Consider the following 72,089-nt stretch of genomic DNA (forward strand, 5'->3'; position numbering starts at 1 on the left):
TGCCTCTTTAAAAATCTTTGAAATCTTGCTTTAGTTCGTTGTGGTAAAGAGGTTTAAATGTTTACCTTGATTTTTGGCTATGATAGCTATGATGACTGAAAAAGGCAATATTCAAAATGACTAGCTCCAAATGAAAGAAATTTTATATTGGTTAGGTGCTCTAAATCATGACACTCATTTTTCAATCCTGTCCACCAATTTTATCAAGGTTTTCATTGAAATTGGTTAAACAATATCCATTTCCTTATGTCAACCAAAATTTTGTGCTCTCCTGTTTCTTTGCAAACAGAAAGTTTTGCACTTTACTGTTTGGGCATTAAATTGGACCGTTTAGAAAATTTTCTTTCCAAATGTTTTATGATTAGAGATATGAGGGCTTTTATATTATTTTAGCAACAAAATAAGATACTGATTGAAACAATTGCAAACATCTATTTTCAAATATTTTTAGTAGTAAGAGGCTTTTCTGAAAACAAGTTTCTTCCTCATTAATTGTTTCTTTAAAGTCACCTTTCCTTTGAAAGTAATATAATAAATAACTGATATTACTTATTTTTGAGCCTTGCTTATCCAAGAGATTGCTTCCCTTCGCCCTACAAAAAACAAACAAACAAACAAACAAACAAAAAACCGTGCTAACTAGCTTTCTATTGACACGGACTTATTATCACAGAAAAAGATAAAATTCCTAAAACATTTTGCCTTTATCAATATGAAAAAAAACCCACTTATTTTTATATTAGACAACTCTCCTAAGAACTTTAACATAAGATTACAGTAAATCTCAAGGTGGTGCAAAGATTTTTCACATGAACTCAAAATCTCATTACCAAGTTTTATAAATATTTCTCATCTGAAGTTCTTGGTTTATGAAAATAGAAATTTGGCAGCATCCTAGGATGCAAACTGCCTGGCTGCAATAAGTTGCTAGGGAAGCAGGAGACAGGCAACCACTACCACCTGTGAGGGTCCTGCTGGGGCTGTGCACCCATAAGTGTCTTGATACCTCCTGACGCACAGACTAAATGAGGGTGACCAGTCAACCTCTGTATGAAAAATTAGGACAACTTAATTTTTTTTCTTATTCTTAATATGAGAATAAAAGTAAGTAGAAGTGCTGTTAGTTTCATCCCCCAACTCACCACCACCACCACCCCATGAGGCAAGAAGTACAAAGGGCCTACTTTGGAAACTACTGTCTTAGTGGCTTTCTCAATATCGTGTTCATGTGAGTCTATCCTCCTGTCTCCAGTTTAAAGTCTTGGAATAAGCAAAAGTATAACCACAATGTATGATGTCCAGTCAACCCATGCCAGTTATACGCGGAAAAATTGACCTTGGTAACTCTTTCCTCTCCACATAAAGGACTTGGGGGCCGGGAAGTGTTAGTGGTCTTTCATGGACTTTCATGGCTCGGCTTACCTAGGAGTAGAAGTTCCATGAACACCTGGTAGGAGTACTACGAGCTTCTTCAACCCTCCTCGGTACACCAGATTGGGGTTCAGAGAGTTCATGCCAGAGCCACATGACAAGAAATACAATGCTCTGAGCTGCCCTCACCACAACTCAAGTGCTCACTGCCAGCTCAGAAATATAGCTGGCATGCTGGTGGTTTGGAGCCAATTTTCTCAGATGACCATTTTTCTCAACTTCCAGTGATCTCTTCTTCCATATTCACACGCCCGCACATTGCTTTCTATTCCCAGTTTGTTTTCACTCATTCAATCTCCTAGGTGCTTTCTCCAAGGAGGCCTTCCAGTTTCCACCTTTTGAGCTTCCGGGAAGACGGAGGCTGTTACAGGAAGGTGAGCCAAAATAAAACACGTGGGTTATGCAGAGCCAGACACCATTCAGTCCTTGAGCACAGCGCCAGGTACTGGAATCAACTGTGACTCCGCTGGCAGACTCAGGCAGCCCCCGGAGGGTAGCAGTGCAGACAGCTTCAGTAAGGACAGCTCGTCCTTCCCCACAGAGTAACTTCCAGGGGTCCCAAGGCTGCAAAACCAACTCATCTCCCCACCCAGGTTTGTAACTGAAGCTCATGGTGACAAGAGGGTCCTCTAGGAGTCCATTCTGTTGTGAGTGGGATCAGCAGGGGCAACCAGTCAGCCCTTCACAGGGCACAGGGGCTACAGTTCTAGCGGCCATTCCCAGGGTCCAGTGCGGATAGTGTCCACGAGTCAACCTGTACTGTCTTTTACAAGACCAGCTCTATGCTTTCTGTTTGAATTAGCTAAAGTTGGTCTCTATTGCTTTATAGCCCACAACCCTAGCTCGTCCAATTAGTGATTTCAAAGCAAATGTGAAGAGCTGCGGTCAGCTTTCAGAGCTGGGTGCTGGTACAGGCTAGCACTGTTGGGAACATGTCTGGTTTGCTTATCTCAAAGGCTGCTCAACTATTACCACTAAACATTCACTTATTGACACTCATTAGGCACCAGTCACCATGTACAGAGCTTTATGTGTCATCTCACCTAATCCTCACAATCCTATGAGATCTGCAGTGATGTTGTTACCGTTTCACAAATGAAAACACAAGGTTTTGGAGAGATTGAATAAAGTCACATAACTAATGATTTGAAATCAAGCCCATCTCACCACAAAGTCCATGCTCTTACCAGCTGTAATCCTCCAACCCCACACATTTATTGCCATACATGTCAGCAACAAGTTCCTGACCCTGACTGGGTCTCACAATTTGATCCAGTATGAATTAATTTTAAAATGGGGAGCAGTTGGGATCTCTGCTGCCAAAATGCAAGTCTGAGAAACAGCTATCAAAATGGCCAATTCAGATCACTGTACATATGGTTGTAACCTTAGGGATAACTGAAAAAATTTGCCTAAACCATTGTTGACTCCATAGCCTTAAGTAACAGCAAAGAAATCTGATTTTTCACCATTCAGTGGTCTGTGGTATGCTCTCCTGGGAGCCCACTGTAGCGCACTGGAACACACTGCTTCAGCAGCCAAATACTCCAACACGGAATAAGGTGGTCTAGCGGTCTTATCTTATCCAACACTCACCAGGACACACTATCAGAATTGTTTTAAGCCTCTGATCAACTGCCTTCCTGTCTTGTCCCAGCTAGTCCTAACCACACTGGTGCTACATAATTAAGCATCTCTTTTGACATCTGTCTTGAGGCTGGGCACGGCCATCACTAGGAATTGGGACAATAGAAAATCAGTGCACTGAATGCTCATTCAATGCAGATACAAGCCTCAAGCTCGGCTCCCTGTGCACTGGTCTTGAGCAGATGGTTTAATTTAGTTTTACAACCCATGTTGTCTAATCTAGTGACACCATCTACAACTCATACACTTCATAAAAGGAGTTGGTTTTTTTTTTGGTACTATATGGTTTTAATATTTTCCCTCTTTGTATGAATGTTAGTGTTAAAATACTCAAAGGAGATTGTGAACTGGCTGACAGTATTAACTTTGTCTTGTTTTGTTTTTCTCAAGTTTGTTCATAACACCATGTGTACCCTATGAATGTGAAACATTGCATGCGCGTGCACACACACACACACACACACACACACACACAGCTTGATTGTTTAGCAGCTGCCCAAAGACAGCATCATTATGTAGTAAGATATAATGTTATTTAATGTTATTATTATTTTTGTGTTTGTAATTTCAGGCTGGGTTTTAGGTATTCTGTATATATACTGTATAGATTGTAAGTAAAACTGCACCCTACAAAGCAAATAAAGTAAAGCTGAACTATTCTATTTCTCCTTTGTTAACGACTTCTATCTCCACTTGAAATGAAATTAACTTAATAAGTTGAAGATGTGCATCTTCATATTACTAGAAGAAGTTGTTCTACTTTGAAAGAAGAAAATAAACAAAGGGGAAATTTTAAACAAACATGAACAGCCCACCTGTGAGTAGGACTGAAAGGAACTTTTTTTTTGTATTTCCTATCTCGTAAAGAGTCACAAGACTTACTGCAGTCCAGGGAAACGATTTTAGTTTTACTGTTTGTTTTCTGTCTTTTTATTTCTATTTATTTAAACTTTAAAGAGTTTTTGTATCCAAAATGAGTAGAAATTGAGAGAAAAATTACTCTAGATCTGTGGTAAAAACATATCTCTGCTTTCACCTGCGATAACAACAAACCTCTTTCCATAGTAAAAGAAGCAATCAGAAGATCTGTTAGAGTCAGTTCTGTTGATTTATTTAAGCCAGGCTCACTAACTCTGGTAATGAGCTATAAGTAAGTTTGTGTGAGCTGACATTTACATACCAAAGTTCCAGATGTGAAAATAGACCATTTATCTTTTTCTGTGGTAATACTGAAATATTTTTCCCCAACCCCGGGCCACATTACCACATTCAGGGTCTTTGACCCATCTGAGGATCTGCCTAGAGCCTGCAAACTCCATCATGACACAGAGTGCTACTTCCAGGTGTCTTCAGCATCTTCCTATTTCATAAAGTGTTCTTGGACAACACGAAGGACCATGAGCATATTCAATTATGGGATCATGGTCCAGCTCTTGAAATGCATCAATTTCCCGTCTGTTGTAGGAGACCTCATAGGTGAGGCCACTGGCTATAAGAGAACAGGGACAAGGAATCTCAAATCCCCAACTTGCCCATGACGAAGAAATCACCATCAGGAAATGGAAGAGATCGCTATCAGGGCAAAGCATGGAATGAAAAATAGGTAGAGCTCTTTGTTATTGCCCTGAAGGTCAAGTCTTCTCTCAGTAATACCTTATAGAAAATACAGTGACTGACAAAGAAGAGGGGGGTGGGGAGGGGCAGGGAAGGGAGCAGAGAGGACCACATGTGAGAAGTAAACAATCCTAAAAATCTAAATAAATATGTGTGGTGATTATCTGTAGTTAAGCCCCACTCTTCTTTTTTGCTTTCACATGGGAAAGGAAAGATTTTGCAATCTGATTAATGGTTCAGATAATATAGATTCTGAATTTATATTGCATAAGATGGAAAACAGAATAGAACTAGATAACATTTACAAGTTAGAACAGAACCAAAAGACAACAGTTACCAAATTCTCCACCACTAGCTAAAAATAATAAATAAAACAATCAGAGCCATAATGTAAATGGAAGAGAAATCTGGCTTCCCTTGAGTTGAAAATAAACACAGCAAGGCCAAGTCCCCACCACTCCCTTACTCACACCCCTCCTGGGAAGTGAACAGCCTCTTAAGTAGAAGCACAGAGGCTCCAGGTAATGCAAGCCTTAGCAAAGGTGAGATGCCCCAGGGTTGGGGTGGTTACTCTAGATAGTACCTTTTTACCAGTGCCCTGTGTACTTCCAACTAATCCCTGAAATTCCACCTACCCAGTTTCATTCTAGCTCAGGGTTTCATCTGCAGTTTAAATGCTAACACTTTGGACTTACTATTTATTCTTTAGTATGAATGAGTTGATGAGATCAATTGTTGTTTCGTTAAGGAAGAAGGGCACTCCTTGTTAAGGACTTGAGGGCACTCCAGTATCTTGGGAGAGGACTGGGCAAAGGAAGGAAGCCCCATCAGATGAGTGCTAGGCATGGCAAAGTGAAGCATGGCCCAGGCAGGACAGCACCAAGGAGAAAGAGACTGAAAATGTATCTTTTTGAGAGTCCTTTCTCTAATCCTGATGCTCTTCTGTGTTTTTCTTGTAAAAAATAGTGGTGTACTTATGTAGACAGTATCTGAAACACAGTGGATGCTAAATAAATGCGTACTGAATGAATAAATGACGTAACGTAGACACTAAGGTTCTCCCTTAGCCTGTTGGTTCTGTTCCAAGAAATAGTCATAATTGGAGGCCCATAATGTGGGAGAACATGCAGGTCACTGAAGCTGCAGCCCCTAAGGCCCACCCCTCCAGGGTCCTGGTGCCTTAACATCCAGGAAGCTACTGAGGACAGGCACTGAGCTAAGTGATTTACATAATTCACCTCCTTATCCCACCCACCAGCTTAGAAGAGGTAACTATTTCACTCCCATGACCATATCACAGAGGAGCAGCCTGAAGCTTGGGTTGCACAAGGACTAACAGATAGTAAGTGGTAGAATTAGAATTTTAATCCAGTTTTGACAGAACCCACGGCCTGCCCTGATAACCATAGGGCTATGGTGCCACTGTTGTAGTTGAAAAAGTGAAAATATGTTACCATGTATATCATTATGCTTCCTTCTACTCTTATCACAACTGTTTGGAAAGGTCCTAGATATAATTTTGTAGATAATCATGGGAAATGTTAGGAAACGAATGGTTTTCAAATCAGGAGTGTATCTGCCAGCAGTAATTTCCACACACATTTGACTATACTTGTAGCTGCAGAGATTTTAATTTTCAAAAATATTCTCAAAGCTACATATGAGTATATTTGCAAATGTGTAGGTGCATGCACATGTGGATTGCTATATGCATTTGAAAAGGGGGAGGCAGGAATAGAGAGAGGAAATGTGGTTGTGCCTTTGGGGACCCTGTATGTCTCATCTTTGACATCACCTCTCTTATGGTGAACTTTCATAGGCACATCAGAGGATCTCAGGGCACTAGGATGGGCTGATGGAAAGACAGTGTGCATGGATGTTCACCCGGGGCCATCTTTGGCTCCCCTCTGTCCTGTTCTGCAACAGCCACATGTTTCTATGGACGGCTTCTCCTGTGTGTGCTGCCGGTTCTCCTGCCCTGCAGACAGGCGTGTGTTTGTTCCATCTCCCAAGGAAGCACACATTCCTGTTCCAATGCCCCTAGCCCTCCAAGGTCCAGCTCCATGTCTAGTTAAAGCCCAGTACAGTGCTGTAGTTAGGAGCCCAGAATCTGGAATCAGAAATGCTTGGATCCAAATCTTAGTTCAGCCTCTTTTTAGCCTTGAAACCTTGGGCAATTAACACACCAGGTACTGAGATTCTTTGTGGGTCAGATGGGGTGATAATAGTTCATCACTCACCAGTTATGAGTTAATTCAGGTGCAGCCAGAGCTCAGCATTCAGAGGAACATGAAGGACAAGGGACAAATGGGTCTTCCAGATCTTAACCTGATGTATACTGAAATCTCACTGCCTCTCCTGTCAGCCAGGGACACTGGGAAATACAGCACTTCAGTAGGTCAAATTCCCACCCCAAATAAAAAGATGCTGATACTAAAACGAAAGGCTAGGATAGGTATTAGACAGATATCTAGAAACTGTCACATTTGGTCATATAGTTTATACATCTTACATGCCCTAGCTACATATATCTTTGTGAACTTAAAGAGGTTAAATAAAAAATGTCATTCTCTTGTGCCAAAAGTAACATCTTTAGAGAACATATTTCTTAAGATCAGGAGTTATACCTTCAGTGGCTTCTGAACACTACTCAGCAGAATGCTGAGAAATCAACAGATGATTTTAAAATCGCTCCTGGCTCCTCCATATTCTACTCCCAGCAAAGTCAAGTACACGTAAAATTCTTCTGTTTCTCCCTCGGGGCAGGACTCAGGGCAGGGAGAGGACTAAAGAAGCCCTCCTCTCCCAAATGGGGAAACTGAGATCATGAATTGTGAGGAGCAGAGTTGAAAATAAACCTCTTACCGACTCCCACCTTCTCACCGACTCCCAGCTTACCCTACGGTCTCATATTGCCCTGTCTTAGGTTATCAACTGAACGTATCCAGAAGTTTTTCAACACACTTCTCACACTGGCTGTGAGCTACTAAGGTCAGGGATTCAATTTTTATTTCTAGCACCTAGTCAGACGTCTAGAACATAGCACTTATTCTTTCAATTATTCAGCAAACATTTATTTCATGCATAATTGTGCCCTGCCCTGTCCTGGATATTGGCTTGAGGCCCTGCCTTCCCACAGTCATCCAGTAAAGTGAGTCGCCAGCACTCCATGTGGCCAGGACTGCCCTGGGGGCAATAGATGGGCCCAAGGCCTGAGACCCAGGAAGGCTTCCAGGAGGAAGTGACATCTAAACTAAGATCCGAGGGATGTGCAAGAGGAGAAAGTAGACTTGGTTCTCAATAAATATTTGTGGAACAAAGAAGAAAGATTTTAAATTGTTTTCTTTCTTTGTTGTTGGCTCTTTCTACATGTTAGCTTTATTCTAAGATTGCTCTGACATGTTATTTTTCCTTATTATTTTTTGTTCTTAGAATTTTCCTGTTCTTTGGCTTATTGGAGACAGTGTCTATTTGTTTTCAAATTATGTTGCTAAAATCTGATTTCAGTGATTGCTTGTGCAGAAGTCTCTGGTCATATACATGCTTATCCATCAACTTATCTCTTTGAGTTAACCTGGCCAACAATTGAGAGTCTACATCAACACCACTCATGATCCAAGGTGACAATATAAAAAGTGTTGGAGCTCAACTAATGTACCTGTGGACTTGTCCCCTTTGGTCAGTGTAATAACTACTTCTGTCTGTACAATGCGTTAGGGTTTTCTGCTCCAGGACCCACCTTTCACAGCCAGGCTCAGCCCTGCACAAATGCTTGGAGTCCATGGGAAGAACATTTCTCTATGGCAGCTTGGTGTGTGAGTACATGAGAGGGGAGAGGAGAAGGTCTTCTATGCAAAGTTTTGTGCGGGGGTCTAGATTTTAAACCTGAGTTACTCAATTCATTATGATATGCAGGGTCAGCCCTCTTCAAATGACCTTCTTCTAACAAGCAGTCCTACCTCTAAAAGTTTCGTGTCTCATGAGGTCTGTCTGCTACAGTGGCATCCATCAGTGGAGGTGGTGACAAGACAGCACCAGTTAAATTCAGCGTGGGCTGGGAACGCCTTAGTCTAACTTCCATGAAGAATGGAACCAACCGTTGTCCCTCTCCCTACCTGTTAAGTTCTTAGGGAGCTGCTAAGTTTTGCATCCTCAGCATTTCCAGCTATGCAATGGCAGGGAAAATGTCTCTGTATTTCATTCTGCACTAAAATACTGAAAAGATGGGTCAGATGATCTGGAGAAGTATGGCAGGATGTATATCAAAATGGAGCACCTAATTTTTGTCCTTTGTTTCTCCCCAGGCCTGCTCTGCAACAGGAATGGACTTTTCAGGAGTCCTTCTCCACATGTCTCACTGTCACAGAACCACAATGGCCAACCTGTACAAGATGGCACAAGGGAAACAGCTACTATGACAGAGTCTCCCACAAAAAAATCATGAGTACTACAGATAAATTTCAATCGTTGAGTTCACAATGCTAAAATCTTATATAATGATTATGAGCCAGGAGCTTGTTGTGACAAATGAGAAACAAAAACTGATAGACACAGACAATAATCTAGTGGTTACCAGAGGGTAAAGGAGGTGGGGGGAGGGAGATGAGGGTAAGGGGGATCAAATATATGGTGACGGAAGGAGAACTGACTCTGACTCTGAACTGAACTGACTCATTGTGAACACACAATGGGATTCATAGATGATGTATTCCAGAATTGTATACCTGAAATTATGTAATTTCATTAACAATTGTCACCCCAATAAATAAATTAAAAAATATATATGTTCAAAGAAAGAGGGAGTATTTTAAGGGGGCTTAATGGCAATGTGTCTTTTACTGTAATAAATTTTTTTATTTAAAAAAAAAAAAAAAGAAAATACTTGGGTGCCAGTACAGAAGACCCTAACATATCTCCAGAAGCAGCAAAGCAGAATTGATGCAATGAAGGAAAGAATTAGTGATGCAGATATACATTTAAAAGGAAATCCAAAATACAATTAATTTAGCAAACATAATACCTCATAAGGTCCTGCTTTCCAAGTTTTTAATAATTACAAGAGAGAAAACATGAATCTGTGGAAGTGGAAGATGTTCTAAAATGAGATGGTGAACATGATGTCTGGCCCCAGCTCCAGACCTTGTCCCCAGCTCATATGACTTTGGGAAAGTCTGACTTCAAGGGGCCTCGGTCTCCTCGTAGCTCTGAGCCCTCAGGCTGTGAGCCAAGGCTCTTTGCCACCCATCACAGATAGTCTCCACCTTCCCAAGTTTAGAACTATCTGCTTGGCATTCCTCCCATCTACTTTATGGTCAGTTGTTTCACTTCTGACTGCTTTGGAGTTGCTCAACACTTCTCAAATTCCAAGATGAAAGAAGTGAGGTCTGGCCTAAATGCCGAGAACCCAACTGTACAGCTTGACCATCTGTTCCATCTCTGGAGCATCTACAGACACCACATATGATGGTGATTGTGAGCCATCCTCACGGTGGTGCTATGCTGCCCCACAGCTGGATGGCCATCCCCACTGACACAGGGTCAGTCAGCTGGTCAGTATTAGGCTCTTATGCCCTTTCGTTGGCCCTTTCGTTCTGGGTGAGCTTATTGTCATGTTGACCTCTTGTTCTATGAACTTGGTTGGTGTACTTGACCCAGTTTCTTACGTCCTTTTTCTCAGCATAATTTGGACAACATATTTGCTGTTTTTCATTTGACTCAGTGGGCCCAATGCAGGTAAATATTTGGTTTCAGCTTGAGAGTCCAAGAATAGCTACTAATTTAGGCACTGGGCTAAAGCACACAGAAAATTTAGAGACAAAATGTGAGAAAATAAACTATATGCATGTAAAGTTTTCCTAGATTTATATAGCTAATTTATTTTCAACTGAACTCTGGTGCTTTCTGAGTGCTTCTGTCTATTTATAAAAGTTTCTATCCCTGCTGTCTGTCTAAGTATAGAGGCAGGAAATAAACCACATTTCTGTATAAGAAAATGAAACACATTCTAAGTTAGGGCCTGATATGAATGAAGTACATATTGCTAGTGCCTGGAGATGGAGAATTGTATAATGTTATGTGTCTTGAGCAGATCTTAGTGGAGACATTGTAAACCTCTCCAAACCTTGAGTTTGTATCTCTAAATCAGATGCAAATCACTCCTATACATATCTATCCTTATTTTTAGATGGCTGCACATATATATCTAAGACTCAGGAGTTGGTCAGTACACGATGGATTGATGAATGAAGAAACTAACAAATGAATGCTAAGCTCATAAACGTTTTATTGGTTTTCCCTGGCTGTCCTCTGGCCTTCACAAAATTGCATAAAGATCAAAAGACACCAGGTATTTGGAAGTCTTTTGAGAATTACAAAGTGTTAACAAAAATATGGAGATGAAACATCACTGTGGACTTCGTGGTCTCAAATCTGGTGGCCCAGAGCACTGTTTTGTTTACTCCCAGCTCTGCTTTAGAGACCTAACTTTCAGGTAGATGAAATGTGATTGCATATGGCCATATCTGCACAGCTCATCGCTCTGAATGTGCACAACCTAAAACACAATAACACAAATGTGTACATTCTGAGAGGGCTGGCCAAGTCCTATACTGAGGAGTTCAGAGACACAACCGCGGGCAGCATTTTAGTGACTATCTGGTCTGCCCGTATATTTTATGGATTGCAATAATCTGTTCTAAAACTTAAATTGTTTCACTATTTCACACACAAAACAGTGAAATGTTGCACCAAGCATTCAGATCCCAACTGCAATAAATGTCCAAATAAACTACGCAGCATTCCCGTTAGTTTGAATGTCTCAAAATACATCAAAACCAATTTTCTATCTCTGAGAGAAAAAAGGTGCTTTTTTTTTTTTTTTTTTTACAACCTTAAAGCACCTAATGGGGAGGAAGGAAACCTATGATTTTAGACAAACCACTCAATCTCTTTGGCCTTAATTTTCCCATCTGTAAAGAGAGACTAGTACTAGCTGATGTATCTAAACCAAAGATAAACAGTATTGAACGTGATGTTACGATGATGTGATCAGATGGCAGACTGCCACTCCAGATGGCCATTGAAGTAAAATACATTTGGCTTTGTATAACCAAAACATATCCCATTAATTGAAGAAATGAAGTTATTATAAATGTTTAACACATAATTAATTATACTAGAAATAATGTTACATTTTATTCCTCTAGCACAGTTTTTCAAATTTGTTATTATTTCCCCACAGGGAGCCTCCCCCCATTAAATTGTAGGCAATGTGGATATACATTATACCTGATTAAGCACTATACTGTGGCCCTTTGAAGGGCCACAAACTATTGTGGGAACTAATTTTTTTCACATCCTCCTCCCCACCAAGAATCAATGTTTGCCTCATTGGGGGCAATTTCACCATTGTCGAGAATGTATGGTCTAAAGTCATCATCAGTGAGTTACTTTTTAGGGTATACTTACATAGTACTTGACTAATTGTAGGTATATGCTGTACCCACACCTCCTCCCGCCCCCCTCCATTTTACAGCTTTGTAGATAACTTGCCCAAGATCTACCAGCTGAGAGATTTGAGCCTGGTGCATCTGGCTCCTTAACAAGTGTGGCAGACTGCCTGTCACTTGTCAACATGTTTGAATGTTGCTATGTGTGCTGTAACAACCCAGAGCGTGCTTGGATTGAATACCAGTGTTTTTGTGTCTTCCTGAGTCTGTACTTGTGTGCTGCGGTGGCTTCGGGTGGTGTTGGCCTCATAAAGACTCTTTCTTGATGGTCTGATCTTATCCTGCCTCATCTACCAGTCCAACAAATGCCCATTATGGAAGGACTTGTGAAGGGGCTGGAGAGGGGGGGGATTCAAACACAATACCCAATTTTCTTCCTGCCTTCAAAGAGCCAAGCAATCCAGTTTAGCAGATAAAACAGTTAGACATACAAGGAAACCAGCACTACAAGATTATGAGAGGCACATGAAAATACAGACAAAAATGTTTCTAAGATCTTTATTGCCTTCTGCAATAACGTGATAAGGGTCTTCAGTCTTCTCATCAGTCCCCCAAACAAATTTGTGACAAAGGCTGAATGATTGGTTAAGTTGTATCACTCATACATAACTACCCTTATTTTCTGATGGCTGCATGTATATATCTGATATTCAGGAGTTGGTCAATACACGCTGGATGGATGAATGAAGGAATGAATGAACTAACAAATGAATGCTAAGCACACAAACATTTTATCGATTTTCTCTGATAGCTGCTATGAATTTAAAATGGAATGTAATCTTTAATTTATTAAGCTCAGAAGACTATGCCACTCAGATACATCTAAACTACATTTTGTTTTCAAAACATGAGTCTGTTCTAATTAACGTGTTTTAAAAATATGACTCAGAAGTATGCTCCTTTCTAAAGACTTCTCAGGATAATTTTATTAGCCCCGCCTCTGAGGAAGCTCTATAAGATTTTTTAAGTTTAAAGTCTTTCTTTACCATTTATTGAAATCCTGCTATGGGCAAAACACTGAAAGCACTGCCTTAGTTGCTGAAAGGGGTATAGAGATGACTAAGCACCATTCCTGTCCTCCAGATGTTTACAATCTAGAGGAATTACCCCAGAGTCACAGACTTAGCACTGACATCTAGCAACTAGAAAAGCCTATTTATTCCCGGTGACATCTGCCATCCTCTGAGGATGCAGAAGAATAAAATGTTGCAATACATACACATGGTTGGAATTAATGTTTTAATTCCTCTGACCCTTCTTAAAATTGTCATTTCTTCAAGAACTGAAAGACCTGGAATCTCTGAAATTCCAAATGACTTGCATAATAGCACACCTTTAAATCAGTTTTCACAAGGACTGCATTAGGAAACCAAAATGTAGCACAGGTTTTAAAAGACATTGGTCTTTGAGCCTCCCGGGATAACATGCAATTGAACTCTCTACAACTCTGTGTTCACTGAAAATCAAGATACCCTTCCTAAGTAAATCAAGCCAAGGTGATCACTCAAGTTCTGTGCCCAGTGCAGCACATCCCAGAACATTTGCTCATGATTCAGTTACGGTGGAAGAGCAAAGGTTGGTTCTGACTCAAGACTGAGCCAATTATAGAGGCTCTCAGGACCAGCAGTACTCGTGGGAAAAGACCACTTGGTACACATGTGAGAGGCCTCGTGAGCTAGTGACTGAACAATCATGGGAGTTCCGAGTGTGCCTGTGATGTGCTGTGTAGCTGAGAACTTAGCCCTTTGAGTTTCTTCTTCCGCATCAACAGGACAAAAGTTATTTCTGAGTAGCTCTGAATATTCTAATATACTTATTGATGCTGAAACCAGAATTCTGTCCAGCTGCACTGGCCAGGGACTCTCCTGCTATAACCAGAGCCTGGCTACACACAGTCCTGCTCGAGGCTTGCTCCTTCTTTACGCTGGTTTCAGGGGGCCAGATTCCCAGTTGGAACTCATAACCACCTTCCTGGAAATACCCTCCTCCCAATTCTATTATTCTTAGCGTATAACCACATATAATCACTCTAAGACAAATGTACACTGTTTTTTTTTTTGTTTGTTTTCATTATTCTCCTCCAGAAGTGAGTACACTAAGAGCAAAAGTAAAACAATGCAGAAAGTGAACCCTATAGCTATAGTCTAGAACTTGTAGATAGGCAAAAGTCAATGAGGCCATTTCTAGGAGTAGCAACTCTGGCAGTATGTTATGTTGAGGGTTGAACATTTAAATCTGTGACACTACTTGTGGAAAATAAACTGGCAAAACAAATTCAAACTGATGACATCATTCGGCTCTATGTTTATACCACACCAGTAAAACAAGTTGGGAAAACAAAAGTTGAATCAACTTGACTGTCAAGATGACACAAATTATGGCTGGTCTGCTGGTTTTATTCTTTTTTAAAAAAAAAAAAAAATACCAGAATCAAATAATTATTTAAGTAAATGTATTACCCAGTTGTTCTGCTAACATGTGATGAATCACATTAACATGTTTAAATTACTATCAACCAAGTTGTTTATACATAAATACACCATCCCTAAAACTCTCTTATGTTGTTTGATTATTTCAAATATTCTGATAGACTAAAAGGCCTGGAAAATCTAGACACTGCCTAGTGTGTGTGCTTGATGACAAGACTAATGTTCCACTTTTAAGCAGCCAAATATGCTGTTTACATCATTTCCAACTGCCCAACATTTGTGAGAAAAACAAGTTCCTCCTTTAACCCCTATTGACCCTTGGGCAACATTCAAATCCCCAAAATCATAATCTGCTACCCAAACCTAGTAACAGGATAAGTAAGAGGGACAATCAAGCTGTCAGGAACAAAGCTGGCCCAGAGAGATACTTGCAGAACGAGCCCAACTCAGAATAATTCTGCTGCTCACAGGCATTATTATGACAATCTTCCTTTTTTTCACATGCAGGGAGTCTTTCATCTTCCAGATTTGCAAACACTGGCACTTTAATCCTCACAACATCCTTGTGAGCTAGGCAGGTGGTACCTGTTATGATCCCCCATATTAAAGATGGAAACATGATAATGATGGTAATAAAAATTAAAGCACATCAAACAGTATCAGCTCCATCACATCAAAAGACCCATGACTTTCTCAGGGAAAAAAAAAAAGGAAAAGTGGAAACTGTCAAATATATTCTCATCTATTTTACTAAGTTTCACACCAATGCTAAGGCATGACTAGTTTTAAAAGTCTATGACTAGTTTTAAAGGTATAAGGAGTTTAATTATTACATTGTTCAAAGCCGCAGAACACTCTCTTGGGAAGTCAGGCATTCTTTTTTATTTGTGAAAAACACCAGCAGAGTTGAGTCAAGAAATGTTCTCTTGATTCCATCTAGTCATCTAGCTGCTCCTTAGCCCAGTTTGAGGAGGTGACATTCAATCTAAGAGATTGGATAAACCTCCTCCTGGGAGCCAGAGTAAGAGGAAGAATCTTTGCAGAGGAGAGACTTCTAGACACAGAAAGCAGCTTGTACCTACCAGTGCCTTGGGGAATAGAGTGAAAATTGTTCCTGCCTTTGGGTCTTAAAAGCCAGTGTAAAATTGAATATACCCTCTATAGACCCAAAAATGTAAATAAAAATCAAGACCTGGCCTGAAAGACAGGAGGAATCACAGAAGGGGTCTGGGTGCATTTTCTTGGGGACTCACAGGGAGTGTTTCTCTGAGATTTCTCCTGTGTTTCAACAAGTCTTTTGCCTCCCGGATGGGGGAGGAAAAACAAAAAGGGTTCCTGCTGCCTACACCATTCCCTTCACAGGTTGGGGCCTGTGACAAGGCTCCCGTGCTCAGCAGGGGAGCCCAGGTATTGACCTATGGTGGAGAGTTTCAGGTAAGACAAGCACTCCTGAGGGAGTAGGTCACTGCAGCATCCCCACAACCTGAGCAATTTTCCGAAACTCCACTCTTCTCTCCTCTTTTCCTCTCCCTACTTCTCTCCTCCCCTCCTCTTTTCTCTGTCTCTCTCTCTGTCTCTGTCTCTCTCTCTCTCACACACACACACACACACACACGCACACCGATCTTTGCAAGCCAGCTTTTCTCAGACCCCACTTGAGAACCCAGCCTCGCAGCGCCCCCCGCCAGTCCTTTCGGAACACCTTTCACAAGGGTGCATCTATCCCTGTGGAGGGAGGAAAAAGGGTCCCGAGATGCCCGCGGTGTAGGCAGGGAGGTGAAGGGCACATTTTCTTCCCTTGCCGGCGGTGCCTAGGGCTCTAAGCCCCTTGCAGGAGGAAGCTCCCACAGAGTAGGCAGCTGAGGAGGAGGAGGGAAAGGGGTGCGCAGAGCCCGGGAGGAGGAGATGGGGCACTTGCGGGAGGAGAGGGGGTTGGGAATGATGAGGGTAAGGAAGGGAGGTAGAGGGGTACGTGAGGGGTGGGAGAAAGGAGTGGGAGGCGAGGGGAGAAGAGAGAGGAGGAAGTGGGGAGGAGGGGAGGAGGTTGCAGTGGGAGGCGGGAGGAGGGAGAGGCGTTGCCGGACGCGCCCTTTCAAGTCTCCGCGCCGCCATCCCCCAAGGCGGCCGGGGTGGGGTGAGGGGGGGCGGGGGCGCGGCGTCGTCTCCCCCGTCGCCTCCCGACCCCTCCCCCGGCCCCTCCTCCGCCCCGCGGCCCGGCCGCCCCGCCAGCGGCGCTCGGGAAATATGAAGAGACGCTGCAGCTGCGGCGGCGGTGGCGGCCACTACAGCTCGGAGCGGCGCGCTAGGCGGTGGCGGCCCGGGCGGGACGCGGCGGGGTCCGGCGCGGGAAGGACTGGAGCGCGGAGACGCCCGGGTCGGGCACGCGGCGCCCGCCGACTCCGAGGAAGCGCGCCCCGCAGCCCCCGCGCGGCGTTCCCCGGGCATGGGGCCCCGCGCTGCGGCCGCCTGATCGCGGGCTTGGCCCGGCCGCACGCGGGCTGGGGCCGAGAAGCGGAGTCGCCCCGGTGTCTCTGCGCGGGAGTGCTCGCCCCGCTCGGCGCTGCCGCCTCGGCGCGGTGTCCGGGGCCGGAGGAGGGAGGGGAGAGTGCGCGCGGCGCGGCGGCTGCTCCCCGGAGCGAGGGCCCAGGACGGCGGGCGGCTCGGGCGGTCCCGGAGGAGGACTGGAGATGTCCTGTCTGTACCGCCTCCAGCTCACATACCTGTTCCTGGCCCTCCTGCTTCACGGTGAGTTCCGAGGGGGAGGGCTGGAGGAGGGTGCTGGAAACCCCGAGGCCAGCAGAGCCTCCTCTCGGCGGAGCAGGCTCCTCCGGGGCAGCTCCCTGCCTCCGCGCCAGCCTCCTAGAGCCCGTGCTTCCTCTCGCTCAGCCCTGGAGAGGGACTCGGCGTTTCCTAGGCGCTGAGCCCCTCTCCCCGGACGGCCCCCGGAGCCCTTTGGCGGCTAGTGTTTTCTTTCTGGAAGGGTGCAGAGCTCTCGCACGGAGACACGTTTTATCTCCTGAATCAATTGCCTCAGGCTCTAGGGAAAAGTATTATCCAGTGTTGATTTTTAAACCGTAGACTGTCAGGAAATTGCAGGCTTTGCGATCCTGTTTCCAAAGTGTCAGAGCTCAGGAAGGGCTCTTGATGTGGTCCAAGCCTTTATGGGACTGTAAAGAAAAACTATGGTCATTTAAGCGGAAAAACAGCTTGCGGATGTTTCTGTGTTCCCTTGCTTGAACTAGTGTTGGTTGAAAGGGTGGTTCGTGATGGGGTTCTCTCCCAAGTAGATTGGATGCAATCTCAAGGAGCAGGGGACTTGTGACAGCCAAGGTGTAATAATTAAAACCAGTCTTCTAAGTTCTCTGGAACTTGACTTTATTTCCCTCATGCTCGCTCTTGATCATTTTGCTTCTGTGCTTCATGTGCCACATTTTTCTCAGGAGCTCTAGTAAACCCTTACCCAGAGAACATTAGTGCTAAGTTCCAGGAATTGCACTGAGAAAAATAAGACGGAATTGCCTGGGGGTCACTAAGGCGTACTTTATGGTAGACTGGTGTTGAGCATCAGGACAGACAGTTGGCAGCATGCATTGTGCAGATTCAGATGTCCTGAGCACACTTTCCCTAACAGTGGACACCTGAAGTTTCAGTAGTGTCTCCACCGGGAGCTTGGTTCTCCTTCCTCAGTACCCACCACAACCACCCCAAATCTCTGCAGATCTGATCAGCACCCTCAAGGACGCTCTAAATTCTGAACAGGACCTGCGGCTGCATGGAGTTTCAGAATGCATTGTAGCCAGCCCTGGAAATCAGGCTGTGACCTCCCCAGAAGATCTAGGAAGGTTAACCTTCAAGCTATACATGGCTGTTTTCTTTGTAGTCCTGTTTGGGGCAAGGGGCTCAGGCAGCATAGCCCCATAGGCCTTGCAAACATGTTGGGCTGGGCCAGACCTGCCTGATTGCCAAGGTGTGCTCTGAACTCCAGTGATCCCAGACTTTAAACGTCAGGATGGAAGGCTTGAAATTCAAGGGCCAAAGAGAGAAGGTATAATTATAGGGTTGCACTCCTAGGCCCATCTGCTTAGAATTACAGAGCAGTTTTAATCTTTGGCTGAAACATGAAACAAATCAGAGCCAATGAACAGATCAAACAGCAGCTGCCACACACACCAGAAAAAAAGAGGGCGAGAGAGATGAAACAGAGAAAATTGTCCCCCTTAAAAAAAAATCTGTTGTAATATCTCTGAAGAGAAAAGATAGTATGATCAAATCACTTCAAAATGACAAATTACTTGACATTTGGCAAACATAATTTTTTTTTTTTGGATAAAACCATTGACTTTTGGACTGAAAAAAATGATCCTCAGAGATGCAGCCTGGCCCAGTTTGTACTGAGAATTTTCTTCCTCCTCTGAGGGGTGGGTATTGTAATTATGCTTCATACCCCACTAGTACAAGCTGGGATTTTAATAGCTGGCAGGTAACAAGAGTCCAGATATATCCTTAGTGAGGTTCTTTATAACCCCAAATATCCAAATTTGAATCTGAGTTGACCTAAACTCCTTGGGATCAGGGATTAGTCAGATCCAGCAGTGCTGGGAGGAGAACAGTCTGGAGGGAGAGAGTAAGGAGGGGACCATCTGCACTGTAAATAGGAGGAAGGTGGGGCCAGAACCTGTGCTTGTGTGTGCATGGCAAAGGACAAAAGATAAAAAAAAGTTTGCAAAGTTGAATTGGATGGCACGGATAACCCTACAAAAAGTTATCCAATTTCATTTGTCTTGTTCGTTTGTTGCTTTCAGTTTTATATCCCACATATGAGTGAAATCATATGGTTCTGGACTTGTGCTGTCTGACTTATTTTGCTTAGCATGATAATCTCAAGATCCAAACAAACAAACAAAAATCTCATAGACACAGACAACAGTTTAGTGCTTACCAGAGCGGAAGGAGGGTGGGAGGGATGTAGAAGAGGGTAGAGGGGATCCAGTATATGGTGACAGATTTGACTTTGGGTGGTCAACACACAATGTCAATATACAGATTATGTATTATAGAAATGTACACTTGAAAACTATATAATTTTATTAACCAATGTCACCCCAATAAATTTAATTTTAAAAACGTTATCCAATTTCAAAGTGAATCTACAATGGCAAAGTCATTAACCTTGAAGTCCCCCAAAGATCTACTTAGATCCTGCAGGGAGTGTTGGACTCTAGTGAAGCAAATAAACAGGGAATAGTTGTTCAATACATAAATCCTTGGGATTTAAGAAAGCCTTGTCATAATTCATTAGGATAATGTAAAACACCAGGAAAGAATTGGGTATTCCCCAGTTCCCCCTTTACTGTCTAATATTTACTTGACTGACGTAGTTTTAATAGAACATAGGTATTAATCAACCTAATCCAATAGAACGGCTGTGTCGTACTAGGTATATAGTTCGGGGTTTTGAAAGCGTTTAAAAATTCTGTAGTAACAGATGTCACATGATCGTATATTTTAATAGACTTTATAAGTCTAAAGGAAATTACCTGAAATCTCCTTAGAATGGTGATAAATAAGCATTTTATTTCGCTAACCATACGACCCCATTTGCCTATTTGTGATGGCAATTCGTAGGTAAAAACATATTTTCTGTGATTATAAAAATATTTGTGACAAACATTAAAATATCTAGTTTCAGACATCATTTATAGATTATTTGTTACACTAATAAGTCACATGAATACGATTAAAAACTGCACAAGACCTTCATGAAGATTCTGTATGAGGATGCTATTATGTTTGGCATCCAATCTTTATTAGTTTTTTTGGTTACTTTTATTTCAACTCATTGCAAGTTATAAATCACCTTTAGATCCTCTTGGTAAGTAAATTAAGCGCTGGCAAGACTCAAGTCCGTTGTTTACCTTTGCTGTTTTTTAAAACTGTAAATGTAGTATAAGACTCAAGTTCAAAAGTCGTTGGCATAAAAGTATACATGTCAGTGTTACTTTCCTCTCCCTCAACTTCTGAAAACAATTGCATTTCTTAATCCAAATAAAACCTATTGAATGTCATGAAGGTATGCAGCTGGAAGCTGTCCATTATCACTGTTTTCTTTGCTTAGATGAAAAGCCACAAAAATCATTCAGCTCCAAAAACACAGATTAGCATGAGGTATTCCAGAATAAGTGGTGCTTTAATGCACAGCAAAGTGCTAATTCTCTTTGCTAATGGAAATGTTTGATTTTATGTTTTGAAGCTGATGTTGGGAGAGATGGTCTCATTCTCCAATGCTGTTAACTATTGTAGAATTCCTTTACTTTTCTGAAAGAGGAAGCCACTGTTGAGCTATTTCCTTTCATTCAAGCATATTCTTTCAAAACGTTTAAAAACTGTAGCTTACCAAATGATAGCTTAACCAACACAACTCGAGGAAACATTTAAATAGGGTAAAAAAAGAATCTTTAAATATCATTTTACTGAAGACAGTTTTTGTAACCAAGGAAACATTGTCTTTCCTGCACCTTTTCCCACTTAGTCAAAAAATGATATGTGAAAAAAGGAATATGACTCATCTGTACACAATAGGGCAAGGGTCTTAGACAGATGTTAAATACTATTTTGTGAAATAAATTGACTTGCTCGAACATATGGCTAAGCCGATCTATAATCGCCACGTTCATTCTTTTTCTCACAAAGTGAGAAAAGAACCAAACGTAAGTGGATGGTATGACTGTGTAATAATATACTGTTTAGGAACAGGCTTACAACAACTTCATGTAATCAAGTAAAGGAAAGCATAAAATGTTTAAGACTAGAAATATAAAAAGATAGGTTATTGATTGTATACATCTGCTGGAAGCTTACATAGCAGGACATGTCTTCCATGGACTGCATATACAGTTGATGTGATTCCAGAGAAAACTTCAATAAAAACCTGCCATCATCGTCCAAGTGTGACTTCTTAGTGTGTCAAGATTTTAGGTGTACAGTTCATTTAGTTCTCTCCAATTGGGTAATAAAATTATTCTGAAAGTCACATGATAAGTATTTAGGTTAGAAAAAGGATATGGTATCATCCCAAAATATTAATGGTATTCTGTTCTATAAGGGTTTTCCAGTCTCATTCATTCAGCTAACTATTCATTCAACAAGTACATTTATGGGAGCCTACTACATACCAAGTGCCACTGCTTGCTAGGGACAGGGGTTGTGAGGAGGATCAGTCAGTCCCCCTTTCCTGAAGAGTACTGAAGAATACCTAGGGGTGAAGAAGAAAAGCTTATTGCAGAGCCCCAGAGCTTCGAGGATGGCACCCTGTGGTCGACTGTAGCATTTTTCCTTCCTTAACTTGCAGCACACCACACACGCACACAATTATTTACACACACACCGCACATGCACACGACTATGCTGAAGAGCATGGGTGTGGCAGCAGTAGTGAGCTACAGACCCAACATGCAAATTTAGCAATCTGTGTTTTAACCCCAATGTCTAGCCTGGGGACCGAGGCAGCAGAAGAAAAAGACAGAAAATTACCTCATGTTCAACTAAAGTCAAATGGAGCCAAGAATTTGAAATCTTGAATTCATTATACTTCTCATAAAGGGAAAAATACTTACAGACATGAAGATTTAAAGATTGGGAAAAACAGCTCTCTTGGTTTTATCTCAAAAAACAAAAACTGGAAATAAAAACAACAGCTTGGTAAGCCCCGGTATGGTAGTAAAATCCAGTATGCTTTTATTCTAAAACATGAAAAACTGCTAGAGTTTTTCTAGCAGTTTCCACTTCAAAGCACACATTTACAGTAATGACTGCTTATTTAATTGGTCAGGGCAATTTCATGGCTAAGTAATTACCTGCATTTAATCTAATCAGTTCCGTTTTATCTGCTTCAAGTGTACGTATCACACCAGTTCTAACTTGAGAAGACTTTCTCACTCTGATTATCAAAGGAATACATGTCACGTTATATAAAGTACAGAAATATGCAAAATGAGCAAGAAAAGAATCATTCCAAACCCTCTACACAGAGACAACCATTGTTAATATTTTGACGTTATTTAGCCTTTTTAAAAATTGTTTTTTGGAGCATTAAAGTACATATATAGAGACTAACCTAATCAAAGATAATGTTCAGTCCCAAGTGTGCTTGAAAATTGTTTCCTTCTCTACTAATTTTACATTTTGTTACATGTAACCTGGTTTGGCACTTTTGACACTCAAATCTAGATAGGCAGGTGAAAAACTGCAGAATATATGTAGATAAGTCAGATTTTTAAACTGTTATTTAAAAAATCAGGGACTTGGACGTGGAATATACTGTCCTTTCACTTTTCATATATATAAACAATGGTCCATGCCTAAGAGGTAACCTCACACATGGTAGGCTCTCAACTATTTGAATGCAGGAATATTGACTTTCAAAAGGCAAAGCCGTCACTGCACCTCCTCCTTGTCCCACCCCCTTCACCCTTCTGTTTGGTCTCTTCAACAGAGTGGCTTGCTTTTTCAGGGCACCATGGATTTAGGGATGAGCTTTGCTGTGGATGACTGTAATAGAAGTACTGTATTTGTCCCCTTTGAAAACTGCTAAGGACTGCATTCTGAATGCATTAGCTGGTGAATTCAGTGATGTAAACAGTCACCTGGTCACACGTGTATTTAGGGTGTAAATCTCTGTGTAAATGACTAACCCTATGCTTCTTTTCATTTCGGGAAATCTGGTTTTATATTTGATATCATTGGGAGTTTTCACTCTCTGAACAGTAAATTATTGCAATTATGGTAGTAATTAAAATCATTCTACATCATTTAGGATTTCTGTTGTGGAGTAATTTATTCCTTGGGAGTAAATCACTCATGCATATACACGTACACAAATATACACACGTGCACATGTGTGTGCACGTGAATAAATCCTCCAGAGCTCCAGGATCTCATTTAGTTCTCTGGAAGTGGTAATCTATGAAATTGTACCCTATAGCCTTCAGGAATTTGTTTTTAACAGGTGAACAGTTTCCTTCCAGACTACTTTTTTTCTCCCACACTTGTCATATTATTATTTGTCATAATAACTTTATCTGGGCCCTGGCCATGGACCCCTGATGTTGGAGACATTTTATAGTGAAGTCATTTTGATAATGTCCTTATTCAGAATTCCACTGGACTTGGAACAGTGCTGTGGACAACGTACAGTTTATTTGGTCTCTTGGACTGGCTGTTTATATAATACTTCACATTAAAGTGTGGTTCTCTACTTACTCCTTTCTATACATGTATAGTAACTGCCATTTCTAAATGAGATAAAATGTGCATAAAGTGGATTGTCAAGTGTTATACAAACTAGTTATCACCATTATGATATTTACTTTATACAGGGGAAAAAAGGTACATATTAGATGACTTACCCAAAACCACCTTAAAGACTGAAAATTTACTACTTTCTTAATGTATAGTTGTTTAATCCTTTGAGATAATATTTCCCTTGGATTAATTTACAGCAAAATCTTAATGAATGGGAACCCAATTAAGTAGTTTTCTCAATTAACCAAAATATCTAGAATCTTCAATTAATGAAAATGTTGATGTTATTTGTGTGTGTTTGCGCGCGCGCGCGCGCGCACACACACACACACACACACTATCATTCTACAATAATAAAGGTGTGGGGGAAATTTTCATGGCTTACACAGGGCTGTTACCTGTTCACTCCACTACCTCTGTAAAGTACCATCCAATGGACACTAATGTTCTTAATAATGACCCTGAGCCACTTTAAGAATCTGACTTATTAGAGAAAGATCATAATGTCAACTGCATTCAACATACAATGGCAGAATTTTCAACAACCAAATATTGTGATTAGCCAACATGTCCAATTAAGCAAATAATCCAATGAAATAGAGGTTTTAAAAAGTTACATGTAATAAGCACATTTATTATAATAAATAATAGGTACTCAGACAGGAACTATCATTATAGTTAGTTGACATACTTGAGTACTGCATTGCTAAGTACCAGTATGACTGATTTACACAATTTAAAGTGTATTAAAGTAGGACATATAAATGTTTTGCAAAATTTTCTCTTCAGATGTAGTGCCAAATTAGTAGAAGTTGGTTCATACTTTCCTCTTTCCCTCTTTCCCTCCCTCCCTATTTCCTTTCTTTTAATATATCTTCTTGGTAATACCTCTCCCCACAACATGCAAAAAATAATCAGTACGGTGTTTCCCCGAAAATAAGACCGGATCTTATATTAATTTTTGCTCCAAAAGACACATTAGGGCTTATGTTTGGGGGATGTCATCTTGAAAGATCATGCTAGGGCTTATTTTCCAGGTAGGTCTTATTTTCAAGGAAACACGATACCTCTCCAAGACTATATAAAATATTTAGTTCTATTTGTTGAAAGTAGTTCCCTTCTCTTTCTCATTTATTCAGTCAAAAATGATACACTGAACTATTGTAGAAGCTTCATGATTCTTCCCACCCCTACAAAAAAGGGAAAAGTGATCTTTTCAAATTAAATTCATAACATGCCATTACATTGGTTAAAATCTTTTGGCGGTTCCTCTTCACCTTTCCAGTTAATCCACACTCGTAAGATGACACAATGGCATCTTGATTATGGCCTTGTCCCTCTTTTGCTGCTTCTCTGTCCTGGGACATCCTGTGATCTCCCCTCCCTGAGCCTTCTCCAGTTCCTTCTACACAAATCTCTCTGCCTCCTTGTTTGAATGTGCTGTATATTCTACGTAGACCACTTCTGTTCAGTGCTCAAGGCCTAGCTGCCCCTCCATGAACCCCCACAAGGACGAATTCAGAGCCTGCTCCCTCTGTCCCTATGAGTCCCCCCTACGAGCTCATCTGGGACCTGGTTTCTTGCCCAACTGAGACTACGTTGGAGCGTAATGTTAGTAGCTTTCAGTGCCTGGAACAGTGCCTGGCCCTTACGAGCCTTTCTGACTGTTAGAATGAATGAGTGAGTTGCTAATTTCAGTTCCACATTGTAGTTGACATATTCCAGCCTCACGCAATGAACACGGTTCTCTGGGTTGACCAGGAGACGAAGGCTGGTCTCTCTGGAGGGCACACCAGGGCTGATACTGAGAAGGAAGTCTTAGGGTATAAAGTTGTAGCTATTACCTGTGGCCTTTCTTGCAGCTGAACTTGGTGCTTCAGATGACCTTTTAATTCCCAGTTGTTTAAACAAGTAGCACTCACAAAAAGGCTGTCCACATTTTCCACACCAGACGAGCCAAGTAATTATTGGAGACCACTGTCGGTTGACTTCAAACCTAAGAGACAGTTTCTTCCACCTTATAGCAACTCCTGCTTTCACTTGACCCATTTAATTTTGTTCCCTAAGAATAATCAAGGTGGTGGGTACTTCGAAGGGAAAAGATAAAAAGGCAAGAATACCAACCCCACTTTTTTCCACCCTAAAAATACAATATCACCCTAGAGTGTGAACCCGAAATCACTGTGTCCTGAGGGGACTGTGCTAACTGTAGAATTCTTCGCCATCTGACTGCTCACTCTGGCACTCTTCTGCCCTGATGGCCTTGCCACATTCATGAGCTTTGCTCATTGTCCTATATGAGCGATAGTGAAATGGAGATTTGACCCTAGAAACCCTGAGTGATTTATTCTTTTGCCTTTCTAATAATGATTGCATATTGGTCACTGTTGGATTTTATTTTTTTTCCATCCTTGGTGAAAAAGCGTAATTATAGGCTCCCTTTCTGTGTGACTCTAGCCTTATGAATGACCCATGCAAATCCTGACCTCACCCTCTCTTCCTCTGCCTTTGAACTCCCAACTTTCTTCTCAGAGCCTCCTTCATCATGTCTTCCCTTGCTCTCTGACATCCGTGCCAGTGAGACCTTAACAGCCTCAAGGTCAGAAAAACTTATCTTTATTCTCCTTTATGCTTCAGGCCTCCAAAATGTACAAAGTAATAGTGAACAGGTATCTGTTAAACTGTGTGGAACTTACCAACAACTGTAGAGCCTGGCGCTTTGGGTCCCACCCTCTTCAACATCAGAGTCACTAGCTAACTGCCTGGAGCCCTGTGTGTTTACTCTGAGGACTCTGTCCTTCTCAGAGTTCAGAGTGAGCCTGGCTCTAGGTGAAGTGCTAGAAGTGCTACAGTTGTTTTAACTGTATTATTAGTTATGAAGGACTTTTTGAGGGCCATCTAAGAGCCTAATCAATATTTCAAATAACCTCAGCTGACATTTAATAAGAACTATGTGCCAGGTCCTATAGTGAAGAAAACAGTTAATTCGAAGATCAACCTGAAGAGATGAGTAGTGATATTCCCTGTTTACAGATGAGGAGACTGAAGCTTGGAGAGGTGAAGCGGTTGAAGGTCATAATGCGAATAGCGTGTTTCATTGATGGTGAGGTCCATGGATTTTTCATATTTGAAGACCTTTGTAGGGGATGTGCGTCTTATGGTCGATGTGGGTTCCAGTCCCTGTTAGCCTGCGGGCAGCAGCTATGAGGAGGTGACACTGTCTGCCCGCGTCAGCCTGGACACAGCTGCTCATTGTCCTCACATCACTCACTTCATTTATGCGCATCCTTGGTACTATGTATCTTGAATTTAGTTGCAAATAGGCTGGTTTTTAAAACAGTAAACAGTTGAGCCAAGTATGCTTGCTTTTTTCTCCATAACTCTTATAAAGTACACTCTCAGCACAGAAGAGAAATGACTGTGAAAATCAGACAGGCCTCTTGACAGTAATGGAATGTCGTTTGACATTAGTGGAGCAAATATTGATCACTGGAGGAATAACTCCAATTCCGTATTTTCTCACAGAGAAATTGCTTGGAAAGCAATTGCTTGGAAAGAAAGATACGCACAAAAAGAGGAGACTGTGTTTGTGTTTTGTTACTGAGATACATGCAGAGTAAAGGGATTACTTGTCACATGTGAAAAAAATGCAACTAAAGGCAGAAGACATTGCCACATCTCTGAACAGATAAAAGAAATAACAAAGTCACCAGAGGCTGCTGTGCATGATTCATAGGTTTCTCAGGACTGTTGTTAAAGCATTGTGTCACTGTTCATATGCAAGTGTTTTTGCCACTGGTAATAAAATAATGATTCATCTTAACAATCATTGAGGTCTCAGATTCGATGAAATCCTTTAAGTGGCAGATCCAGTTTCAAATTCAGGCAGCCTAGCTCTAGAGATTTCACCCGTATCCACTGCCCTCCAGGCTTTTTATCTTTACAGGAAAAAAAAATTTTTTTGCTGAATGTAAAGGGGTTTACAAATCAGTTTTGAGAACATAGCTTGATTGATAGTGAGATAATGGTGTCTTTACTGACTGCTTATGTCGTATTTAAAGTAGCATCTTTCCCAACTCTTAATGCCTCATGACTTGAATTAAAATCTATTTTAAGTTAGCACATCGTAACAGATCACTAGAGAGCAAGTTGTACTATGTTTCATTCCTTGAATGCCCAACAGGGAGTTCAGGAAATGCTTCCTATCATCAAAATAATTAACACTATTGAGGTTGGTGGAGGTACAGTGACTAGTCCCCCTCTCCCTATTCTAGTTCAAAGCTAACTGAAAAATGAACACAGGTGTCAGACAAATGGGGATTAAAACATTAGAATCATGATAAACATTCAATCAGAAGACACAGTGTAGAAAGATGTCCATGGCAGGATTGCTAATAGTTGATCCCTGAATCTTTCAGACTTTCCACCTGGCACAGTGCCACAGCCCAACAACTGAAAGAGGGAGCCTTACTACAAGGTGGGTTGCTGATCAAAATGCATGTAACGTGTTTCCCCGAAAATAAGCCCTAGCCAGACAATCAGCTCTAATGCGTCTTTTGGAGCAAAAATTAATATAAAACCCGGTTTTATTTTACTATAAGACCTAATCTTATTTAATATAATATAATATAAGACCGGTCTTATACTAATTTTTGCTCCAAAAGATGCGTTAGACCTGATTGTCCGGCTGGGTCTTATTTTTGGGGATACACAGTATTTTGAAAACAGGCTGATTTTGAAAAGAGAAAGAGGAAAATGACTGAGTAAAACACATTTGTTTCCTCCTCCATCACACACACACACACACACACACACACACATCACTTCACTAGGGGAGGGTTAAATGAGGGATAGGGAGGACCACCCAAGAGTTCTCGCTAGTGGGAATGCTTTCCCTTGGATGGAAGCAGGAGGCCACAAGAAAGGAGGTCCTCCCTACACAGCCACAAGCACTAGTATCAACACCACTAGGCATAGATTTCTGAGTTTTAGTGTTTCTCTCATTCTGGCTCAAGTCTGGTTTGGCCAAACAGGATTGGTTGGTGGTGAGGTTGCATTTAATTTGAACAGGACACCATCACATTATTTTACGATTGCTTTTCACGATTTTCATTTAGTTGAATCATACCAGTAGGTGTCTTTGCCTCATTGCCTTTCATTTTGTTTAATATCTGCAAGAACAATCTGAGTCTGTTGTTCCATCCCAGGGTAGCATTCTACTCAGAGGAAAACCTTGAGAGTTCCCATGTGGAGATTTGTCTTCTCCGTGCTTTCAGTAGATTACGTAGGTCAACCCTCGGAATCGTGGAAAATATCTGTATGTTTCACAGATGTTTGTACATGTATGTTGTCAACCTCTGGGTCTGAGTTTATCCAGTAGATTTTCATCACGTTGGTGTAAGTTTCTGTTTTCTGTGTCTAACCTTTTATTTTCAAATTATCTGTGATAAACCATAGTTTCTTTATTAAGGTATTCAGGTGTTGATTAAAAATATATAATTGCCTCCTCACAGGTAGCATTCTAAGAGGTGCATTTATCTATTTTGCATATATTTTAATTTTTCTACATTTGTCTAACTAGTATCTTCTTTTCTAACATAGTGCTGAAAACATAGTAGGTACACAATAAAGACATATTGATTTGTTAGTTCAACAGTGAGTCTCAAAAGAAACAGTGGGCTTTCAGGTTATAACTCTGTTATCATTGCTTCATTCTGAACACGAAGCTGGTGAAAGTTTACTACCGTCCATAAGATAAACTATTTGTACTGAAGATGAATTTAGTCCAGGTATTCTTTTACCCATGGAAAATAAAAACTGCAATCTTCTTGTAATTACTGTTAATTTTAAACTCTATATAGTATATTTAGTCACTAACTTTGTGGGGGTGAGGAGGGACCCCTTGGTAGATAATTGGAGAAAAATGTCATGCCCTGACTCCATTGTAGGGCAGGCATATGACTTACACTCCACTGAGAAGGCATCCATTTGGAGACGGAGAGAACCAGAAGATGCTTGACTTGGTGTGTGAGCAGATGGGAGCCACGCCACAGATCACAGTTGGGAGTCTTTGGAACTGTTCCCTGGGCCTTTCTCCATTCCATTAAAATTCTCTTTTCACTGAGGCTGGTCTTTTTGCTCCTTTCCTTCCTCAAGTAAATGTGTCACTGCACATGTCACCTTTCCTGTTGATCCCTCCCTATCTCTCCCTTCAATTCCATATCCTTCTCTTTGGTGGCTCATGAACATTTCTCTCCTCTCCAACCCCTGTGACATTCATTTGTCTGCAGTGCACAACCGCTCATTTAGATGCATGGCTTGAGATGCATTTAGATGCATTGCCATTTCACGAAGGCATGGATTTGCCTTCAAAAGCTCAGGCTTTGCCGAGAACTAGCCAAATGACCTCATGCAAATCCGTGTGTGTTATCTCATGGCCCTCAAGTTTTCTCACCTGGGAAACGATTGCCCAGGACACTTCACACTTTGGCATCTGTGTTTATGAGAGCAGAGGCAGTGATACAGCTTGGTGGGGTTGAGGTTGATGTGCATTTCCACTTGCGGCGATCTCGCTGCCACAGAGGTGGGTCTTCTGCCTGGTTCATGTCTGCTGTTAGCCCTCCTTTCCTCTAACTTCCACTATTCTTTTTCAGGGCTGGGAGAGGGTTCTGCCCTCCTTCATCCAGACAGCAGATCACATCCTAGGTCCTTAGAAAAAAGTGCCTGGAGGGCATTCAAGGAATCACAATGTCATCACATGCTCAAACATCTCCACAATGGTGCACGGATCACTGTGCAGATGCCTCCAGCGATCGAGGGCCACTGGGTGTCCACCGGGTAAGAGGGCCAGGGCGGGCGGGGTGCAGGGAGGGGCCGGGAGCACACGTCTACGGAAGGCCCTCAGGGTTTCTCAGATCCGTAGAGACTTTGTATAATGTAGAATGATTTAGGTGCTGTCTAAATTCTAACTAAGAGCCAAACAATGTTTTGAAACTCTTGATAGGTAAAGAAACAGAGCTAAGTACTGTAGAAATCTTAGCTAAAGTATAGATGATATTGTACCACTGCTAACCACAGGGTGTGAGTGAATAGGTCCCTCTGTGGGACCACTTGTGTATAAAAAGAAACCATTAGCAAGTGAAATTAGGAGTCTGTGTTTCCCCAACCGTGAAACATGACTTGCAAGCTTCTGATGGTCTAAATATTCCAGCCATATTCTGGTAATTTAATATATGGCTTCAGGGTTCTAAGAGTAAGTTAAAAGGTACTCATGCTACCTCTACCAGCCGGGGCGTAGTTCTTGGATTCTTTTCCAGGCTGTGGAGCTGAGATTTATCCCAGTTTGAGCTCTGGCTTATCTTCCATTAGAGCTTTTAAAAATAGCCTAGAGGCAGACCTGCAATTTTTCTCCTACCCATTAAATTGTTGAGAATTAACAAGGCTAACTCTGGGATCTGATCACTTCACCCCTGCAGCCACTGGGTACCTTGGGGAGAGATCAAGTAAATACGGAGAAAAAGAAAAAAGAATTTTATAAGATGATGAAGACCCAGAGGTTTTGTGGTTTTTTTTTCGTAAAAATAGCATTTCTCAAAATAAATACATGATAAATATTTGCACATTCTTAATGTGATGTACTTTTAAACAATTTATTATTTTATTTAATAAATATTTATTGAGTGCACCAACATTTACCGTGTGCCAAGCATTATTCTAGATTTTGTGTTTATATCAGTGAACAAAATAGACATGGTCCCTATCTTCAGGAATTTTAAAAATAAATATACAAAGAAGTACTATGATGAGGGAAAAAACAACAGGTGCTAAAGGAGAATACCATGGGCCCTATTTTAGGATGGGGGTGGGGTCAGGAAAGGCTAGCAAAGAACAGGACACTTGAGTTGAGATGTGGTTGGCTATGCGAAGACTGAGGGAAGAGCTTTCCATGTGGAAGAACTAACAAAGGCTGGGTTGGAGAAAGCACTGGCACAGAGCGCTCTTAACCTGGGTGTGGTAAACCAGGGAGAACAGCCCTAAATGAGGCAGCTGAGGAAGGTGGGGCCAGCTCCCAGGGCACCTTGCAGGCCAGGTCTCCTCTCTTGAGTTTAGCTTTTAATTTTAATCTAAGAGAACTGGGAAGTCATTTGAAGAGTTTTCAACAAGGGCCATGCTTAAGACATGATTCAACTCTGGCATTCTGGCTGCTGTGTGGCAAATGGATGGTAGAAAAAGTGATTTGGGGATGACCAATTAAAAGACTTGGCAACAGTTCCTACTGGAGATGAAGGAGGCTCAGGTAAGGGTGGTAACAGGGCTGACAGAGAAGTGAATGAACTTGAGATATGCTGAGTTCCAGAGGCCAAATCAGCAGATCATTAATACTCAGATAAAATATTAAAAAGAAGTGATCATCTTAGGTAAACCTCAAGGGATACTAACCACTGCTCACATTAAACTTTTCTTTCCATGGAGAAGAAATCTTGGGTCTTCTTTAGATGATGGATGCTCAAAGTACTGCTGAGAGTTTTATGTTCATATGATGTTATTTGACAACAATTGACAATCTTTACTTAGCGAAAGGTACCCACTTCAAAACTATTTATCTTTTACCAGTTTGTTAACTAAAAAAATGGAAATGTTAGCATTTTTGAGAACCACTGGACTTTGGGATTTCAGCCCATTGTTTAATTTGGCAAAGTTGAGTCAGCTCCAACCAGAATTATTGTGTATAATATATATGTATATAATATAAGTATTATAGAGATGAGCACAGTTATAAGGCCAAACAAGAATATATACAATATATAATATACATAATGTAATTATATATACGGAGGATGCCATTTTAAGAAAGAAAAAAACTGTATTAAAATTGTAATACTCAGGCCGGCCTGTTGGCTCAGACGGTTAGAGCTCCATGCTCCTAACTCCCAAGGCTGCCGGTTCGATTCCCTCATGGGCCAGTGGGCTCTCAACCACAAGGTTGCCAGTTCAATTCCTCGAGTCCCACAAGGGATGGTAGGCTCCGCCCCCTGCAACTAAGATCGAACACCCCACCTTGAGCTGACCTGCCTCCCAGATTGCTCAGTTGGTTGGAGCGCAGGCTCTCAACCACAAGGTTGCCAGTCGACTTCCACAAGGGATGGTGGGCTGCGCCCCCTGCAACTAGCAACGGCAGCTGGACCTGGAGCTGAGCTGCGCCCTCCACAACCAAGACTGAAAGGACAACAACTTGAAGCTGAATGGCACCGTCCACAACTAAGATTGAAAGGACAACTTGACTTGGAAAAAAGTCCTGGAAGTACACACTGTTCCCCAATAAAGTCCTGTTCCCCTTTCCCAATAAAAAAAAAAAAATTGTAATACTCAATATTGTACCAATAACAAAAGATGAATACAAGTCACATTTGAATTCCGCAATTACAAGAGGTGCTCAAAGTAGTTACCATCAGCGTAATTTTAATAGCTTTTTCCTTTCTTAAAATATATATACATTTTTTGCACTGTGTGTGTATTTATTTATTTATTTATGTATTTATATATTAGACATGAGCAGAGTTATAAGGCCAAAATTGATGACATAAAAGTCATAATGTAACTGAGACTAGGATCTATGTAGCAAAAGGTTATACCAAAAGATGAATTCTTTGGCCAACCCTTGGAGGAAAACCTCCACCATTTGCCTCCGGTACATTGTGTTGCGTGTCTATGAATTGATTACAATTAAAGCAGTGTGAGGAACATACCTGAGTTAAAACCTACTGAGTCATTTGTGCTCTGTAGACCTAGTCCAAGTATTCCTGGCTTAGGTATCCAGTATTTGCCGCAGCAAAAAATGCCGCAGCAAAAAAAACACAACACACCACTTTGTCTTTGTCAACAGCACAAAGTAAAAAGAACGCTTATTTCTGTTGTTATGGTAGCTTTATTTCACTGATTGCCTCTTTATTTTACTGCGAGAGGGAAAATTAATTTTGACTGGATGGGAGGGTGAATTTCTGATTGCCTCTGTGACATTTCTCCAATACTAGATTCCATTTCAGGATGATGGACATCTAGCACGTGCCTGTTCTAGACAAGGTCCATAAAACAGAAGTGGTCAGGAAATGAACCATTTCTGAACTAGCATAAATATACTCTTCTTGCTTTTTCCTACCAGAAAGGAAGAAATTTCTCTAAGTTATGCCCATGGATGAAACAGGACGGCAGGTTTCTGCTCTTCTGGCTTGTTCATAAAGTGAATGAAAGGCTTTGTGGTATAATCAATTAGGCTCACAGGCTCGGAGCCAGACTGTTCTGGTTCATGGTCTGGCTTTGATGCTGGCTGATTGTGACCTTAGCCATGTTTTCTAATCTCTTGTGCCTCTGTTTCCCCATCTGTAAAATATGGACAATAAAAATACCTACCTAATTCATAGGTTGTTGTGAAGATTCAATTAACTGGTATCTATACAGGACTTAGAACAATGTAAGCATTTTATTATTATTACTGTAATTTCTTAACACTGTAATGAATCTCTTTCTCATACCTTTGGGCTTAAAAAAATCTTCCTTCACCTTTTCTTCTTCAGCTGTGAAGTGAGGTCGGGCCCAGAGTTCATCACAAGGTCTTATAGATTCTACCATAATAATACCTTCAAGGCCTACCAATTCTATTATGCTGGCAACCGCTGCACAAGCCCCACCTACACCCTCATCATCCGGGGCAAGATCCGCCTGCGCCAGGCCTCCTGGATCATCCGTGGGGGCACGGAAGCCGACTACCAGCTGCATAACGTCCAGGTCATCTGCCACACGGAGGCCGTCGCCGAGCAGCTGAGCCAGCTGGTAAACCGCACGTGCCCTGGCTTCATCCCTGCCGGGGGTGCGTGGGTGCAGGATGTGCCCTACGACCTCTGGCGGGAGGAGGATGGCTGTGAGTGCACCAGGGCCGTGAACTTCGCCATGCATGAGCTGCAGCTCCTCCGGGTGGAGAAGCAGTACCTGCAGCACCACCTGGACCGCCTGGTGGAGGAGCTCTTCCTTGGCGATATCCACACTGATGCCTCCCAGAGGACTTTCTACCGGCCATCCAGTTACCAGCCTCCCCTGCAGAACGCCAAGGTACCCTGCGGCTGACTGCCCTCCGGACCCTGAAACCTTTTCTTTGTGAAATAACGTGAGGGACCTAAAGACCTGTTGTTTCAATGGGGTTAAAGGGAACCCATGAGAGTGAGAGGGAGGGATTGCTGGGAGGTGACAGGAGTCCCAGAGGACTTCTGGGGGAGGGACACATAGCCAGGGTCAGGAGACCTGGGATGGCCACCAACTTGCTCTGTGATGTGGGGCCCCAATTTTCCTATATGACATGGGTGGTGGTATTGGAGTTGGTGGTGTAGTAGGGGCTCCGGTGGTTGGTTGTCCTAGAAAATTCCTAAGGCTCATTTCAGCTTTAAAGCTCTAGGAACCTCTTCTGTGATTCTAAGAGGAAAGCATGAGAAAACATGAAAATGTTCTAACCACACTTGGGAAATACATGCAAACAGAGCAGTGATCCCAGCCTTAGAGGAGGTGGGGAGGCACCGGAAGGGAAAGCGACAGTGCTGTTTGCATAGGGCTGTAGACTCCATGAATATCTCCCACCCACGTTACTGCTTTCAGTCTTCAAAGTGACCTTCTGAGGCAGATACTACCATCCTCTTAGGCAGAAGAGGCAGCTAAGGTTCCAAGCTACTCCTGCCCAAGGTCACCTGGTTAGTTTTAGTGCCAGAACTTGTACCCAAGTCTCTTATTCTGGACCCCACATTTCTACTAAATGAAATGTAAAGTCACTGTGATCAGAAGGGAGGACAGAGGGGGACAGGAAACAATTAAAACCTTATAATGTTCTTTTCTTGAATGATAGTCCAATAATTGTATTTGGAATTCACAAAGCATTTCCTTCCCGCAGGCTCAGAATTTGTGTCAACATGTAACGCAGTCGCTTCCACTGCAGCAGTTAGAGAAGCTCGAGGCAGGGAGGGCATACGGGGCTCGAGCACGATGAGCCAGGGTGGCAGGCAGTTTTCTCTAGAGTGGCTCCCCCTATCAGATTGGCTTTTCTGGAATTCTCTCTAGAACAGCAATTCTAATAGGCAGGTCCTGTTTGACTTTTGTTTGACAGTTTATTAATTTTTTAAATATTTTTTCTTCTTAAGTCCTTTGAGCTTATTCATGACTGGTGGAGAGATCACAAAGTACTTCCCCTGCCAAAGACCACTCAGTGTTATCTTCTTTTTAGCTGTGTTATTGTGAGCTCACGTAATGAAAGTCACTCTTATAATTGTCCCACTATAATTGTGGGAAATCTGCTAAGGAAGCCTGCTTGGCGGAGGCTGCTTCCTCTGGACATGGCGGGTCAGGGATGGTCTTGTGTGTGAGGTGAGGCTGACTTAGGGTTGAGGGACCTAGACCAGGTGCTCCCGGGCTCCCCGCACTCTGGTGGCTCACCAGCACGGCTCACAGTGCTGCTGGGGGTAGTTCTAGTGGAAAACAGGAGCCAGGTTCACTATGCTCAGAGGTGCTGAGGAGGAAAAGGTGAGTTCAGTCAGTGAACAAGAGGACGCTGCTTATGCCTGCTTCCAGATGTGCTTTCAGGATGGGTGAGGTGGGGGAGCCAAAGCTCTGCCTGTTCTACACATTGATACAAAGACATCAAGAGGAGAATCTTCCATAGGGTGGCACCTGGGCAAGGGCCTGGTTTCTGGAAAAACTGAAAGTAGTAATGGGCTTTTAGTTCCATCGTGGGACCTTTCCAGTTCGTAGTGTTATCCTGAGTCCGTGTTGAATGCTGCAGCTAAGTAGCACTTCTGTTAAAATCTCTGGTGTGTGATAGCAGCGGGGGAAAGGGGATTTTGATACGTACATTTGGCTTCCTCTGAGTACTGTCTAGCCAACTTTTAAATTATCTCTGGTGATAGGAGTTAAGAATGTCATGAATAAAAATGGTCCACAGATAATCCAGAAAACTCATGCGAGCCAAGAGCACCAACCCGTCTCACCCTGTACCTCTCTGAAGATCTGCTAAGCCAGCAGAGTCCTTTTTTATTCCTGCTCACCCTGCAGGGGAGACACTAATGAGTAGCAAAACAGTGAGGCAAGGGGCTGAGGGAGGAGGAAGGAGAAAGGGGCCAAGTTGCTCCAGGGGGACACAGGGTATAGCTCTGGAACCTGGACTGTAGTCAGGACCCCTTTCTCCTGCTCCGTACCTCACCTGGGGCTGGTTATTTGCACACACTCAAGTTCTGATTCTGTTTCCTCACCTGCAGATGTTCACTTAGGCTCTTTGATCTCTTAAGCTCTTTTTAGGGCTCTAAAAAAACCCTGCTAACTGTAACCATTTTCTTACCTTTGTCTCTTCTCCCTCAAACTCACCGTTGTACTTCTAGTGGTATGGCTCTTCAGAAAGTCTAAAAGGTAATATGAACATTCCTAAGACTTGTAGCTCCAGATGATTCTCTCTTACTCCCTCCCCTGGTTCTGTGGGAGGGAGTTCTCCTTCTGGTCAGCGTCCCTCACGAAACAGAGCCTGTCTGTTGGGAGAGCAAAGGCATACTGTTGTGGCTCCAGGAGGAAAAGTGTCTTGAAAGTGAGTTATTAACATTGGCGTGGGGATTAAGGATGAGAGTTATAAGGCTGACCTTCTTAGAATTTTTATACACAAAAAAGCTGAAGAGGTTCTTTTTTGTTTTTTTAAACACTGTCTGGATAAATTGGCAAGAATATAGACTTGGAGATGGTGGTCAATCCTGGAATCCAATTCTCCTGTGGTTGTCAGCTGTGGGCCATTGGTAGTGTTATCTGACCTCTTGGACTCTTAGTTTTTCTTTTCTATAAAATGGTAAAAATAGAAGAATCGGTTGATAAAAATAGAAAAATCGGTTGGGTTAATGGGCAGAATACTGTCTGCATCTGGAAAGGGCTCCTCCGCAGGGCTCCCTTTCCCCCTGTCCTAGAGTAAATAACCCTTCTGGGCATATGGCTCCCAGAGGAATAAGAATGACAGTTGACCAGGAGCATCAAAGTATTTACTGATGCCTAGCTATAAAACTTTTCCTCCCATTTTCTCCTCCTTCCTCTGCTAAGGCAGTTGTGGGAACATTTACCCAGTTTAAGAAGTAAACTCTTTAAACCCTAGGCCTGATTCCTTCATTCAAGAAATATCAATGGTGGAAAGAAGAACCTTGGATCTTAGATATTATTTAAGATGTACTGTTAAAAAAAAAAAAAAAGGAAGGCATAGAATAACATGAAAAGTATGCTACCCTTGTGTAAAACTTATCATAAAAGAAGAAGAAGATAAGCTTACAAAGGAATCAGTATTTCTGGAAGGGAACATAGGAAACATGATTGCCTCTGAGGAAGGGGACTGAGTAGCTCGGGGACAGTCAGGCAGAGACTTGTCACTGTATAGCTTTTTCTACCTTTTGCAATTTGTGCCATGATCCTATATTACCTAAATACAATTGCCACACGAAATTAAAATGAATTTTAGAAAGCTAGGACTCGAATGCTCAGAGGAGTGCTGTGGCCACAGATGAAGATGGCAGCAGCTCGGGGAGGAGGACGCAGGCAGGCATCCAAGGCCGGCCATGTGCTCTCCACCACCTGGACTGCCAGCTGGGGTGGCTGAGGGGGTCCTGCGAAGGCCAGGCCCTGACGTCTGCATGGCTGTGGGAGCTGAAAGGGCCCGTTCTTCTCTTGTTGTCCCTGGCATTGTACATCTTGGCCTGCAGTGTACAGCAGAGTCTTCAGGAAGTTTTTTAGATCCTTCCGTAGGACAGCTATGAGAAGGAATAAATGGACTTGGCCCTTGGTGTTTTTCCGGACTCTCAATGCAAAGCCCCAGGTGCTCCTTGCCTGCTGGGCCAATGGGAAGGAGTGGGGGCTGGGAGCTCATCCGGAAAGACCACATGCCCCGCCACCCTCCTCTTTGAACTCCTTGCCTTCCCTAATTGCCAGTCCATAGAGACCTGGCTGAAAATTAGTTTAAATGCTAAATTGAGTTTGAAACCACCAGTCTCAGCCCCTCTGGAAATGGGACACCATGTAAAAATAGAAACTTTAAATCATCTTGTTTTTCTAAGCTTTGTACAGCTTTGCTGTGAGGTTCAGAGTCCTTTGGCAAATAAATTATGTTTGAAGGGAATCAGGTGTGCTGGGAGGATTCTCTCAGGATGAAATTGGCTACTCTTCATTTTAAAAAACGTCAAGGCCACCTAAAATAACCTTGAGAGAAGACGTTTTGCCTAAATTGAGTTTAACATTTGGTCAACCATTATCCTCTGCCTAGATTCTTGTGCAGTTGGAGGGTTAGCGAGGCACATTTTTCCCTGTTGTAGAATTAAATAGTAATTAAAAGTGAATGATTGCTGGGAACGTTGGCAACACCAAAGCCTCAGGATCAGACTTGTAGGCAAATAGAATTGGTCTTTCTCCAAAATCCTGCACTGATTTAGCCACACGGTTGTAAATCAAAGGGTTTGTCAGAAAACCAGACAATTTTCCCCAAGTCATGTATCTTAAATATTCTCCCCCAGCACGCTAACAATAGTGGGACTACACGTTGGAGGAAGAAAAGCACCACATATTTTTAGGAGTAGCTGGGCATTATAGCTGAAAAAGGAATTACCGTATTTCCCGAAAATAAGACCTAGCCTGACAATCAGCTCTAATACGTCTTTTGGAGGAAAAATTAATATGAGACCCGGTCTTATTTTACTATAATATGAGACCGGGTAATATAATATAATATAATATAATATAATATAATATAATATAATACCACGTCTTAATTTTTGCTTTAAAAGACACAATAGAGCTGATGGTCTGGCGAGGTCTTATTTTGGGGGAAACACGGTACTTGGGCGTGTTCTCTCTTGAATTCTGTAGAAACTTAGACTGTGAACGAACGAGCACTGGTTTCTGAGGGATCTTGTCTTTCCAAGTCTTTTCAGAGTATGTGAAAAGCACTGTGAGATTTTCTGATATCTGTGACATCAGAAAGACTTTGGACCAGGTTGCCATGGGCAGGATACTTTTCAGCCCAGCTCCAGCAGACAAGTCTGCAGCAGGAAGGGGCCCCTCTTAGTTAGGCATGTGCTTGGTGTGGCTCCTGGGTGGGAGGGCAAGTGGGTGTCTCAAGAGTAACAGTGGAAGGAACCAAGTGATCGTGGAAGAATTCGTGTCCCTTCTCTTTCTGCCAGTGTAGGGGAAGGACAAGGGGTTGCAAAGGTGATGGGAGATGGAAGAGGTGGTAGAAGACGAGGAGGTTCAGGGAGTCTTGACCTAAAATGGTTTCAGGTGCCCATCTTACGTTAAGGATGACTCCTAAGGAAACGGTCATCCTGTTCGCTGGGGCTGGGTGTTTTAACTGTAAGTCAACCAATGTTGCTTGTTATATGAAATTGGGGTTGGATGATGGGGTCTTGACTCTGAAAGGCTTGCTTGTGTGGGCATTTTATGTGGGCCAGGGTATGCAGTGTCACACAATTGCTGCATTACGCAGATGCTGGCATACTCTTTCAGTGCAGAAATAAGTTTTTGTATTTCTTGATTCCAGAGTATTTCAGTAAATACACAGACATGCAAAGTTGCTTTATTTAAGGAGTTAGCAGACTAGGGAATACTTGTTGTCAGGGACAATGTAAGTGGTAAACATTTCATCCCTTAAAAGGCGAGAAAGCTGAGGACAGACAGAGTGAAAGCTGAGCAAGCAGGAAGTCAACCATTTAAAAGGCGGTATTAAGTCCCTACTCTGTGGGAGTACTGGCTACACACTGTGGAGAGAGGACGAGGAGAAACAGGCCAAACTGTGGAGTCTGCTGCATTTACAGCATATTTAGTTATTAAAATGAGACTATTTTTAACTATATGACTTTAAATTAATAGAAAAAGAAACAAGTAAAAAGCATAAATAAAATTTTTCTTCTGGAACCGTTTTAAAGACATTTCTATTAAAGAACCTGTTTGTTATGTTTCTTTTTATCCAGCTGTTGAGTCTCTACCTAGTGTGTATATATACAGACAAGGTGTAGGCAAATTTATCTTTTGTGTGATTTGCTGATGCTCATAAAACAAAAAAGGCCTTTGTGAGCTAACTTCTTAGATTCTAAACTTCTTAGAAAGCCCATTTCTGGAAATGCAGTGTTGCTCCTGGGGGCAGACAGACTGCCAGTTTCTGGAGGTGGCCACAGTTAGCTGCATTATTTCAAGCTATAGTTAAAAGAGACCCAACATATAAGGCCAAGGCTATTTATCCTGCTTCCTTCGGAATGTGGAATCATCATAATCCCTTTAGGTGGTCAAAATGAGCCTGAGATCATAAACTCTCAGGATCCCAGATCTGAAAAGCACCCCAAGAGGCCCCTCCCACTAGGCTGGTCAACTCTCATCATTTGTGATAAATGCTGCCCTACTCTGTTCACATTTTGAAATATCCAATGACATGTTTCTATCAATTAGTCTGTCAGTTCAGAACCTTTATTATACACATTGCACTCTCCTAGATGCCATGGGAAATATGAAAAAGAGAGAGCACATTGGTCTTGGCCTCAAAGAACTTATAATGAAATGGAGAAGATATGGGAAGGATATATGTATAGGAATACCTTAATAGAAATTTCATCAATCACATGGTGAATTACAGTTGTAAAATAAGTTTTCAATGTTTATCATTAGCTGTGGCAGTTTTCTTCCTGAGAAACACTAATGTGTTCTTTATCCCATGGAACAGACTGTGAAAGGAACTTTCTATCCCCATGGAACAAACTGTGAAAGGAAATTTCTATCATCTATTCCTGTTTCTCCTCCTTGAACAAAACTTTTAGCCCAAGAAATGTTTTATTCAGCCTTCTTCTCTAGTTGATCTATTCACAACAAGATTATATCAAGTAATTTCTTCCATTCTGGGAAGATGCTGGAAACAAGTGGATACTGTCAGCAAATGTTGTTGACAAACCAACTGTCCAGAAATAAATGTTGGCAGAGAACAGGAGAAATCCTGGAGAATCCCTATCAGTCATCAGCCAGAGAAGATTTTTTCCAGGGACCGGAGTCCTTCATAGGGATACACGTGTTCTTTGCAGGACCTCAGCCTAAGAAGCAGCCTGGGGCCAGGAAGTAGCACTCAGCAAGCCTCAAAACCAAATTATGTTTCCAGTTTCTACTTTTGGCTTATAAAGTAATCTGGGCCACGTTATTCTCTCACTCTGTGCCTTGGTGGTCTCATCTGTAAAGTGTACATATGGTCTCTTTTGGAGGCTGTAAAGCTTAAGGAGATGATGTACTTGAACTTCCTCAGAATCAAATGCCCTGCCCATGCAAGCTGTGGTTATTTAACATGTTACCAGGGCTCTGGGCAGGAATCCGAAAGGAGAGTGGGCAAAACCCTACTCTTTGCCTAAAACATTGCTCACTTATAAAGTTTAAGGTTGATTTTTTTCACTTTTAGAATAAGCTTCATTTTCCCCCCAAGAGATTGTCTAAGGATCTTTTACTCCTCCCCTCTCCCTTTGGAATTAAAGCTTTTTATAGTTGGTGTAAAGAATAGCAACAAGGAAACACATTTTGGTCCCTCTGTTTTAACCTTCAGAGCTTCCGTGTACAGAAACCCTGACTTTAAAATAGCACTTTTTGAGATTCAGGGGAAGGGAGTGATGTAGAAGCCTGATTGGAAAGCCTGGGAGCGGACAGCTTCTCAGATGACAATCATGTGTCAGAGCATGGACCAAAAAAAAAAAACAGAGAGAGAATAACTTCATAAAGCAGATGATATTTCATAGCATAAATCACTCTTCATGTTGAAAAACTTCCCATTTATTAATCTTGGAAGGCTACTTACTATTTAAGAAAAGCATCTTGGAAAAGAGAAACATTAGAGCCAATACCGTATATAGATTTTAATTTCTGCTTCCCACAATTGTTCCTATAGATATTTTGGGTTTTATTCAAGCCAAGGATAGTGGGGATTAGAGCATAAATTTAATTTTTAAAAAATATGTCTACAAAACAGAGAGGAACAGAGAGGTGTTCCCCTTATCCAACCATAGCAACCCATCCCCTTGTTGACAGTATCTAGAGGGGCCAAAAGTCCACCCTTGTTTATGACATCTTTGGTTTCTTAATGCCAGCTAAAGAGTTGTTTTAAAAAGTGTCTAGTCAGCTCAACAGCAACAATCCTATAAAAAAAGGGGCAAAGGACTTGAATAGACATTTCTCCCAAGAAGATACACAAATAACCCATAAGCCCATGAAAAGATGCTCAACATCATCACTCATCATTAGGGAAATGTAAATCAAAACTACAAATACCACCTTATACCCACTAATGGCTATTAGAAAGAAAAATAACAGTTGTTGGCAAGAATGTAGAGAAGTTAGAACCCTTGTGCATTGCAGGTGGGACTATAAAATGGTGCAGCTGCTGTGGAAACAGTATGGTAGTTCCTCAAAAAGTTAAACATAGAATCACCATTTGATCCAGCAATTCCACTTCTGGGTATATACCCAAAAGAATTGAAAGCTGGGTTTAGAATAGATTGTATACCCATGCTCATAGTATTATTCACAATAGCCAAAAAGTGGAAGCAACCCAAGTGTCCATCAACAGATTAATGAATAAACAAAATGTGGTATATACATGCAGTACAATATTATTCAGCCTTAAAAAGGAAATTCTGCAATAGGCTACAAAATGAATGAACCTCAAGGACATTATGCTAAGTGAAATAAGCCAGTCACAAAGAGGACAAATATTGTATGATCCCACTTACATAAGGTACCTAGAATAGTCTTAAAGTCATAGAGCTAGATAGTAGAGTGGTGGTTGGCAAGGTCTGAGTGCTGGTGGCGGGGGGTGCGAGGGGAGTTACTGTTTAATGGGTATTGAATTTCAGTTTGGGAAGATGAGAAAGTTCTAGAGATGGATGATGGTGGTTCTTGCAATGTGAATATACTTTGTACCACTGAACTATGTACTTAAGATGGTTAAGATGGTAAGTTTTACATTATGTATATTTTACTACAATAAAATAACGTAACTAGTTTAGGAATTTGGAAAGACCAATACCTAATGGCTAGGTTCCTCCCTACCTAAATTCTCACATTGCCCAACTGACGGACTGCAAGCTCCCCCAAAATTACCTGACCTGCTTTTGTCTGCTGAAGAACAGAAACACTTCAGCTCAGGACCATCATTCACCTGAAGCAACCACTGTTCATCTTAGAGCTCGGGACCCCTGCCCTGTTGTTCTTAAAGGAAAGTACCATGTGAACATCGGGTGCTACCTTGCTGGGTGTGGCACTTTTCTGGAACAGCCTGGGCTTGATAACCGTGCTTACCTCCCCTCATGAAGCCTGTTTCTTGTCTATGATGTTATACTTAAATCGTATTAATGTCCCATCCCAGATTTTGAGTGTCAGAACCCAGTTTTAAGGTAAAAAGTTTGGAACCTTCACCTCCTGGTTGTTTACTAAGAAAATACATAAAGGTAAAATTACTGAATTCAGTAATGCTTTCTTTTAACTAAATTGATATCTTATTTACCCTAATGTGCATTTGAAAGATAGTGGCACATATAGCAAGAGACATGACATTTATTTAGTCTTCCTCCAAGTGTCGTGCATACATGTGATCCCACTTCCTGTTCCATCACTGAGCAACCTCTCCCCACAGTGGTTCTGGGTGCACTGAGTAGGAACCACCTTAATCTGCTGTTCATTTCTTGCAATAGCTATGCAAGTATAACAACCCCCATTTTATATACGAGGACATTGAAACGTAGAGATTAACAACTTGCCCAAGGTCACCAGCTGCTAAGCGGCAGTCACTTCTGAAAGCATGGGCCTGTGCATGGTTTTCAGGACCTGGCCAGAACCATCTTTCTGTGCAGTTAAGCACAAGCCCTAATGTGCAGGTGTTCTTCCCTCTGCGTTTTTTCACTTTAACTTTCAGACAGTGGCTTGCTGCTGACCACCTGGGCAGTATCTCCTCTGTGCCCCCAGAGCCCTTTGTAGGAAATCATAGGCCCACAAATGCATTGGGACCTAGGACAGTGAGTCCTCTGTCTTCATCTCACTCTGCAGCTGTCCATTTGATCTCATCGTCTATAAGCTGCAAACATTGCTAGGAAGGAAGCCTTCTCTCCCATGAAGTATAACTCTCCACTCATCTAATGAACATGGCAACAAGTGAGTGAGCATTGAGTTCTCCTTGGGGGAGAATGTAGGGGGCTGGCAGCTGGAAGGCCCTCTTCTACGATGCTCCGCTGCTCTCAGAGTTGGTCAGACATTTACCTGAACGGCAGCCATAGCAACATCAGAGTTGTGCTAGAGATGAAAAGACCCTGAAAGTTTGGATTCCTGACTTTAGAAAACAAATGCATGCAAGCCCAGAGTGCCTGCCCGCTAACAAGCTGCTGCATCGTATGGTCCCCTGGGCAGGGGAGCTCAGGGCTGGCGTTCCAGTGCTGTCCACCTGAACGCTGAGCCTCAGCTGTCATTGCTACGATAGCACTGATCAGATTTGAGTCATGCTTCTAGCCTGGCCGGTGCCTGTTAGCCCAGCCAGCTCTACAGCCCTCTGTGTGAGAGGGAGAAGAGCAGAGAGATCAATGGTCCCCACATCCAGGGGGGGCAGGCCCTGGCTCCCAAGTATCCTGTGACTTAGATCAAACAGCTGGGCAATGACAGGTATGGCCAAGAACCTCGCACTCCTGTCCTCTTGACTTCAGCTTTATTTTTAAAATTTTATTTATTTATTTTGTGTGTGAGCCCTGAGCTTTCCAGGCCACCAGCATTTATGTGACTAATAGCCTCTGGCCATCCTCCTCTTAGGAGGTTTTCTAAGCCACAAACCTAGACAGCTCTTGTTCCAGCATCTGTGTTAGTGTTATAAAGCAGACTCACCAAGAGAGGCGCTCCTGAAAGACCCAGCCGCAGCTTCTTGCACTCGTTGAATGGCTTAAAGCTATAAAGCAGGAAGCATATTAAGAGTCCATAAACCTTCCAAACCCTGAGGCCAGCAGCCACAAATGGATGACAGGTGTGTCTGCCCACTTCTCAGAGGCTTTGCTCTTGCCTTATTTCAGGTCTCTTCTTTCATTTCCTCCTTTGAAAGGACCCCTGCCTTTACTAGACAGCTCCCTTTCTTATCCACAGCAATTGGATGCTGTCTTTTTATTTTTTTTTAATTTTATGTGTTTCATGTTGTTTTTAATGAAAAAAATCTAATTGTGGTAAAATACACATAACATAAAATTTACCATCTTAACTATTTTTAAGTGTATAGTTCAGTGGTATTGAGTGTGTCGATATTCTTGTGAAACCATTACCATCATCCATCCACAGAACTTTTTCATTTATCCAAAACTGAAACTCTGTGCTCATTAAACACTAACTCCTCATTTCTCCTCCCCCCAGCCCTTGACAACAGCCATTCTACTTCCTATGCCTATGAATTTGACTACTCTACGTCCCTCATCTAAGTGATATCACACAGTATTTGACCCTTTGTGTCTGGTTTTCACTCAGCCTAATGTCTTCAAGGTTCATCCATGTTGTAATATGTGTCAGAATTTCCTTCTTTTTAGATTGAATAATATTTCATTGTATGGATAGACCACGTTTTGTTTATCCATTTGTCTGTCTATATACATTGGGTTGTTTCCATGTTTTGGCTGTTGTAAAGCTGCTATGAACATGAGTGAAAAAATATCTCTTTGAGACCCTGGTTTCAATTTTGGGTATAAATCAGAAGTGAAATTGCTGGATCATATAGTAATTCTTTTCCAGAGCAGCTGTACCATTTTACATTCCCATCAGCAGTGCCTGCACAAGGGTTCTCCACATCCTTGTCAATAACTTATTTTCTGTTTTTTTTTTTTTTTTTTGTTTTTTTTTTTGTGTGTGTGTGTGTGTGTGGTTTTTTTACAGTAGCCATACTACTATCAGTTGATGCCAGCCCTTCTTTTTGAAAGAGTGTCCAGCACTTGTGATCTGAAAATGTAATAGGATTCTAAAGAGAGTCCACATCATAGCTGAAATATTTAGGCAAGTTTCTAATGTCAGCCAAACACGTGTGCACTTGTGAGCGAGAGCCCGTGCACGCACACACACGCACACCATGTGTGGCCCCTAGTGTGGCTGCAGGTGTCTCTTGGGTACCCAGGTCATAAGTGATGGTGCCCAGGGTCCTCACCCACCCCTGCTGTGGTGAGCCCCATTTGCAGAAAGCATGTATATACATTGCTCTCCATGAAAACAGGACTCTCTCTACTTGTGTTTGTTTCTTGGCTGCAGAACCACGACCATGCCTGCATAGCCTGTCGCATCATCCACCGGTCAGATGAACACCGCCCACCCCTTTTGCCCCCCAAAGCTGACCTGACTGTTGGTCTGCATGGCGAGTGGGTGAGCCAGCGCTGTGAGGTTCGGCCTGAAGTCCTCTTCCTCACGCGCCACTTCATCTTCCATGACAACAATAACACCTGGGAAGGGCATTACTACCACTACTCGGACCCTGTCTGCAAGCATCCCACCTTCACCATCTATGCCAAGGGCCGCTACAGCCGGGGCGTGCACTCTTCCAGAGTCCTGGGAGGAACGGAGTTTGTGTTCAAAGGTAGGGCACCTGCCTCAGGTCCTAACATACCAGCCCAACGGGTGAGGGACACCGCGCAGTTTTTTGACATTTTTTGTTGAGGTAGAACCTGAGGGAAAGGGCCTCTTTTCTGCTAGAGATGTTGGGGAAGAGTATTGGGAACACTTTCTGCCCCAGGGTCATCATTTACAACAGCCTCTGAGGTCCGCTCTGCTCAGAACTGGGCCAGCCAGAGTAGACGGCTCAGCCCGCAGGCTGTGGAGCTAGAGAGCCCACGCCGCCGTGGACAGTGTCAGATGTGTCCAGGACTATGTGCCTACGAATGAAATCTCAAGTCTACACGTTTCCTTTTTGTGTATAGCTCCTGGTGGATTCTGAACTACCCCTGTGGTAACATCACAGGTACTGCATGCACCATGCTTTCTTTAGTGGGCAATAAAGAGCCGGTGTTAGTTATACCTCAGAATTGTCATTTCCCATGCCAAAGTTGTCCTGCACTGAGAAGTGGACAGGTGCTCGAAGGTGGGAGATTTAGGATACACAATGAGAGAGGAAGGTAAGGGATGAGTATTTGCTGAGCTATTATCAGCAAGGAAGGTCTTGTGGTATCTATGTCATGCTTTCTTTTTTTTTTTTTTTGTTTTTAAACTTGTACATCTTTATAAGGTGGTGTCAGCCCTGTCATGGCCAACACGGTTGGCCTGGACACGAGGTGTGATTGCTTCCAGGATAGCATTCCATGGTTCAGTCTATTGAATATAAAGTAGCTATGCTAACGCACATGAGTCCTAAGGCATCTTAGTCCTCCTCTCAGGAAGGAAGATTTGCTCCAGGAAGAATGAACCTTTGATAGTTGTAGCCAAGAGAACAACCATATTTATCTGATTCAATCCCAAAGCTCTTGTGGTGTACACAGAACACAGTCCCCTGGGAGGACCTTCAAAAGGGATCCTCTACAAGTGCTTGGATTTGTACTTTATCTACTCATATTTTTCTTCCTTTTATCCTAATTTATGTTTGTTGCCTGATTTATGGGCCAGTATTAGTTTATAAGATTTCTAACTAGTATAGGTGTTTGACACCGAATCTATTTAAAAACCTCAAAACCTTTTCATAAACACAAAATTCTAGTTTTATTGAGTATTTTGTCCATCCCAAAGAGGGTCACCAAAGGTGACTTCTTGGAGACACGTAGTGTGAAAGTTGAATTTCATTATAACAAGTGCAATCAATTGCAATCTGGGCTCAGCATTTATATGCCAAATGTAGTAGCTTTATTCTTATCACACCTGCATGTGATAGTCATTCAGAGCAACACATTGATCTTTCCACCTGAGAATGCTTAGGCTGGAGTCAGATGGGTGGGTGTAAGGGTTATTTTTAGAACAGAAAGCCTTGTGAAGATGGAGTGCTGCCAACAGTTGCCCTGTGGCTTTCTGCACTGCACGCTCACTCCCTTAGTCATGGTACTGTCCTCTCTCCTTTGCAGTGAATCACATGAAGGTCACCCCCATGGATGCAGCAACAGCCTCACTCCTCAATGTCTTCAATGGGAACGAGTGTGGGGCCGAGGGCTCCTGGCAGGTGGGCGTCCAGCAGGATGTGACACACACCAATGGCTGCGTGGCACTGGGAATCAAACTACCTCACACAGAATATGAGATCTTCAAAATGGAACAGGATGCCCGTGGCCGCTATCTGCTGTTCAATGGCCAGAGGCCCAGTGATGGGTCCAGTCCGGACAGGCCCGAGAAGAGAGCCACGTCTTACCAGATGCCCTTAGTGCAGTGCGCTTCCTCTGTGCCCCGAGCTGAGGACTTCTCTGAGGACCACAGGGCTCACCAGTATGGGAGCCAGGCATCTGGGAGGAGCCCTTGTCCCCAGTTCCTTGTTGCACTCACCTGCCTTTTGACTCTGCTGCACTGGAATGTCCTCAGATAGAAATTTTTTAAAAGTTATATATTTCCAAAACAGGACTCCTTACAATTTACAGATTTTTCCTTACGAAAAGAAAGGACACTTCTTCTTTTGGTGCACTTGAGTGCCCAAGAACTGTCATTCCTTTTCTTCTCTGCCTCGCCCCTCCCTCCCAGTCTGAGTCATGAGCAGCTCTGTTTGAAGTTTCTGCCTTGAACTCTGTCCAGTCAGATGCCTGGCCTGGGCACCTTCACAATAGTGATTGCACTTTAAGACCGCAGTGTGTTTTGGTCTAGTGTGTTTGGTAGAGGGAGCACGGTGAGAGCTAGGTCCTCTTCTTTTCTTCCTCTTAATTATTATATTTCTGAGTTGAACTTAGAAGAAACAAATAACAAGCTACAGCTTTTCCTGCCATTTTACTGTGGTTGCTTCCTGTCCTCCTTTGAAACTGTTTTGTTCTCTGAGTTTTACAACCTGGAATTCAGTGCCGAGTTGGTTTGAAACTGTGATCAAGACACCGTTTATTAATAAAGAAGAGACTTGGGTATAGATCTGTACATAGGAAAAGACACCCGGGTCAGCATAACCACCTTGACAGCCTTTATGCAAAAAAGGAGAGAATCCAAACTTTCAAATGTTGAGTGGAATAGTACCTGTAATTAAAATTTCAAAGTAATTTAAACCATTGTTGTTTTAGCTTGTTGGGAAATGAGATGGTGGTTAGATGCTGGTTTCTGGGTGGTTGGGGAATGCATGCTGCTTTCCTCCCTGCTCTGGAGACAAGTGTGGCCAAGCAAATATGAAAAGCAGTTTTGTTAGCAGATAGGTAGGAGCAGTGATGCAGGGTCTGATGAGCATGTGTTAAACACAAATGAAAGAGCCCCCTGAGTGCCCTTGATTCCTTAGTTTTCTCTCCATGGGACTCTCCTCCTAACTTAAGCTGTATCTGGTCAGGGGTGAGCAGTACTGGCAGTTCTACTACCTTCAAACATGAACACTCAGAGATCACACTGGTGTTTAAGGGCCTGGCTACTCAAAGAGTGCAATGGGGGCTACCAAGCTAGGTGCTTCAGTTGGCCCTCGGCTTGCATGAAACCCAGGCTTTGTGTACCGTCTCCTTACCATTGGACAGGCCTGCTTGCCTCAGTTTCTGTCCTGCCGTTGCATTGGCTCTGTCACTGCAGAGTCTTAGGGTCACCTTAAGCAGACTAAGTGAACTTCTTTCTCACAGACATCAGGAGGGTGCATGAGTCATGTCTGCCCATTACTTTGGATTGTTACAAATGGTGCTATCTGAACACCAAGTGTTACTGCCAGTAGAGACTGATGGAGGGAAATGGTGAGTAACTGAAATCTTAGATGTAACTAAAAGTGAACATGGAAACCAAGATCAAAGTCAAGAGTCATATTTGTATTTAAGAAATAAATTTATGAAATGCTATAGCATTCGATGTGGTGTTAAGTTATAAGGATGGCATGCAGTACCAAAGTGCTTTATTTCAGATTATATACTTAGGGGGGTTATTCAAATGAAAATACTAACTTAATGTCTGCCAAGTTTAATAAACACAGATGTCAAAAATACTCCCACGAAATAACATTTTACCTGTGGATCTATTTAATTAATACTAATGCTATCTTTAAAGGATATAATAAAATTATGTGAAAAACTATGTTCACTGCTAAAGAATACCTCAGTGATTTACTATAAAAGTAGTAGATTGATAGTCACTTAAGTCATAGCCACTCATCTAAACTTAGCTTTTCACACTTTTAAAAAGTATACTACCTAAGAGTATGCACACGCATATATACGTAAGCCTAAATGTTTAGATATTAACATGTACACAATGTACATATATGTATGTGTATATAGATAGATAGATAGATAGATAGATAGATAGATAGATAGATAGATAATCTTAGGGATGATATGAAATGCAGAGTATGACCAACATATTTTATTCATAAATTGGTGACACAATTAGATTGGTGCCTGTAGCTTGCTTTATCACCCACATATATTACATCTTATCTTGCTTATGTCATCTTAACTATAAGTGTCTGTAAAAGTAAGCCCCATGTAGCCCATGAAGATCTTCAGTCCAAGTGATTTCCCATTACCTTGAAGAATCATAGCAATCTATCTTTAAGAGTCATTCAGATTTGAGTCAGACATTTTTGTTGTGTTTTTTTTTTTGGCGGGGGGTGGGGAAGGGGAAGAGGACTTCATTGGGGAACAGTGTACCTCCAGGATTTTTTCCAAGTCAAGTTGTTGTCATTTCAATCGTAGTTGTGGAGGGCGCAGCTCAGCTGCAGGTCCAATTGCTGTTGTTAGTTGCAGGGGGCGCAGCCCACCATCCCTTGCGGGACTCGAGGAGTCGAACCGGCAACCTTGTGGTTGAGAGCCCACTGGCCCATGTGGGAATCGAACTGGCAGCCTTCGGAGTTAGGAGCATGGAGCTCCAATGCCTGAGCCACTGGGCCGGCCCTGAGAGTCAGAAATTTTAACTTAAGACCAAGATGGTATCTCTGAGGAGGGTGTGACTAAATCTGGAATATTCTATAACAAGCTTAAAATACTCCATATTATGAACTCAGGTGTTGGCAAGTCTACTCTTAAGTTAGTAGCAGATAGTTCTACTTGTGAATGCTAGGTTTGGGGAATGTAGTAAATAAATAAAAGATGGGTCTTGTAGACATCAATGGCCTGCTGGAACTAGACTTCTCTTCCTAGGTAGCAGGCTGATAATGGTCAGGGTCAGAAAGTTGTTCCTTGGACAGCTATAAAATTTAGTGTGATCTAGGCTTCAAACTATAAAATCCAAGTTGACTCTGGACTCAAAAAGGAGCTTCCTAGTGTCCCAAGTCTACCCAATTCAGAACAAAGGTAGCTTGTTCAGATAGGACAAGTTGGGTCACGTGTTGTAGAATAACAACACTCATTATATACAGTGTCCATGACACTGTATGATCCTCCTGAACAGCCCTTCACAGTGTTGCAGTGCTATGGCTGCCCCCTAGGGTAATTCTCAGCATCCTATACAAAGGGTTCCTGTTAGAGAGGCTGGCAGTCCAGGACCTCCTCGATAGAGCCTCACACACCTTATGGAAATGACTGGAATGTAAGACTGGGTGTCCTGGTTGAAGGGAAAGTTTTAAGAATAAGATATTAAACCATCATTCTCTATTCCCCCAGCTCTTTAACGATATCCTGAAAACAAAGGTGATGTTCATAGCAGTCTGGAGATATTGCAGAGTTTTATTTTAAAATGGTATTGGTACCTGGCAATGGAATATAGAAAGCAACAGACAGTATCTAATTAGGCATTTCAGGACACTGTCCTCAAAGGACAATGCTGAACCTCCTGAAGTCGGGTAATGGAAGAAGGGGTAGTGGGTGGAGATAGAGAGAGATTGGGTCTACTCTAACGGAGAGAACCTCTCTAACCCACACAGACTTTTCTGGCCTTTTTGAGACATCTGAACTTTCATGAGATCTAACATCTTGCAAAAGATTCATCTGCATCAGGAAAAAATAAAGGTAGCCTGGATAAATGTTTCCTCCTGATTTTTAGATTCATGAAAAAAATGCGTAAGTATGCGTTTTGTTTTGTTTTGTTTTGTTTTTTTACCAATAAGAGAATCATATATCCTAAAATACTAATTGAATTCTTCAAATCCCTGTGATGATCCAAGAGTGTTTCTGGCTTGCAGGATAAACAATCTCCGAATATACAATAAGGCCCCTATTTTATTTATCACAACTTCAATACCCTGGTGTTTCAATAGGCATAAGTAACACTGTCATGAGAAAAAAATATTGAGGAAATTCAGGCCTTCAACTTCTCCATTGGCTAAGACGTGATGACGTTGACAATATGGTCACATCACTTCAGGGGAGACGTGACGCCACATTGTACGCCACCACAGATGTGAGACTGGACAAACACATCTTGACTCAAATGCAGTGTCCCACTGGAAAGCAGGTCAGGATCTGACTGGTGGCCGCCCATTCTAAGAGGAAGGCTGTGGTTTCTCTGGGTTCATTTTGGTCTCTGATTTTCTGACCCCTGTTGTACCACCACCTCCCTAACCCCCATACTTGAATACCACCATTTCCATTTCTCCTTCATTTGATGAATCTCATGTAGCCATTACATTAGAACTCAGGGGTGTGAGAGTTTGGGCAGAGTTTGTGAGCACAGAGAGCTGTGCTTTGCAGCCTGGGGCCTCTAAAGCTCTGTTGGCTACCATACTACCTCAATCTTCATCCTCCTAAGCTGGAAGAACAACTGGCACTTTCGTCAGCCTCTAAAGAACTGCTCCAGTCTTTCTATTTCTCATGAAGTCACTTTCAGTCGATATTAAAGGCTGAGAAAGATCCTCAAAAGACTGGGAATTATAGTTTCCAAGAACTTCAGCCATTTGAAGCCCAGTCCTTTCTGCAGCTGATGGGGCAAAATAGGTAAGACAATTGAGAGGCTATGACCTTCAGAAAATCAAGGTTGTTGTAAACAAGTGAGGGCCACTGTGTATTAAAAGAGCTCATTAACAGAATGTCTTCCTGTCCCCTAAATAAAATAATCCAGGTTCTCACAGGTTGGGCCCAGGGTAACATACATGCCCTGGAATCAGTTTATATAGATTGAAAAACTGAGATACGTGTTGCGTGTTGTGGGTTTATCCTCCAACTTATTTGGGAAGTGAAGCTATATTATATCTAGGTTTTAGCATTGCTGGTGTGGAAGAAAATAGCCTCATAACATCCTTAACTGATAGCTCGTAAGAAGAGCACTATAAATACATTCCTGAAAAGAGCCTGCAGTCTCCAATGAGTCTCAAAGCAAAAGAGAGTATATTGCATTATATTAGGGTAAACTCAGGTAGGCAACAATTCTGCGAAAGAGAAATATAACAAGAAGATAGCTCTCCTCCACTCTTGCTGCCTTGCAATACCTGGATATAAACAGCACCTTAGTAACACATAAAGCTGGTTGGCCCTAAAAGTCCTTTGCAGTACTAAGCTTTATTGAAATTAATTCTCTTTCTAATTCAAATGGAGAGTATAGCAATGCAAGTACTTATGGTCTATTAAACAGCAATAACATTCTTTATAGAGTTCTCTGCCATTTATGTAGAAAGAGAAGCAATCAGTATCTGATTCCAGTGTACACCTTTATTTTCATTACTTTTTCAGCACTTTGTTAATGTGATCTTATTGTTTTTTAATTGTATGTATATTTTGCTCATGTACAAATCAATTCTTCCCCACTACATGTTCCAGATTACGTTGCCCAAGAAATCTGACCAGTGGTTAAATGTTCATTAAAATAAGGCTGGTGAATAGAGCATTAAATTCCTTGGAAATTTTAACCAACTCTAGAGAAGATCAAGAAGGTATTATTAATCTCATTTTATAGATGGTAAGAGTAAAACTCTCTGAGATTAAGGATTAGGGGACCCAAGAGTTTTTATTGAACTAGTCTCCTTTTTGTGCTCAGAACTTCAACCTGACTTTCTCAACAACAGTAGCCATTTTTTGAATGGACACTAAATATATGGCATCACTTGGTTCTTTAGATATAGTGTATTGTTTAATCTTCACAACAATCTTCCATGGTATGTTACAGTTTTGAATTCTTACTGAAAAAATCTAGTTATGGTTTGCTGAGTGCTCGATCTAATTCCCTACAAACACCTTTATCACTGAACCTTCCAGAACATCTGTAGAAAGAGCGAAGCTTACAAAGCATATGTTTCATTGTTAACTTCAGGAGAGATAAAGTAAAAACTAATGAGGCATTGGTTTCTGCTCTTAAGTTTTACAGTGGGACCCCACAATCCCTACCCCCTTGATCAGGTTTAGGAAAGCCAAGGGAGCTTCTTTTTTTCCAGAAGGCTTTAGGAACCACCCAGACAGAACAGTGAGTGTCCTCTTTTCAACATGTGGACAATTTCAACTTCCAAACATCCTTGGGCTTGAGTTCAGTCAGCCCAAAAAGGATTCAACTCAAAAAGGATTCCTTCCACAATTCTTTTTTGGTCCAAGTTCTCCAGGCCAGTGAGTGAATGCCTTCAAGACGGGTTCCTGCACACATTAGCACACATTTTAAGTTCAAGTGGCAGATATCTGAGCAACTCAGATCAAGCAGGAGAGAGATTTGGTGCACTCAATAAAACTCCTTAGAAGAAGCCTATTGGGTATGCAGTGTGAGGGATCCTCTGGGTGGAAGTATGTGCACTGGTGTCTGCATTCTTTCTGGCTGTCAGTATTCTTCAGTGAATTATCATTCTAGTAATCGATTTTCATCTTGGCCTTGGCTTATCTATTTGTCTCCAATCTTTATTAATCTTCCCATAGATGACTTATTTAGTCACTATGACTTTGAACCAATGAATACTCCTATTTCAATATTAAAAGTTCAAGGCCAATGCATGCAGTATGTTGAACCAATATGTTACATGTTTTTTGTTGTAGTAAGAACATTTGACATGAGGTCTACCCTTTTAACAAAATTTTAAGTCTGCAATATAGTATTGTTAACTATAGGCATGGTATTGTACAGCAGATCTCGAGGACTTATTCTTCTTGTATAATTGAATCTTTATGCTCATTGAAGAGCAGCTCCCCATTTCCCTCTCCCTGAAGTCCCTGGCAACCAACATTCTACTCTCTGGTTCTATGAGTTTGTTTTAGATACCACATATAAATGGAATCACACAATATTTGTCTTTCTGTGACAAACTTGCTTCACTTAATAAATATCCTTCTGGTTCATCCATATTGTTGCACTTTGTAGGATTTCCTTATTTTTAAAGGGCGAATAATATTCAATTGTATGCTTATACCACATTTTGTTTTCCCATTTATCCACAAACGAACATTTAGGTTGTTTCTATTTCTTCGCTATTAGGAATAATGCTGAAATAAATGGGGAAATACACTGATTTCAATTATTTCGGATAAATACTCAGAAATGGGATTGCTGGATCAGATGGTAGTTCTATTTTTAATTTTTTGAGGCACCACCATATCATCTTCCATAGTAGTTGCACCATTTTACATTCTCGACATGTATGTAAGTGTTCTAATTTCTCCACATCCTTTCCAACACTTGTTATCATTTGTTTTTTTCATAATAGCTATTATAGAATATATAGGGTGATACCTCATTGTGGCCTTGATTTGCATTTCCCTGATGATTTTAGCATACCTGTTGGCCATTTGTATATCTTCTTCAAATAAATGTCTGTTTGAGTCTTTCACCCATTTAAAAAATTAAGACTATTTTTTAAGAACAGTTTAAGTAAGATTCACAGCAAAATTGAGAGGAAGGTAAAAAGATTTTCTATATGCCTCTGGTTCCACCCCCATAAATAACACACCCATTATCAATTTCCCTCACCAGAGTGCTGCCTGCATCTTTTAGAAATGATGAAACTACATTGACACATAATCACACAAAGTCCATTGCAGTTCACTCTTCGTGTACGTTCTATGAATTTGGACATGAATTCCACAATTATGGTATTACACAGAGTATTTTCATTGCCCTAAAAATTCTTTCGCTCTGCCTATTTATCTTCCCCTTCCCTCTTTCCTCCCACGGCCAACACATGGCAACTACTGATCTTTTTACTGTCTCCATAGTTTTACCTTTTCCAGAATGTCACATGGTTGGAACCATACAGATTGGCTTCTTTCACTTAGTACTATGCATTTAAGTTCCATTTTTTTCTGCGGCTTGATAGATCATTTCTTTTTAATGCTGAACTGGATATACTATAGTTATTTAGCCATTCACCTACTGAAAAACATCTTGGTTGTTTCCAATTTTTTGGCAATTATGAATAAAACTATTATAAACATCCATGTGGAGATTTTGTGTAGATACACGTTTTCAACTCCTGTGGGAAAATCCAAGGATTAAAATCGCTGGATCGTATGGTAAGAGTAAGTTTAGTTTTGTAAGAAACTGCCAAACTATCTCGCACAATGGCTGTACAATTTTGGATTTCACCAGCAATGAGTGGGTGTTCTTGTTGCTCCACATCCTCACCAGCATTTGGTGTGGCCAGTGTTCTGGATGTCGGCCATTCTAATTGGTGCGTAGTGGTATCTCATTATTGTTTTAATTCATATTTCCCTCATGACATATGATGTGGAGCATCTTTTCATATGCTTACTTGCCACCTGTATATCTTTGATGAGATGTCTGTTAAGGTCTTTGGCCTGTTTTTAATTGGGCTGTTTGTTTTCTTATTGTTGAGTTTTAAGAGTTATTTGTATGTTTTGGATGATAGTCCTTTATAAAAATGTCTTTTGCAAACATTTTCTCCCAGTCTTCAGTTTGTCTTCTCATTTTCTTGATATTGTCTTTCACAGAGCAAAAGTTTTTAATTTTAGTGAATTCCAACTTATCAGTTATTTCTTTTATAGATCATGTCTTTGGTTTGTATCTAAAAAGATATCACTATGCACAAATTCACCTGGGTTTTTTCCTGTGTTATCTTCTAGTTTTATAGTTTTGTGTTTTACATTTATTTACGTTTAAGTCTGTGGTCTATTCTGAGTTAATTTTTGTGAGGAGTGAAAGGTTAGTGTCTAGATTCATTTTTTTTATTTTTTGCACGTGAATATCCAGTTTTTCCAGCACCATTTGTTGCCCCATTGTATAACTCTTGTTACTCTGTCAAAGATTAGTTGAGTATATGTATAATATATATACTGGAAGTGCCAAAAAAATGTATACAAATGGACACTTTGGTCAACATTGCTCAAGCAGTAGTTCTCCATAATCAGAAGTGTCTGGATGCTGATGATAACCACTTTGAGCACCTCTTGTAATTGCAGAAGTCAAACATGACTTGTATTCATCTTTTGTTGTCGATATATATTATTACAATTTTAATATTTTTTTCCTTTCTTAAAATGTGTATACATTTTGTGAGCACCCTCTTTATTTGTGTGTGTGTGTATTTCAGGATTTCTGTTCTTTTCCATTCATCTATTTGTCTATTATTTCTCCTATACCACACTGTCTTTTTTACTGTAGCTTTAAAGTAAGTCTTGAAGTTGGGTAGTGTCAGTCCTACAGCTTTGTTCTCCTTCAATATTGTGTTGGCTATTCTGGGTCTTTGGCTCTCTAAATAAGTTGAGAATCAGTTTGTTGAGACCTGCAAAACAAATTTGCTGGGGTTTTTATTGGGATTACACTGAAACTATAGATTAAGTTGGTATGCACTGACCTATTAACAATATTGAGTCTTTCTATCCATGAATATGGAATGTTTATTTATCTGGTCATTTTTTAAAAAAAAAAATTAGTTCATTTTGTAGTTTTCCTATATTGATCTTGTACATATTTAGATTTAGAGCTAAGTATTTAATTTTTAGGGTGCTGATGTAAATGGCATGCGCTTTTAATTTCAAATTCCATTTGTTCATTGTTAGTATATAGGAAAGTAAGTGACTTTTATATATTAACCTTGTATCCAGTAGTCTTGCTATAATTGCTTATTAGTTCCAGGAGTTTTGTTGTTGATTCTTTCAGATTTTCTACATAGGTGATCATGTAATCTGTGAACAAACAGAGTTTTATTTCTTCCTTCACAATCTATGTACATTTTATTTCCTTTTCTTACCTTATTGCGTTAGCTAGAACTTCCAATATGATGTTGAAAGGGAATAGTGAGACAATATCTTTGTCTTGTACTTGATTTTAGTGGAAAATCTTCAAGTTTCTCACCATTAAGTGTGATGTTAGCTGTAAAGTTTTTGTAGCCTTTATCAAGTTGAGGACTTTGTCAAGTCTTCTATTCATAGTTTACTGAGAGTTTTTAAATCATGACTGGCTGTTGAATTTTGACAACTGTTTTTTCTGCATCATTGAAATTATCATGTGATTTTTCTTTTTTAGCCTATTGATGTGATGATTGCATTAATTGATTTTTTTAAATGTTGAACCAGTCTGGCACACCTGGAATAAATCTCACTTAGTCATGGTGTATAATTCTTTTTATCTTTGCTCATTTTTAATCAGATTATTTGTCTGTTTGTTTTTTGCTATTGAGTTGTAAAAGTTCATTACATAGTTTGAATATTAATCCCTTGTCAGATATATAGTTTGCAAATATTTTATTCAATTCCATAGGTTGCTTTTTCACACTAGGAGTAAACTTAAATAAGGAGGTGAAATTTTTGTACACTGAAGACTATAAAACACTGATGAAAGAAATCAAAGAAGACATAAATAAATGGAAAGCCATCCCATGTTTATGTTTGGGAGAATATTATTAAAATATCCATATTACCCAGAGAGATATAAAGAGTCAATGTAATTTCAATCAAAAAATCAATGACCTTTTTTGCAGAAAAAGGAAAAACAATCCCAAAATTTATATGGAAACACAAAGGACCCCAAATAGCTAAAACTATCTTAGGAAAGAAAAAAAAAAAAGCTGGAGGCATCACACTTTCTGATTTTAAAACATACTGCAAAGCCATAATAATCAAAACAGCATGTTATAAACCAGTATGTTATAATAGTCTGGCATAAAGACGGACATACAGAACAATGGAACAGTATAGAGAGACCAGAAATAAACCCATACTTATATGGTGAACTGTTCACACAAAGTTGCCAAAATGCACAAAGATAGTCTCTTCAACAAAAACTGGATATCTAGATTAAAAAAAAAGTATAATCTGACTCTTACAGTATACACAAAAATCAAATCAAAATGGGTTAAAGGCTTGTATTTGGAGAACTGAAGCTGCAAAACTCCTAAGAAGAAAACACAGGAGAAAGGCTTCATGACATTAGTCTTGGCAATGATTTCTTGGATAAGACTCCAAAAGCACAGGCAACAGAAGCAAAACTAAACAAGTGGGACTATATTAAAACAAAAATCTGCACAGCAAAGGAAACAATAAAATAAAAAAGCAGTTTATGGAATGAGAAGATATATTGCAAATCATATCTGGTAAAGGGTTAGTATCCAAAGTATATATAAGGAATTCTTATAACTCAGTAGAAAATAAAATACCAAACTCACAAACTTCGATTTAAAAATGGGTAAAGCAGTGGAATAGACCTTTCTCAAAAAAAAAAAAAAGAAAAAAAAAAAGAAAAAATTTACATTTTATATTGTCTCTTCCTTGGATATTACTTTTTTTTTTTTTTTTTTTTGCCATGGAAACAACTGGATGATGTCACAGATGGATTGCATAAACATGGAAGTTGAGATTTCACAAAAGAGTTGGTCAAAGATGAGAAATAGCTCTGATTTCCAAATATAAATAATTTCAATAGCCAAGAAAACAAAGTCCCTGGTATGATAAAATGCATTCTCTAAAGAATCTTCTTTGAGTGCGTTCCAGCACAAATGTCTATCTACAGTATTCATAGCAAACTCTAGCCAACCTCTGCATTTCCTTATTAGCTTGAAACTAAATGGCAGGAAACACCCAGGGGCACCAATAATACTTCAGAATCCTGTGCCAATTTCAAACTGAGTAGACAGTACTATGGAGCTAGTTTCTAAATACTTTGAAAAATTCCATTGAAATAAGAGATAACAAACTTGAAAGGCAAGTTCTTTTTTGCATCAATAAATAAAACATCAAAGTGATTATTGAGCCAAAGATCTGAAAAAGTCATGTGCAATTTTCAGCATAATAAAGCAGTGAATATGAATTCAAATGAGCAGTCTGATTAAAAAAAAACAACTTTCTATTTCAGGAGCAACCATTCTCCTAGGGAATGATGTAGGCTGTACTGTGCTGTATAATATTGTGCCCAATTCTTTACTTGTGCCTGGTTTCTGATCATTTTTTCAGACAACAGAGAGCCAGTACGTTCACTTTTTCAGTTTTAATTCACTTGAAGAGCATCAGGATGTTGGAGGAAATGATGCTGATAAAAATAAACAGTGATTGAAACTTTGGAAGCCCAAAGTTCTTGTGACAATACATAAATTTAAGGAAGAGAATGTGAAGTCTCTTACTTTAGCTGACCCTTCTAATGATTTGTAAGAAATCCGGAAAGACACAGATCTTGTCCTGGAAACTGCTTTTTCATTTTGTTATTGCCTCTGAGCAGGTTAAGCAGAGCTGCCATCGTTTCCTACAGCCTCCCATGGGTGCCTTGTGCTCTGTGCTTTAGCTTTTTCTTACACCTGCAATGGAAAGAGTATGGGCTTTGGAGCCAAACAGACCTGTGTTTGAATTCCTGCTTGCCCACTCCCTTCTGTGCCGCTTTGGGTAAGTCCTTCAGCTTCTTTGCGCTCAGCTTCTTCACTGATGTGATGAGAATCAAAACCTAGTAGAATAGAAGTTTTCATATTTACCAGTGTCCTAGATTCATTGACTCTCCTGTTTCTTCAGGAAAATATACTGGCTGATGCCCATGGCCTGCTTTTAGCTCCTTGCTCCAGGAATGTGGACCATAGACTGTCAACACTGCATCACCGGTGAGTTTGTTAGAAATGCACAATCTCAGGCCTTATTTCCAGACTTGCAGAATCAGAATCTGCATTTCAATAAAGCCTGCCTCTCTCTCTCTCTCTCTCTCTCTCTCTCTCTCTCTCTCTCTCTCTCTCTCTCATTCTTGTACACACTAAACATTGAAAGGTGTGACTACTCCCTATACTCCCAGCATTTCTGCTGCCACCATCTGAGTCGTATGCATGTTGACCGTAAGTTGTTTTAATTCCCAAACTTATTTATGTTGGCTGTTCTTTTTGTTATAATTATATAAATAATTTCAAAGTTGATTTTTAAAAAGATAGAAAAATTAATAAACAAAATAATTATTAAAAAATTTAAAAAGAGAGTTGTCTCCGTGAAACCCAAGTTAAATGTGCTCGGAAGGCAATATAAAACATGACTAAAAATGTTGCTGCTGAGTGAGGTATAAAAAACAGAACTGTAAGTGAGTTGTTGTGATAGGAGGCATAAAAATATAGAAGGAATCAGAGCTTTAATGATTTCACAAACATTTCCAAGTTCTTCCTTGTCAGTAAAGAAACCAAAACTGGAAATTGTAGCCTATGAATTATAAGTGAGATGTATGCAATATTGGTGAACAAATGGGCAAAGAAAGTCCCTGGTTCCTTAAGAAAAGATTGATGAATAAATGTATGTTTATATGTTTTTAATTAAAATAAATTATTTAAAGTTCATTTGAATTATTGTCTATGATATTTTCACTTTAACTAATTCTTGGTATTAGCTAAACAGCTACTGTCCTTGTGGTACATAGTGCCTTGAGGTACTCACCTTGCAGGGTTGTTGTAAAGATTAGAAATTATGAATGTGCATGGTTCAAAAGAGGTGATCCAGGAAAGTTATTAGAGGGTGTTTACGCTGCTTATTATTGTGCATCTTAGAGCTTTGGAGCTTTGATATATTTGGGGGGCTTGACTCCTTCCTGTGAGGCATTAGATTGGTGCAAAAGTAATTGAGGTTTTTGCATTGTTGAAATTTGCCGTTTGATATTGGAATACATTCTTAAATGTGGTTATGTCATACATCATTTTAATGTGCATTTTTTCTTTATGTTTTTTGCTAATGACTTATTACTTGCTGTTTATTTTATATTTATTTTAGACTATGGAAATGATGTTAGACAAAAAGCAAATTCAAGTGATTTTCTTATTCGAGTTCAAAATGGGTCATAAACCAGCCAAGACAACTCGCAACATCAACAACGCATTTGGCCCAGGAACTGCTAACGAATGTACAGTGCAGTGGTGGTTCAAGAAGTTTTGCAAAGGAGACAAGGGCCTTGAAGATGAGGAGCTCAGTGGCCAGCCATCAGAAGTTGACAACAACCAATTGAGAGCAATGAGCGAAGCTGATCCTCTTACAACTACACGAGAAGTTGCCGAAGAATTCAACGTTGACCATTCTATGGTCATTTGGCATTTGAAGCAAATTGGAAAGGTGAAAACTCTCGATAAGTGGGTGCCTGATGAGCTGACTGAAAATCAAAAAAAGTGTTTTGAAATGTTGTCTTCTCTTATTCTACACAACAACAACGAACTATTTCTCAATCAGATTGTGACGTGTGACAAAAAGTAGACTTTATACCACAACCAGCAATGAACAGCTCAGTGGTTGGACCAAGAGAAGCTCCAAAGCACTTCCCCAAACCAAACTTGCACCAAAACAAGGTCATGGTCACTGTTTGGTAATCTGCTGCCAGTCTGATCCACTACAGCTTTCTGCAGCCCGGCACAACCATTACATCTGAGAAGTATGCTCAGCAAATCAATGAGACGTACTGAAAACTACAACACCTGCAGCCAGCATTGGTCAACAGAAAGCGCTCAATTCTTCTCCATGACAACGCCCAACGACACATTGCACAACCAATGCTTCAAAAGTTGCATGAATTGGTCTACAAAGTTTTGTCTCATCCGCCATATACACCTGACCTCTCACCAACTTTTTTCAGGGAAAATGCTTCCATAACCAGCAAGATGCAGAAAATGCTTTCCAACAGTTCGTCAAATCCCAAAGCAAGGAATTTTATGCTACGGAAATAAGCAAACTTATTTCTCGTTAGCAAAAATGTGTTGATTGTAATGGTTCCAATTTGGATTAATAAAGATGGATTTGAACTTAGTTATAATGATTTAAAATTCACGGTCCAAAACTGCAATTACTTTTGCACCAACCAATACATTAAAGACTATTATATATAAGATGTTGAAAGTGGCACTGTGACAATACAAAGAGATTAGTACACTGACTCTGGCTTCCAAGGCTTTGCAATTGAATATTGACAAGGTAACAGAAATAATAATTATTTAAGGCAAGGTGCTATCTGTGCATTTTGATAGTCACTTTCAGAAATGTTTGACACACAGTGAGGTATAGACAGAGATAATGTTTAGAAACAGCCATTTGAATAATGATTTTTATTGTTTAAAGTCACATAACCTAAAATTCACCATTTTAACCTTTTTAAGGTGTGCAGTTCAGTGGCATTTAGTACTTTCACAGAGTTATGTAAACATCACCTCTATCTGGTTCCAGAACATTTTCATCACCCCCAAAGGGGACAGACCACTTAAGCAGTCACTCCCATAACCCTTTCCTCCTACCCCAGGCAATCACTCATCTGCTTTTTGTTCTCTATGGATTTGCTTATTCTGGATATTTCATTCAATGGAATCATGCAGTGTTGCCTTTTCTGCCTGGCTTCTTCACTTAGCATGTTCTCTAAGTTCATCCATGTTGCAGCATTTATCAGTACTTCATTACTTTTTATGGTTGAATAATAGTCTACTGTATACCATATTTGTTTATTTATTCACTAGCTCATGGATATTTGGGTTGTTTTCATTTTGGTATTACTGCAAATAGTGCTGTCATTAACATTCATGTACAGGTTTTTGTTTGAACATCTCTTTTCAATTCTTTGGGGTATATACCTAGCAGTGGAGTTGCTAGGTCATAAAGTAACTTATTAAGAAAGAGCTGCATCATTTTACACTCCCGCCAGCAGTGTATGAGGGTTCCAATTTCTCTACATCCTTGCCAACACTTATTTTCCTTTTTTTTGAATTATAGCTATCGTAGTGGTTGTGAATTTGTTTCTCATTGTAGTTTGATTTGCGTTTCCCTAAAGAACTATCAATATTGAGCACCTTTTCATGTGCTTCATGATCATTCTTTAGAGAAATGTCTATTCTAGTCCTTCACCAATTTTGAATTGGGTTGTTTTGTCTTTTAGTTGTTGGATTATAAAACTTCTTTATACATTCTAGATCCTAGGCCCTTATCAAATATAGGCATACCTTGAAGATTTTCAGTTCTAGACCGCTGCAATGAAGTAAATAGCACAAAAGAGTGAGTCACATGAATTTTTTGGTTTCCGAGTGCATATAAAAGTTATGTTTACACCATACTGTAGTCTATTAAGTATACAATAGCATTATATCTAAAAGTAAATATACATACCTTAATTTAAAAATACTTTTTGCCAAAAAGTGTTAACCATCATTTAAGCCTTCAGCAAGTCATAATCTTTTTGTTAGTAGAGGGTCTTGCCTCAATTTTGATGAAAATGTGGTATCTGGCAAGCACAATAAAGCAAAGCACAATAAAATGAGGTATGCCTGTATATGATTTGCAAATATTTTCTCTGATTCTGTGGTTTTCTTTTCTTCTTGATTGTGTCATTTGATGCACAAAAGTTTTTAATTTTGATGAAGTCCGATTTATCTGTATTTTCTGTTCTTGCTTGTAATTTTGATATTATATGTAAGAAACCATTGCCAAACATATGCTCATAAAGATTTACCCCTACCTTTTCTTCAAAGAGTTTTATAGTTTAACTTTTACATTTAGGTCTTCAGACTTTTTTGAGTTAATTTTTGTATCTAGTATGAGATAAAGTTTCAACTTTCTTCTTTTATATGTGGAGATCCAGTTGTCCCAGCACTGTTTTTTGAAGAGACTCTTCTTTCCCTATTGAATGGTCTTGAAAAACTTGTTGAAATAAAGTGATGATACATATATAGATTTATTTACAAAATCCAATTCTCTTCCATGATGTATATGTATATAATTTCACATATACCTACCTTTCTTTATGGTATATTTTTATGCCAACATCATCTTATTTTGATTACTTTAGCTTTGTAATAAGTGTTTTAAAAAGATTTTTATTAAAATATAGCTAACAAACAATGTTATATTAGTTTCCGGTGTACATCATAGTTATTCAACAGTACCCACGTGGCACTATACAGAGTTATTACCACCTTATTGATTATATGCCCTATGTGAAAGAAGTGATCACCAGGATAAGTCCAGCAGCCATCTGACACGGTACAACACTATTGCAATATTATTGACTGTATGTCTATGCTGTATATTACATCACCAAGACTTGTTTTATACCTGGAAATTTGAACCTCTTATTCTTCTTTATCTTTTCCTCCCCATTTTAATTTTTCAATTAGAGTTGACAATATTATTTTATATTAGTTTCAGGTGTATAGCATTGTGGTTAGACATTTATATAATTTAGGTAGTGATCCCCCTGATTAGTAGCCACCTGGCACTATACATAGTTAATACCATATTATTGATTATATTCCCTATACTTTACATCTCCGTGACTGTTTTGTAACTACCAATTTGTATTTCTTGATCCTTTCACCTTTTCACGCTGTTCCCAACCCCTTTCCCATCTACCACCCTGATAGATCTAGTATGCATCTGACATCATACATAGTTATTACAATATTATTGACTATATTTCTTATGCTATACTCTACATCCGCATGACTACTGTGTAACAATCAATTTGGACTTCTTAATCCTTTCCCTTTCACCTACCCCAACCCCCTTCCCATCTGGCAACCGTTAAAATGTTCTCTGTATTTACGAGTTTGTTTCTGTTTTGTTTGTTTATTTTGTTCTCTAGATTACACTTATAAGTGAAATCATGTGATATTTGTCTTTCACTGTCTGACTTACTACACTCAGCACAATACCCTGTAGGTCCAACCATGTTGTTGCAGATGGCAAGATTTTGTTTGTTTTTTTCATGGCTGAATAATATTCCACTGTATATATAAGGTACCACCTCTACCTTATCCATTCATCCATCCAGGGACACCCAGGTTGCCTTCATATCTTGGCTTATGTAAATAATGCTGCAATGAACATATGGATGAGCATCTCTCCTCGAAGTAGCATTTTGGGTTTGTTCATATAAATACCCAGAAGTAGGATTCCTAGGTCCTTCTTTGTCTCTTGTTACAGTCTTTGTTTAAAGTCTGTTTTGTCTGATATAACTATTGATGCCTGAGCTGTTTTTGTTTCCATTTTCATGAAATATCTTTTTTTATCCCTTTACTTTCAGTCTGTGGGTGTCTTTAAATCTGAAGTGAGTATCTTGTAAGCAGCATATGTAAGGGTCTAGTTTTCTTATCCATTCAGCTCCCCTATCTTTTGATTGAAGCATTAAGCCTATTTACATTGAAAGTAATTTTTTATTTTTTATTATTTTTTTAGAGATTTTTAAACATTTTTTTAAAAATTAGTTTCAGGTGTACAAATCAATGTAATAGACATTTATCATTTATATCCCTCACACAGAGATAACCCCCTTCCCCCCATCTACTACCTCCCTGACTTTGCATATAGCCATTACATTTCCACTGTCTCTATTCCTAATGCTGTACTCCGCTTCTCGCAAATACATACATACATATATATATATAATTTTATAAATACATACATATATACAATTTTATATATACAGTGACATTCATTATTTTTCAGCTTCAGGTGTACAGTGCAGTGATCAGACATCTACATCCTCCCTGAGGTGGTCTTCCTAATGAGACAAGTGTCCATCGGGTACCCTACAAAATCTTTACAACATTATTGATTACATTCCCCAAATTGACTTTTGTATCCCAATGGCAATCTTGTGGTTACCAATTGTGCTTTGTCCCCACACCCCCTCCCATCTAGCAACCGTAGTTTTTCTTCTATGTCTCTGAGACTGTTTTTGACTAGTTCATTCATTTATTCTTTTCTTTAGATTCCACATATAAGTGAGATCACATGGTATTTGTCTTTGTCTAACTGACTTATTTCACTTAACATAATGTTCTCTAGGTCCATCTATATTGTTGCAATTGATAAGATTTCATTCTTATTCACAGCTGCGTAATACTCCATTGTATAAATGTACCACAGTATCTTAAACCAGTTGTCTACCCGTGGGCATTTCGGTTGTTCCCATGTCTTGGCTATTATGTATACTGCTGCAAGAAACATAGGGGTGCATAATTTTTTTTCAAATTAGAGTTTTGGATTTCTCCAGATAGATCCCTAGGAGTAGAATTTCTGGGTCATAAGGTAGTTCCATTTTCAGATTTTTGAGATACCGCCATACCGTTTTCCGTAATGGCTGAACCAATCTGCAATCCCACCAACAGTGCACAAGTATTCCCTTTTCTGCACATCCTCGCCAGCACTTGTTGTTTGTTGATTTATTGATGATAACCATTTTGACTGGGGTGAGGTGGTATCTCATTGTGGTTTTTATTTGCATTTATCTAATGATTAGTGAGGTTGAGCATTTTTTTCATATGTCTGTTTGCCATCTGTATGTCCTCTTTAGAAAAATGTCTCTTCATGTCCTCTGCCCATTTTTTAATTGGGTTGTTTGTTTTTTGGAGTTGAGTAGAGTGAGTTTTTTATAAATTTTGGATATTAACCCCTTATTGGGGTTATATATAACCCCTTATTGGATATATCATTGACAAATATCTTTTCCCATTCAGTAGGATCCCTTTTTGTTTTATTGATAGTTTCCTTTGCTGTGAAAAAACTTTTTAGTTTGATATAATCCCACAGGTTTATTTTTTCTCTTACTTCCCTTGCCAGAGGGAATATATCGGTAAAAATCTTACCCCAGGTAATGTCTGTAAACTTTCTTCCTATGTTTTCTTGTAGGAGTTTTATGGTTTCAGATATTACATTGAAGCTTTAATCCATTTTGAATTTATTCTTGTATATGGTATAAGGAGGTGGTCCAGCTTTATTTTCTTTGCATGTGTCTGTCCAGGTTTCCCAGCACCATTTATTGAATAAACTGTCTTTACCCCACTGTAAATTCTTGCTTCCATTGTTGTAGATTAAATGACCATATAGGCATGGATTTATTTCTGGGCTCTCTATTCTCTTCCATAGATCTACATGTCTGATTTTAAGTCAGTACCATGCTGTTTTGATTACTGTAGACTTGTAGTATAATTTGATGTCAGGTATCATTATCCCTCCCACTTTGTTCTTATTTCTCAAGATTGCAGAGGCTATCCGGGGTCTTTTATGGTCCCATATAAATTTTAGGATTATATGTTCTATTTCTGTGAAAAATGTCATTAGCAGTTTGATAGGAATTTTGTTGAATATGTATATTGCCTTAGGCAGTATGGACATTTTAACTATATTAATTCTTCCTATCCATGAGCATGGTATGTGTTTCCATCTATTTGTATCTTCTTTCATTTCTCTCTTCAGTGACTTATGATTTTCAGAGTAAAGATCTTTTACTTCTTTGGTTAAATTTATTCCCAGGTATTTTATAGTCTTTGAAGCAATTGTAAATAAGATTGTTTTCTTAATTTCTCCTTCTGATATTTTATTATTGGTATATACATATGCAACTGATTTCTGAATATTAACTCTGTATCCTGCTACTTTACTAAATTTGTTTATCAGTTCTCATAGTTTTTTGGTGGAGTCTTTAGGGTTCTCTACATATAATATCATGTCATCTGCATATAATGACAGTTTTACTTCCTCGTTACCAATTTGGATGCCTTTTATTTATTTTTCTTGTCTGATTGCTGTGGCTAGAACTTCCAATACTATGTTGGATAGAAGTGGAGAAAGTGGGCAACCTTGCCTGTTCCTGGTCTCAAGGAGAATGGTTTTAGCTTTTCCCCATTGGGTATGATGTTAGCTGTGGGTTTATCATATATGGCCTGTATTATGCTGAGATATGGTTCCTCTATTCCCACTTTCTTAAGAGTTTTTATCATAAATGGCTGCTGGATTTTGTCAAATGCTTTTTCTGCCTCTATTGATATGCTCATATGATTTTACTTTTGATTTTGTTAATGTAGTGTATCACATTAATTGATTTGCAGATGTTGAACTACCTTTGCATACCAGGAATGAATCACACTTGATCATGGTGTATGATCTTTTTAATGAATATCTGTTTGCTAATATTTTGTTGAGGATTTTTGCATCTATGTTCATTAGGGATACCAGCCTGTAGTTTTCTTTCTTTACAATGTCTTTGTCTGATTTTTGGATCAGGGTGATAGTGGCCTCATAAAAAGTGTTTGGGAGCCTTCCCTCCTTCTGGATTTTTTGGAATGGTTTGAAGAGAATAGGTGATAATTCTTTTTTGAATGTTTTGTAAAATTCACCTGTAAAGCCATCTAGTCCAGGGCTGTGGGCTCTTGTGCCTGTAGAGAATTCCCTCTGGATGTGTCACTTGTAGGTCAAACCCGGTAATACTCTGGTTTGGTCTGGAATTGGCTTGTAGGTGTGTTGAATCTTGTGCCCCTTGGTCTGGGCCCTGGCGTAGGGCAATTTCAGAACAAAGCAAATCACCAAGCACAACAACAACAACAACAAATAAAACACCAAATACACTCACATGTAAAAACAACCAATAACCCACACTCAACACAGGCAAAAATATCATAAATACAAAAACAAAACAAAACAAAAAAAGCAGCGCCAGTCTTGGCTTAAGCCCACCAAGTAATCTCCAGGTTGTCCTCTGCTGTACCAAAGACTCCTCTGCGTTTTGTGCAGGCAAAGCTGGTCACCTGGTGCCCAGAGTGACCCTGGGACTGAGTTCTAGATGAGTGGAGCTATGGGGTATGGATGGTAGTTTTTACAAAGTCAGTGCAATTTCTGTTCTTGCCTGCACATATTTGCACTGAGAGTACCACAGCCAGCACTGTGCCCAGGTCTCCTGAGTCTTAGAGCACTTCTTCCGTGTGTGTGTGTGTGTGTGTGTGTGTGTGTGTGTGTGTGTGTAGGGCATGAGATTTCTGAGCTGCTGAAAGCCCGGAGCTGCCTCTACCACCTGCTGCTGACCCCTGGGAGTGTCTCCAAAGTTGTAATTGCCCTGCCCTAGGCAGGCCAGAAAGGATGGGGGCTGGGCATGGAGGAGTCTTCTCTCTCCCAGCCCAGCCATTCACACTCTTCCCAGCTTCTTCCCTGGGTCACAGCAGCTGCAAACCGGGTCTTCCCAGACCCTGAGTGCTACTGCTCCTCTGTAATCTGACACTACTCCTCAGTTCAGCAGCCAGCTTGAGTCTCTGGATGAGTGGGGATAGGATTGGGAGAGTGGGGAGAGGGGCCCAGGTAATTTGTTTACATCCTCTGTCTGACCTAGGGCCCACTTGGAGGTCTCAGCTGAGGTTACTGCCTCTAACCACTGGATATGCTACTCTCTCAGCAGGAGAGATCAGCTGTGGGACATAGGGAAAGAGCCCACCTCCTGGCTCTTGTGATCTCTGTTCTGTCCTTGGACCGCCTGCCTCTCCGCAGCCATGGATGCGGGCCTCGTCTGCACTCTCCTCCCTTCCCTCTTCCCCTGCTCGCCCAGTTTGCCAACCGTCGAGTAATCCTTGTATGAGGCTGTTAGCTCTTCTGTGTGATGAGCAGAGAGTTCTTTGATGGGTTATAGATGTTCAATTTGTGTTAAGTTCTGGAAGAGAACTCAAGAAGACAACCTCGCTACTGCCATTCCTATGATATCACTCTCCGAAAGTAGTTGTTGATAGGTATATAGTTATTGATATTTTATTATTCATATTTTTATTGCTATTATTATCATTACTTTTTGTTTTAGAAGTCCTCTAAGATTCCTTGTAATACTGGTTTGGTGGTGATGAACTCCTTTAGTTTTTTCTTGTCTGGCAAGCTCTTTATCTGTCCTTTGATTTTAAAAGATAGCCTTACTGGGTAGAGTAGTCTTGGTTGTACGAGGTCTGACAATTAAGTTTGCAAATTTGTTGCAACAATGTTGATAAGCTTTTTGATATTAAATG

The 72,089-nt window shown here is 40.7% G+C and overlaps 1 protein-coding gene across 1 annotated transcript; it reads left to right on the top strand.

Annotated features, from left to right (window-relative positions):
- The first annotated feature begins 16,859 nt into the window (after positions 1-16,859).
- Positions 16,860-51,147, top strand: APCDD1 (APC down-regulated 1). Its single transcript, XM_081077988.1, has 5 exons — positions 16,860-17,374; positions 30,583-30,766; positions 34,501-35,032; positions 47,246-47,567; positions 49,036-51,147. Exons 1-5 carry the CDS (start codon positions 17,317-17,319, stop codon positions 49,485-49,487), a joined length of 1,548 nt encoding a protein of 515 aa, XP_080934114.1. The 5' UTR covers positions 16,860-17,316; the 3' UTR covers positions 49,488-51,147.
- Positions 51,148-72,089: the final 20,942 nt, after the last annotated feature.

Source organism: Rhinolophus hipposideros, assembly GCF_964194185.1.
Source record: "Rhinolophus hipposideros genome assembly, chromosome: 17".
NCBI lineage: Eukaryota > Metazoa > Chordata > Mammalia > Chiroptera > Rhinolophidae > Rhinolophus > Rhinolophus hipposideros.

Excerpts from the sequence above, each read along its gene's own strand:
- APCDD1 (XM_081077988.1), top strand. The coding sequence starts at position 17,317 with ATGTCCTGTCTGTACCGCCTCCAGCTCACATACCTGTTCCTGGCCCTC. Across the intron at positions 17,375-30,582 it reads CCTGGCCCTCCTGCTTCACG|GGCTGGGAGAGGGTTCTGCC; the intron begins GTGAGTTCCGAG and ends ATTCTTTTTCAG. Across the intron at positions 30,767-34,500 it reads GGCCACTGGGTGTCCACCGG|CTGTGAAGTGAGGTCGGGCC; the intron begins GTAAGAGGGCCA and ends TTTCTTCTTCAG.